Here is a 72,089-nt window from a genome sequence, read left to right as displayed (position 1 = left end):
AATGGTGGTTGCTTAAGTGTATGTTTTCTTATGCAGGATTGAATAACTCTATTTTAGGTCAGTTCTTCTCCCTCTATTATTACTACCAATAGAAAAAGCTGCAGCTATCAGAGGAGGGTGAATGGTCTGAGAGGAGATTCAGTCACTGAGCTTTTGTCACCGGAAGTAAGGTTTAAAAGGAGATTCAGTCACTGAGCTTTTGTCACCGGAAGTAAGGTTTAAAATGGGATCTGAATCTTATGCTTTTAAATTTTGTTGGTTGTTTTATAGAATAAACTCCATTACATAACAATGACTTTTACTAATATTCCATTATCACTTAATTAACTGATTTTATCAACTCAACTTTTTTTTAATCAACTGAAAACTGTGAATACATTGATCAAAACTGAAGATAGAAAATAACTATAGATCTGAGTAATACTACTATGATCATCTATAAAAAAATTTTATATTCAAAAGAAACACGTAAATTCTTCGTTTGTGATTACGTGCAGAGCTTATATGCATTGAGTGATAGATGCTGGTTTTGGAGAGTGACATACAATTCGTTTATATTTTAGTGACATATGTACGTGATAAAAACTAACGGTCCACAAATTCAGTCAACAGAATACACAAATTCAATTATAATTTTAGTTTTTATTTTATCTTATTTTTATTTTATCTTTATTTATTTTTATCTTTCATTGGCTAATACTCTATATATACTTAGTTTTACCTTCATAGTTTATAATTTTCAATCAATCAATAATCAATAAAAAATTTTCTTTTTTTTTTTATTATTCTTTCACAATTTTATTATCTTTATGAAATCTTTATGTACTCTTTCTATTTTATTATAGTATCAGAGCTTGACAAAGCCATTCATTGGATTCATTGTCACCCTCTCGAACAGAATCTTTCGAATTTTGCCATGGTAACCATCCATTTTGCACGGTTTCTTTTAATCTCTGGGGTGCATCCACACTAAAATGCCATCAGCAGTCTTGGGATTGAAAAAACTTTCTCTCAACCCGTCATCTTTACCATTCTTGATCGGATCCTAAATTTATAGTTGAAGGCATTCTTTACCGTATTGAAGTACCTGGAATTGTCCCATGATACTTGTCATTGTGCAGTTTTTTTGAAGATCGGATTTCTATTCAAATAAATTCTTTCGACCTGTGCATTTTCATGATGATTTTGGTCACGTACCAAAATAGAGTTTTTTGAGGCAGAATGTATATTAGAGAACTAAACGGTAAAAAGAAAAGAACGAAAAGAACAAAAAAGTTTTGAATGGTTGTTTTAGGTGTGTATTACATATTTTACTATAGCACGTAAGGGTTTTTTATTTTAATAAATAAAATAAATATAATATTTATCAAAATAAATATTTTTATGAGAATTTATTAATTTAAATTTTTTTTGTCATATCTCATCTACAGTATAAACGAGATGATTTTTTATGTATCTCGTAAACAAAATATGGTAAGTTAAATTGATACTGTGTATATCTCGTTTACATGTATTTTTTTGGAAATTGTATTTAATAAAATTGTTCATGAAAAATGTGTAAAATATCTCCTATTTTATTATGAAGGATGGGCCATAAAAAATTATATTTTAAATTTTTATGTACTCCCATGCAACAAATAAAATTTATATGTACTCTAGTACTATAAATGAAAAAAGTAGGTGAATATAGAAGAAATAAATATATTAAATTATATTTTAAATTTTTAAAGAGTAGGTACTAGGTAGTTAGAAAAGAGGTAACCGTATTAATAGCGGAGAGTTGAATGAATTTTGAGTAAACGTGTTAATTTTTACAATTTAAAATGGACTAAAATTGATCAAACATATTTATTTTAGTCTCTTCTACCAACCTTTTTATGTACTTTAGATTATTAATATTATTAATATTTTTTATTATTTTTATTATTTTTTTAAAAAATACATGTAAATGAGATTTACACGTGTCAATTTGACTTGCTATATCTCATTTATACTGAAAACAAAATACGTAAAAAATTATCTCGTTTACCGTATAAACAAAATATGGCAAACAAATTTAAATCGATAAATTTATAAAAATATTTATTTTGATAAATATTACATTTATTTTATTTATTAAAATAAAAAATACGTAAACCATTTACTGCGAAAATATTATAACATCTAACTCAACAACTGGCTGACCTTTGATAATAAATCAGATAAATTAAACCTCACACATGAAGTTCTTTTTATTATTTTTTTATAAAATATTATCCTAAAATATTATTATAAAATTTTAACTTTAAATATATTTTATAAAGAATTGCTATTGAGTACATAAGTGAATTAGTAAATATTTTAAAAGTTAGAAACTTCTATAAAAGAAAATAAAAATATTTCTTCATTTTAAAAACTTATAACTCATATATAACAATTAAAAATAATAGAAAGTTATGACATGTAAACAACATTTACTTTTTATTTTTCTCAACATGTATTTTTTGGGTCAATTTTGTTTTTTTAACGAGGGATTAAATTTTTTATAGTCTTTCGTTAGGCCGATTAAGTTACGACATGCATTTGTTAATATCTAGCCCAGACCCATCATATCACCAATTTTGGAATTCTCATATGATATCTGGAATTGTGAACATAAAAAAATGATTGTGGAAATGAAAAACATTCCAAACAAATTAAAAATAAAGTTGTAAATCAAAGAAAAGAAAAAAAGAAAAAATTGTGAAAGCTAAAAGGAAAAAAGAAATAATAAATTGTTGCCTTCTTGAGGCCTGAGAAGCATTTTTTGTATCATTTTGCCATAATTATAAAGTAAATAAAAAGCTACAAATATTAATTTGAAATTTCAGTCTTTTAATTAAATTGTTGTAGAATAACGCCATGGTACGCCCCTAATTTTATTTGCACTTCAATGTACACATAAAATAAATAATATTTTTGGCTCTTAGAAATAGATACAAGTCACTAAAAAAAATTAATTAGATCGGGCACATGTCTAAACGTGGCTAAATTATTATTATTATTATTATCTACGAAGCACGAACACTTTGCTGAGTTGCCGTGTCTGCGTATCGGACACATTTTGGATACGACACTCACTGACACTCGTCCGACATGTGTGTCTGCTGTGTCCAAACCGTGTCTCAATAAAAAATAAAAAAAAAATTTTTCGGACACACTTGAACACACTTAAATACCATCACGTGTCAGCGTGTCCGGTCATATTCTTAATATATATTCTTAAAATAAATTTAGATATAGTATATGTTATTATTTATTAAAACAAAAAATATTTTAAATACTTAATATAATTAAAATAAGACATTAAAAATAATTTAAAAAAATAATTTATATTTTAATATTAATAAAATATTAAAATATCATTACGGTCTATCTAAAAAATACTTTATATTTTATATGTATGCGTGTTCGCGTGTCGACGTGTCCCATATCGTATCATGTCCCGTGTCCGTGTTAATATCCGTGCATCATAGATTATTATTATTATTATTAGGAATTATGATGTGGAAAGTATGAGATAAGAAAGAGTGGAGAACTTCTACAGAAAAAATCATACTTATTGTTCATACCCTGACTCAATGTTAAGGGCCCAGGTCCAATCGAAATGCCTGATCCAATAGATTAAGCCTAGCAAAACACCAACCTTCACTTAAGAAGTCGGTGTTAACCACGACTTAGTACGAAGAAGTCGGTTATGAGATTAGCTGGCAGATAAATACTCATTCAAATGAGTAACCGCCCCTGAAATCTCTCTAACCACTTCATAAAGCCATATCTTAACCTCCCTAAGATAATGGGACGGTTATTATCCTAAAGATACGGCACTACTCCAACGGTGGTTATTGGCTCACCACTATAAGTACACTGACACGCCTCAGGTATTCCTAAGTTCCAATACTCTCTAGACCTGCTTACACCCTTGCTAACTTAGGCATCGGAGTGTCTTTGCAGGTACCACCCCCCACTCACCCACGTGCGCAAGTCGGACGGAGCCTCCCGAGTCGCAGATACGCCCGGAGCTCTCCTCCTTCATACACTTGGGCCGCTGAACGCCATCTATTGAATTAATCTCCGGTTACCTACCGTAACATTGGCGCCGTTGCCGGGAAACCGAGAGATCACCCATCGATGGCGGATAGATTCCACGAAGAAATCCATGCGGAAACGGATTCCGAAGAAGAGAATCTGAACGCAGGTAATGACAACGTGGATGTAACCCTCCACCAGGAAGTTAATGATCAACACAGAGAGGGCACCTCCGGGGTAAAAAACCCGAAGGCAAACCCCTCAGACGAGCGAGAATCGGAAAAAGGGGGACCATCCCACGTAACTGAACTAATGGGGTTGGTCCACAGTCGCTTAGAACAATTGGAGCAAGAGCAGGAGAAGCAGAAAGAAACTGAAAGGTACCTCAAAGAGGAGATGGAACGGCGAAAAGAGTTAGAAAGAAAACTCTTACAGCTAGAGTCCTCCCTCAAGGGCCATAACTCCCGCGACGACCAAGAGGATCAATTCCCCGGTGGAGAGGACCCCTTCAGTGAGGACATCACGAGGGCAAAAGTTCCGAGAAACTTTAAAAGCCCTGATATGGACCTCTATGATGGGACCACGGACCCAAAGCATCATCTAAGCAACTTCAAAAGTCGGATGTATCTCGTCGATGCCTCCGACGCTACGAGATGCAAAGCTTTTCCGACCACTCTGTCGAAAGCAGCAATGAAGTGGTTCGATAGCCTCCCACCGAGATCAATCACCAGTTTTGAAGACCTCTCAAGAAAGTTTCTGATGAGGTTTTCAATTCAGAAAGATAAGGTAAAACATGCACCGAGCCTCCTGGGAGTAAAACAGGAGGTCGGAGAATCTTTGCGAGCCTATATGGAAAGGTTCAATAAGGCATGTTTGGAGATCCAAGACCTGCCCACAGAGGCAGTCATAATGGGGCTAGTCAATGGACTCAGAGAAGGTCCCTTCTCACAGTCCATATCTAAAAGGCACCCCGTTTCTCTAAGTGATGTACAAGAAAGGGCCGAAAAGTACATCAACATGGAAGAGAACGCAAAATTAAGAGACCTGAGTTGGCGACCTGGACCCTCTCCCTCATCTAAGGAGAGGGAAAGGGAAGTCAAAAAGAAGGAAGAACTCGGTCTCGAAAGGCCCAGAAAGTATCACTCTTATACTCCTCTCAAAACTTCTATAGTGGATGTATACAGAGAGATATGCCACACTGAAAGGCTGCCACCCCCTAGACCTATTAAAAACAAAAAAGGGGGAAGCCGCGACGACTATTGCGAGTACCATAAAATATATGGTCACTCCACCAATGATTGTTACGACCTCAAAAATGTGATAGAAAAGCTGGCCAGAGAAGGTCGGCTTGATAGATATCTCATGGAAAGGTCGGACACTCACGGGAAAAGAAAGCGAGATGATATGGACAGGAGAGATCCGCCACCACAGACCCCAGAGAGACATATCCATATGATCTCAGGAGGATTTGCGGGAGGCGGGATCACCAAATCTTCTCGCAAAAGACATCTCAAAAGAGTCTACTAAGTCGAGGAAGAGACACCCGACTTCCCCACTATCTCATTCACAAAAGAAGATGGGCAAGGGATAATACCCGGGCATGATGATCCCGTGGTGATAACTATGATCCTAGCTAATGCCCATCTCCATAGAACCCTAGTAGACCAAGGAAGCTCGGCGGACATCCTTTTCAAGCCCGCTTTCGACAAGCTAGGGTTAGATGAAAAAGAATTGAGAGCCTACCCCGACACCCTATATGGGTTAGGGGACACGCCAATAAAACCACTGGGATTTTTACCCCTTCACACCACTTTCGGAAAAGGGGAAAAATCAAGGACTTTGAGCATAGACTTCATAGTCATCGATGAAGGGTCAGCCTACAATGCCTTAATCGGCAGAACTACCCTTAATCGCCTGGGAGCAGTGGTATCAACTCCTCACCTTTGCATGAAATTCCTGACTCCAGGAGGAATAGCAACGGTCAGGGGAGATCAGAAGTTGGCAAGGAAGTGCTACAACGAAAGCCTAAATCTGAGAGGAAGGGGCAAAGAAGTCCATACCATAGAGCTAGGCGGTACAAGGACCAGAGAAGAACTGCGACCCCAACCGGGAGGAAAAACCGAGGAGATACAAGTCGGTGAGGAGGAAGGAAAAAACACTTACATAGGAGCCAACCTAGGGGAAACCCTAAAACAAAGGTTGGGAGAGCTCCTAAGAGCTAATGCCGACCTCTTCGCATGGAAGGCTTCCGACATGCCCGGAATCGATCCCGAGCTCATGTCTCACAAGCTCTCGGTTTTCCCAGGGTCCCGACCTGTACAGCAAAGAAGACGCAAGCTCGGACCAGAACGAGCCTCAATAGTAGAAGAACAAGTACAGGCGCTCTTGGAAGCCGGCTTTATTAGAGAGGTCAAATACCCAACGTGGCTAGCCAATATAGTGCTAGTCAAGAAATAGAATGGTAAATGGAGAATGTGCGTCGACTATACCGACTTGAATAAGGCATGTCCTAAGGACCCATATCCTCTACCGAGTATTGATACCCTGGTAGACTCCAGCTCGGGGTACCAATACCTATCATTCATGGATGCCTACTCGGGATATAACCAAATCCCGATGCATGGACCCGACCAGGAGAAAACATCGTTCATCACACCAAAAGCCAACTATTGCTACGTGGTCATGCCATTCGGACTAAAGAATGCAGGAGCCACGTATCAAAGGCTAATGAACAAAGTGTTTTCTCCCCATCTAGGGAGCCTAATGGAGGTATACGTCGACGACATGTTAGTAAAAACCAAGCAAGAAAACGACCTCTTAACAGACCTCTCACAAGTCTTCAACACTATAAGGTTGCATGGGATGAGACTAAATCCCGCAAAATGCGCCTTCGCAGTAGAAGCGGGAAAATTTCTAGGCTTCATGCTAACACAAAGAGGGATTGAAGCCAATCCCGACAAATGCAGAGCCATCCTAGAAATGAAAAGCCCGACTTGTTTGAGAGAGGTTCAACAGCTCAATGGCCGACTGGCAGCCCTCTCCAGATTTTTGGCGGGATCGGCACTGAAATCCCTTCCACTATTTTCTTTATTGAGGAAGGGATGCCAATTTGAATGGACTCCGGAATGCGAGGAGGCGTTCCAAAAGTTCAAAAGATTCCTAAGTCAACCTCCTATCTTAACACGACCAGCACCGGGAAAAGACCTTATCCTATATCTATCCGTGGCAAACAGGGCTGTCTCATCAGCTCTGATCAGAGAAGACAAGGATGGGCAACACCCGGTTTACTTTACCCGTAAGGTCCTACAAGGCCCTGAACTAAGGTACCACAAACTAGAGAAGTTTGCCTACTCCTTAGTAATAGCCTCACGAAGGCTACGACCTTACTTTCAGGCTCACACAATAAGAGTCCGTACGAACCAACCCATGAAGCAAATCCTCCAAAAGACGGATGTTGCAGGGAGAATGGTTCAATGGGCAATAGAACTCTCCGAGTTTGATTTGAGATATGAAACTCGAACAGCAATTAAAGCCCAATGTCTCGCCGACTTCGTTGCAGAATATGCAGGTGAGCAAGAGGAAAAGACGACTACATGGGAACTCTATGTAGACGGATCCTCCAACAAAACAGGGAGCGGCGCAGGCATAATACTAGTAGATGAAAAAGGAACCCAAATAGAGGTCTCCTTAAAATTTGAATTCCCGGCTTCTAACAATCAGGCAGAATATGAAGCCTTGATCGCCGGATTAAAATTAGCGGAAGAAGTTGGCGCTACAAAGGTGATGATCTACAGCGACTCGCAAGTGGTGACCTCCCAAATAAGTGGAGAGTATCAGGCAAAGGACCCCAATATGAAGAAATACTTGGAGAAAACCTTGGAGCACCTTGGGCACTTTGCGGAAACCGAAGTTAAGCATATAACTCGGGATCTGAATAGCAGAGCTGACGCCCTATCCAAGTTAGCAAGCACCAAACCCGGAGGGAACAACAGAAGCCTGATCCAAGAAACCCTCCAAGAGCCCTCGGTATCAAAAACAGAAGACGAACAAGAGGTACTTAAGGTAGCCGGCCTAAACCTCGGATGGATGAATCCCCTAGTCGAATACCTGAAATTCGACATCCTCCCCAAAGAGGAGAAAGAAGCTAAAAAGATCCGAAGGGAAGCACAACATTATACTTTGGTGAGAAATGTCCTTTACAGAAGAGGGATATCAACACCATTGCTGAAGTGCGTACCGACCTCAAGAACCACCGAGGTGTTGGAGGAAGTACATAGTGGGATCTGCGGAAACCATCTCGGAGCAAGGTCACTGGCCAGGAAAGTAATCCGAGCAGGATTCTATTGGCCGACCTTGCAAAAAGATGCCACAGACTTTGTGAAAAAATGCCAGCCGTGCCAAATGCACGCAAATTTCCACGTAGCTCCACCAGAAGAGCTCATCAGTATCACTTCCCCCTGGCCTTTCGCAAAATGGGGAATGGATTTGTTAGGTCCTTTTCCCCAAGCACCAGGGCAAGTCAAGTATTTGATCGTGGGAATAGATTACTTCACAAAGTGGATAGAAGCAGAACCATTAGCCTCTATCACCGCTCAAAGAAGTCGCAGGTTCCTCTACAAAAACATCATCACAAGGTATGGAATACCTTATTCCATTACCACAGACAATGGAACCCAATTCACTGACGTCACCTTCAGAAATCTAGTAGCCAGTCTGAAAATCAAGCACCAGTTCACCTCGGTAGAACACCCACAAGCCAATGGGCAAGCCGAGGCAGCTAACAAAGTCATACTGGCAGGATTAAAGAAAAGGCTACAAGAAGCAAAGGGAGCTTGGGCCGAAGAGCTCCCTCAAGTATTATGGGCTTATAGGACAACTCCCCAATCCGCCACAGGAGAAACGCCCTTCAGATTAGTCTATGGCGTAGAAGCCATGATTCCAATAGAAATCAGTGAGCAAAGCCCAAGGGTAATTCTCCACGATGAGGTCGGAAATATACAGGGGCACAAAGAGGAGCTCGACTTGCTCCCCGAAGTCCGAGAGGGGGCCCAGATAAGAGAAGCTGCATTGAAGCAAAGAATGACCACAAGGTACAACAAAAAAGTCATTCGAAGAACATTCGCTACAGATGACTTGGTCCTAATCAGAAATGACATCGGAGTCAACAAATCGGGAGAAGGAAAACTCGCCGCAAATTGGAAAGGACCATACAAAGTCAAAGAAGTCTTAGGAAAGGGTTATTATAAAGTAACCGACCTAAATGGCACTGAGCTACCAAGGTCGTGGCATGCTTGTAATATGAAAAGGTACTACAGTTAAAAGCGAACTCTACTCCCTGATGTACTCTTTTCCCAACTTCACGATTTTTTCCCAAAGAAAAGGGTTTTTTCTGGAGAAGGGTTTTTAACGAGGCATCATAGTAGGGGCTAAGGGAAAATAGGCTATCAAAGACCCTTAGTAGCAAAAAGGTACCTTCCCAATTAATAAAGATCTTTTTCATTTATTATATCTCTCTTAAATATCCTCCTTTATTTTCTTTCTACGAAACGCGCCGACTTAAGCTCGACAAAACGTGAAAATCCCATGGACCGACCTAGATGGTCGTCAGGATAAAACGACGAGGTACAAGTCGGCGTAAAGAGGTTATATGAGTTGATCGTGAGAACTCAGGAATCATCCGACTCTCAAGTCGAAATGGAAATCCGAGTAAAACGAACTCGAAAGAGCTCCGAGTAAAAGAAAACCGAGCTCCGAGTAAAGGAAAAACGCATCACAAAAATAACCTAAGTCATAGAAGCTCGCTAAAGCAAAGCTGAGTACAAGGGATAACAAAAGAGATAGGAAAACCTGGAAAAAGTTTAAAGGCTGCATAAAAGCCCTTGAACGAAAAAGGCTCGAGAAAACAACGCAAGCCAACAAAGAGGTTTCTTCAAAAAAGATCAAAAAATATCAAAAACAGAAAAGCATGCACGCACGAGGTAACTTAGAACCCTTATCCAAAAAAGGGCATTTATTTTTCTACGCCCTTGTTCAAAAAAAGGGCAATCGCCATAAACATTTTTGTTTACGGCCTTAAAAGGCCAAAAAGAAATTGTTCACAACCACCAACAGAGAAATGAAGTTTAAAAAAGAGGGGACCCACAGGCCGGGCCCCCATATAGCCATAAAAAATAAAGAGTCATTTCTTCAAGGGAGTAGAGGAATCACCACCAGATTCAGGAGGGGCACCACCAGGACCGGTCGGAGGAACGGAGGAAGAACTCGGAGACTCCTTAGGACGAGGAGGAGACTCAATAATCCTCTGCCCCCGAATCTTCAGGTCTGACTCGGAAATGACCTCGGGAACAGGAGGATCCACGATGGCGCCGTCAATAACTACCTTGTCGGGATGTAAAGGAGAAAGGTCTAAGTCGGGAGCAATAACTCTGACTTGTTCCAAGAAAATTCTCCAGGACTCCTCGGCACCATCAGCGATAGAGTCCTCCAACTCGGCGTATGCGTTCCGAGAGTTCAGCAAGTCCTTCCTCACGGCCACAATATCTTGAAATAAGCTATGGTAGCTGTCTTGCGCCGTCTTCCTCAGGTTAGCCTCCAAAGTGCACTGAGCCCGCAGCTTACCTACCTCCTCCCTAAGGTGATCCCTCTCCTTCCTCAATTTATCTCTCTCCTCCTTCAACTCCTTCTCATGTTTTTCAAAAAGAAGAAGCCTCCCCTCCAACTCCTCAACTTTTGAGGTTGCCCCCAAGGAGCTGAGAGGAGCCTTCTCGAAAATGTCCAAAAGTTTGCCACAAACACCCGCTGCCCTAAAACTCTCCTCAGCCATGGTAGTGAGGTGGTTTCGAACAGAAACATCATCCATACTAATGAAAGGATAGATGTTCTTTCGGACGAATGCCATAGCATCCGCCTTAACCCCACCATCAAAAGAAGAAGAGCCAGACTCTGAAGTCTTACGCTTCTTCTTCTCTGGCTCAGAGAGAATTTGGGCAGAAGGGGGAGGTCGAGACAAACTCGAGGAAGAAATGACAAGGGGCTGAGAAGGAGTGCCAGTATTCTTAGGAGGAGGAGGAGGAGGAGGAGGAGAGGTGATCGCCCTGGCACCACCGGACCTAGCCCGGGACTTCGCCTTGGCCTCCTGGACCCTTTGGTAGGCCTCCTGAGCGTTCCTTTTTGCCATATCTACAAAAGAAAACAAATAACAAAAATTACAAGTCGGTAGAATGCAAGTCGGCAGAAACAACTCGGAAATAAAGAATGCATGCACTACCTAGCTGAGATTGAACGAAGGTCGGTGTACCCTGGAGAATTTTTCGGGTATCCAAGTATGGGGACTTCCCCCACGCTTCTCGGAAAAACCCCACAATAGCCGCCTCCACCTCGTCCAGGTCATCTGGACCATACTTTTCACAAGAGGAAGGCGGCGACCAATAAAGGGGGAAGCGGGGAGAGGAATGCTCATCCAGGAAAAAGGGGTGGTGACCCTCTACAGCTTGAAGTTTGAAAAAGAAGTTTTTGAAGTCGTGAAAAGATTCGTCAAAAAGGGTGAAAATCCTCCGACCTTGTACGGCTCGGAAGGATACCCATTGCTGTTTGTTGTTTAGCCCACTAAAGGGCTTAGTCATATGGAAGAGAAAGAAGAAAATCCTTAGAGAAGTCGGAAAGTCCAGAGCATGGCTTATAAACTGGTAGATCTTCAAAGAACCCCAAGAATTGGGATGAAGTTGAGTAGGGGCAACTCTACAGTGATGCAAAACAGATATCTCGAAATCTGAGAAAGGAAGAAAAACACCCAAACGGGTGATCATGCACTCATACATAAAGAAAAAATGAGGGGCCGCCTCATTTTCTCTCCCAAAACAGACCCGGTCTTCAGGACCCGGGATTATTAATTCATATTTTGGCTCGTCCTCCTCCGAAGTACAGAGCCTGTGATGAGTACGAAGATGAGTGATGAACTCAGCATCGACTAACGGTTCCTCCCCAAGGACCGTAACGTCAACCCACTGAGAAAGAACATCTACGGAAGCCATTTTTTATATAAAGAAAAGTGGCAGAAACCTACAAAAGGAAAAAAGAAAAAAGAAAATCGAACACACGGCCCCTAAAGAGGAGAGATACGAGGCTAGAATCTACAGGCCAACCTATCCACTCACAAAACAGAACATGCAAATATAAAGCATGATATGGGAGAAATAAAACTAACCTTTATTCAAGAAATGAAGGTTGGAGAGAGCAGAAATTCTCGAACACAAGAATGTAGCACGAACAAGGGAAGAAGAAGTTTGAAAGTTTGCAGAAACGGAAAAACGAAAGAGAGGGAAAGCATTTATAAACACATTAAGGGGCATAATGGTAAAAACGAGGCAGCCATTAATGCGATTGCACCGTTACCAAAGCCCTCAATCCCTAAACGCTTCCCCAACGGACACGACGCTTGAATTGACGTAACTGTCAGAAACAAAAGGTCGCGAAAATCACGTCGGTTCCAAAACCCGTGAAGGTCGGCTACGAACCCGAGTTAAATACTTGAACCCAAGCCTTAAAGGGATCTTGGGCTCAAGTAGGGGCACTGTTCATACCCTGGCCCAATGTTAAGGGCCCAGGTCTAATCGAAAGGCCTGATCCAATAGATTAAGCCTAGCAAAACACCAACCTTCACTTAAGAAGTCGGTGTTAACCACGACTTAGTACGAAGAAGTCGGTTATGAGATTAGCTGGCAGATAAATACTCATTCAAATGAGTAACCGCCCCTGAAATCTCTCTAACCACTTCATAAAGCCATATCTTAACCTCCCTAAGATAATGGGACGGTTATTATCCTAAAGATACGGCACTACTCCAACGGTGGTTATTGGCTCACCACTATAAGTACACTGACACGCCTCAGGTATTCCTAAGTTCCAATACTCTCTAGACCTGCTTACACCCTTGCTAACTTAGGCATCGGAGTGTCTTTGCAGGTACCACCCCCCACTCACCCACGCGCGCAAGTCGGACGGAGCCTCCCGAGTCGCAGATACGCCCGGAGCTCTCCTCCTTCATACACTTGGGCCGCTGAACGCCATCTATTGAATTAATCTCCGGTTACCTACCGTAACACTTATCAATGCTATGATTTCATAAGCATCTATAAGAAATTCTTGATCACATGTTTAATTTTAATTTCAAATATATTAAAAATTTAAATTTTTTATATACAGGTGAAAAAAATGAGAGAGGAGTATGAAAAATTAAATAAGACAGAGGTGAACATATGGAAATGTTGTGAACTTCTTGATAAAGTGGTAGATACTGATTTAGATGAATTTCAAATTCAACATTTAGCTGAAGTTATAAGAAAAGATTATCCTAATAAAAATTGACTTCACTTAACTGGTGTCATTCATGGTACACTTTAATACAAATGATTTTGGAAATTAATTTAGAATGTTGTACTTGCATTGTTAATTAATTATTATGCCATAATTAATTTAATCAATTTGTTTTGCTATATACAAATCTTGGCAAGGTGCTTCTGATTCTTCTTAACATGCCACTTTGCCAAGACTACTTTTTTTTATGTAATAGAGTTATGCTACGCGTACATCAAAATCAGCCACTAAAATTAGTTACCAGTATAAAATACATGCTGGAATATAAATACACATTAAAAATAAATTAAACCACACATGTATTTATACATATATACATTGGTGACTGATTTTAGTGTACAAATAGCATTTCTCTATTTAATAACATATTTGTGTGGATGTCAGATTTCATTCCTGCTTCTTGTTTGCTTCAGTTGGTGTTGATGTCAATTCCAGCTTTTTTTTATAATATTGATAATGTATTGGAGTTTAATCAAGAGTGTGCTAAGAAAGACTAACCCTATAGATAAATGTATTCAATCACAGTTACCCTTGACCTCAATTTTTCTTTTTCACTTTCATACAGTGCAGAAGTGGCCTATGAAGCTGCAAATGCTGCAATAGCAGGTGGATTTCTGTTGTGAGTTTGCTCTACAGATTCTTTTTATAAGCTGATTAAATTGAATGAAAAGAAAAGAACTTGTATTCTTTGAATTATTTTTGTGGTTACTTGATATATTGTTTAATGAACAAATAAGTAGATAAGTAATTATTGTTCACCTATTCAACTTTTTCTTGAATCAATGAATTTTTCTTCAATTGATTTCTGCTATGAAGATAGATTTATGAACTGCTAATACCCTATTAGATTGTTACATCCAAATTAACTGATGATTCAGCCACAGCTACCTAGGAATATGTTGTTACTAGGGTCTTCAAAATCTGTGTGGTGTATGCTATATGTGAAAGTATGTCAGTAATTTGTTGAATTCACACGATACCATTCTGTCCTAAACTCCATCTCATAATATATATGATTGATGCCCTGCTAGAGAGAAGGGAGAAAAAAAAAAGAAAGAACAAGGCACAGGGTTAAGGAAACAAGAATGCAATCATGGCAATTGAGCATAATTTTGCAGACCTATGATAACTGATAGAACAATTGACAAAAAGAAATAGAAATCTCTGCACAAGTAGTTCTCAATTATCCACCAATTTATGCAGCTAAATCTATGCACAGGTATAATATAAGGTATCAGAAGATAACCTTCATTTCCTTTATCCATTACATAACAATGACCTTCACTAACCTTCCATTATTGGCTAATTAACTTATCTTATCAACTCAAATTTTTTTTTTCAATCAACTGGAAATTGTGAATATATTGATCAAAACTGAAGATAAAAAATAACCATTGATCTGAGTAACATTACTATGATCATCTATAAAGTTCCTTCATGTTAAAAGAAAAACACGTAAATTCCTCATACATGATTACCTGCAGAGCTTATATGCATTGAGTGACAGGTGCTATTTAGGATTGAGACGAAAAACAAGCGATAAGAAGAGAAAATAGTTTATATTTTAGTAACGTATGTACGTGAGAAGAACTAACGATGAATGAAAACTGACAAGATTAAGAGATGAGATGAAATAGCGTCTAACAAGAAGAACGTATCTTACATATTTCACTATATCACGTAAATGAAATCATTTATACAAAATATTTTTTTATTTTAAAATAAATGTTCAAAACTAATAACTCATATATAACAATTAAAAATAATAGAAAGTTATGACATGTGAACAACATTTCCGTTTTTTTTTGGTAATTCCTTTTTATTTTTCTCAACATGTATTTTTTGGGTCAATTTTGGGAAATGGATCTTCTCCATTTTTTTTCTAATACTTGAGAGAATAAAGTGTGATCTCTCACCTTTAATTCTATAAGTGGGACCAAAATTAAATAGGAGAGAGAGAACAATGAAAGGTAAGATCCTCCACTGGACACCATCCAGTTTTTTCTCCACTGGAGAGGATCCACTCCCGTCAATTTTGTTTTCTTTTTCAGTAAGGGAGGAAATTTTTTATAGTCTTTCGTTAGGCCGATTAAGTTATGATATTCATTTGTTGATATCTAGCCCAGGCCCATCATATCATTACTTTTGGAATTCTCATATAATATCTAGAATTGTGAACATAAAAAAATGATTGTGGAAATGAAAAACATTCCAAACAAGGATTTGTCTACCATGGAGAAAAAATTTTATGGTTCTTTAACGATTCATTGACACCAATGAGTCTTGGCTCTAGTGGCATTTTTTCCCTCTCCCCACTTCAAGGTCTAGGGTTCAAACCCTAGAGAATTGAACTCTAGAGAATGCAATTGAAAAAAATTGTGAAAATATGTGAGGAGTGTGTGGGTGTGTTGTGTATCTAGGATTGGGGGTTGTCCAATCCACCGACCAAAAAAAAAAAAACGATTCATTGACAAAATTCTAAATTTTTGCTAGTATTACAGTCGTACAAGAATTATGTGTGTTTATATACAGTGTAGTCCAATTTTTTTTAATAATAAATTGATCCCTTATGATTTATTGATTTGTTGGCCTATATTTTTTATTGATAGTCCCTACATTGTTATTGGAAGTCCGAAAAAAAATAGTATAGCTTCGATAAATGTTTTTTTGTTTTGTTGTATTTATTTGCGAAATAATAATGAAATAAGTATGAAGAGAAGAGTAAAAATAAATTTGTTTTTAAAATTAGATATCACCCGTTTTTTTATTGATGGTCTATATAGTTTTTTTCTTAGTTTGAAGGAGAATTATTTATTTATTTTTAAATATAACTTGAAGAAAATATATATAGAAATAACATGATAAAATTGATTAAATTAGTCTTTTTATAATTTTTTAATTATTTTATAGTTAATTTAAATTTTTTATATTACTTAATTTTATTAATTTTCATCACATTTTTTACACCTTGGAAAGTAAAATTATCTTTACTATTATAGTATTTATGTTATTATATTAGAGTGAGATTCGAATAGACGATTTAAAAAATGTTAGAGAATTTGACTACTTCTTGTTATGTATTATTCTTTCTTTTAAATATATTACATAACTATATATTATATTTTTTAATATATATATATAATCTAAAATATTCAATTAAATATTATTTTTATATTTATTAATTTTTTATTTTATATCTACTTTTTAAATTAATTATTTTTAATGGTATAAAATTATTAAAATAAATATTAAATTGTATTAAACACCTATAAATTTAAAAAGTAAATATTTATGATTAATAAAATTAATTTTGTTTACTTTTTATAGATGTTTAATAAAATATAATATTTTATAAAAATATTGATTTTTTTATGTTTTCATATTTTTAAACAAATATTTTTTAATTTCTTTATATATACTCTTAAAAACTAAAAATAGAAAATAAACATTATTTTTTATTTTTTAAATATAAATAAAAAATTCAATAGTCGTAATATCATTCATAAATATATGGACTTTATAAAAAAATGGAAGAGAATATCATTATTTGATATGATTAAAAAAATGGTCACTCTTATGGCATATATATATAAGAATGACTCTACATGACTAATATATTTTTTTATTTAAAAAATAGAGTGAAAATGAGATTTTTAACTATATAAAATAATCTTATTCCACAAGGGGAATGAAATCGATTACATAGATAAAATGATGAAACGATTAAATTATGTATGTCATGTATTATTTATACTAATTGATCTCTCTTGATCACATAATGCAAGTCTTCATAGGATTATATTTCATTTGGTCTACTATTCTCCTGATTAGATAGTTAGTGATCCTTTGTTTATATCATCGAAAATGGGATATTATTCTATCAGTTTTTATAATTTTATTAAATTTTTAGTTAAGCTTTTATATATATATATATATATATATATATATATATATATATATATATATATATATATATATATTTTAATCGAGTCTCTATATTATATTAGATTTTAGAGGTAAATACTAAATTAATATTCAAAAAATTCTGCACTGACAAATAATATTTGACTTTTGTTATTAATAAAATTGTTTCTAAAAAATTTTAAAATTTGATAAACATGTCCCCAAATTTATCGGAGCAAATCTCCAACAAACACAATATTGACATGACCATCATATTCTGGTGACTTAGCAAACCATCTTTCAAACCCTAATTCCTCCTTCTCCAACTCAAAAATTTCCTCCATCTCCCTCCCTATCGCAGCTCTCCCCCTACCCAACGCAACCTTCTCTGTCTTCCTCCCCATCGCACCCCCTTTTTCCTCTCCTTCCCCAACACACATTCTCCCTTCCCTTCCTCCCTCCTTCAACACCACCACTTGCAGCATCAATCACCTCAATATCAATAGCAACAACAAGTAACATCAACAACAGCAACCTCAACACACACTTCCCTCTTTTTCTCCATCGCAGCAACAATCTCAACAGCAACGACAGTCTCAACGGAAAGAGCACCATCAAAGATCACCGTCACCACTTTGGAGATACAACAAGGCCTAAAATAGCCTCATCCTCTCAGTCCTTCAGCCTTTCTCTCTTTATATTTATATATGCAGGTTATGTCTTTGTGTAAATGTCTGTGTGTGTAAATGAATATTGTTATTGTTATTTTTATGGTATTCTAAAAAGAGAAGAAAGGAAGGAAAGAAAAGAGAGAAGGAGGAACAAGCAATGATATGTTCTGAATGTGCAGATTCTTCTGTTGGTTTTGTTTGAAATTTTGATGGTATTATTTTTGCTGTTATTACTGTCTCTGCTGCTGCAATTGGCCTGGAGAGGCAGAGGGAAGGCGGGAGTGTGCGTTGAGGAGGGAGCTGCGATAGGGAGGGAGTGTGCATTAGGTAGGGGAAGGGCTGCGATAGTAAGGGAGAGGGAAGGGGAGTGTGCAGTGGGGAGGGAGAGGGAAGGGGGCTGCGATGGGGAGGGAGAGGGAGAGGGAGAGGGAGTCTGCGTTAGGGAGGGAGAGGGAGAGGGAATCTGCATTGGAGAGGGAGGGATTAGGGTTTGGTAGATGGTTTGCCAGGTCACCATAATACAGTGGCAATGTCAGTATTGTACTTGCCAGAAATTTGCTTCGAAGGGCTTGAGACACGCTTGTCAGATTTTAAAATCTTTAATGAACTATTTTGTAATAACAAAAGTTAGATACCATTTTGTCAGCGCCAAAATCTTTCGGGTACCGATTTGGTATTTAGCTCTAAATTTTATAACTAAATTCCTACCGTAATAAAAACATTGAAATTAACGGAATAATCTGTTTAACTATATAGAATATTTAGTCAAGTATTAGGTATATTCGTCTTGTTTAATGAAATATTCTGTTGATTCCAACGTTTTTGTTACGACAGAAATTTAATTACAAAATTTAATACGATATAAGGATTCAATTGAAAAGAAAAAAAAAGTATAAAAACTTAATTGAAAATTCAGTAAAATTATAGAATCGACAGAGTAATTAAACCTATTTTTTATTAAAGACGTCACTCCAAAAGTATAAGTAGTAAACAATTTTTAAGCATCCAACTTTAAACAATTGCAATTAATAACTATTAATTTTGTATTTTTTAAAAAATAAAATTTAGATAATTACTAATTAATGATAATTCATTAATACATAATATAATTTAAAAATATTTATGAACTTATTATTAGCTAGATCCTGTTAGTTATCTACGGAATTGATTTGTTTATCCTAATTACTTATTTTCTTATATATCAATCCGTCGTAATCCAGCCGTACGTTACCGGTAGACATCAATAATATGAGAATTAAGATGATCAACAAGAGAACCACACGTTGGCTTTGACTAATTCCCGTGTGAGCTGTTACTCATAGACTTGAAGAAGTTAATCATTTAATGCAGAGGTTAGCATATAGTTCCATCATTTAATGAGTACTACTCTTTGAAATTAAGAAAATCAAAAGAGTCAAGTCAATAATGGGCACATATAACAACCACCTTTTAATTTGTCACTGCTCTACTACTTCTTATGCTTTGAAATGGTACTACTACTCTTCTATCTTCAATTTTGCAAAACTTGGCGGATATATATATGGTTGAGTTTATAATTAGTGGACATCATCAACCTCTGGCCTTGCAAATTCTATGGTTCTTGTTTTTGTCAAACATGGAGAGAGCAATAATAATACACTACGGGGTTCTGCTTTTAACTCTATTATGTGCCTCCTTTATCTACGCACTTGTACCCAATACCACTAATATTCCAGGTATCTATCTAGTTATGAAATAACTCACTGTTGTAAATACTTTCAGTTATTATAGCAATAGTCTTGTTTTATTTAGAGAGTGTTTGTTAGTGTCTATATCCATAGGAAATGTGGATATAATGGTAAATATTTATTGTTTATTTGTTGAACATAAATTTAAAAATTTGTTAAAAAGTTTCTTATAAATATTATTAAATTTGTTATTAATATTGTGAGAAGTTTTTATTGTTTGAATTATTGATTTTTTTATTATGAATGATGATGGAAGAGAAAAGTTACGTTGGTGGTGATAGATAGATGAAAAATCTAAGATGGAGTAAACGCAAACAATGAGAGTATTATAGACTTTTTCTTTTTGAGAGTTTTATGTCTTAGATATTTATTTTGCCAAATATAAACACATAAAATATTTTATATTTATATTTTAATTAAAATTAATTATTAGTATAGAATATATATTAAAATATAAAATATATATTATAAATAAATTAAACTATATACATATTTATGATAAATTTTAAGTTTGATAATTCTTCCAATCCTAATAATTTTATCAAATTTTAATTATAGACCCTTATATTTTTTTTTTCAATTGAATTTAAGTACTATATTAGATTTAACTTTTGTAATTAAGTTTTTATTAATAATAAACATTAAAAAAAAGTTTATAAAGTATAAATTTACTAATAATTCACTTATACTTTTAACATAGAAAACCATCTTCTTCTCTCTAGTTTTCTATTTTATGTAAACTCAAAAGCCAATCTCTAAAATCACCCTCCTCCATTCAATCCAATTTCTGTCCAACACCTTGCCTCCAAGCTCACCACTTTCCTTCTTTCTTCCACCACTCCTCCCACCTCATCCACCATCTCTTCACCCTCTTCCGTCACTACTTTTCCTTTACTAACAAGCTCCCTTTTTTCATAATAAAATTATTGCCATAATAAATACAATTGAAAATAATTCTCCGTCTTCTCCTCCTCCAATCCCATTACTGTTATTCTTTTTTGAATTCTCACATGTCCCTCCGACCTCCAAAACCGCTTCGGTAAGAGCTTTGACTGCTCAGACCAACCAAAATGACACTCAGACCAACCAAAACGACATCACCATTCCCAGTCTCGTGTGCGAGTTGTGAGCCACCGCTCGCAATTTTCACTGAGTTGAACACGCGTTGCTCGAAAGGAAATCACGCCTCATCGTAACGATTTAAGAGAAGGATAACAAAGTCGTGTCTCTCAAAGTGAATGACGATAGTATCTATAAGGAAGAAGGGACAAAAATACACCTGAAAATTCACACGTTGTATACGACTACACTTCAATCATTTAATGAGTCATGCGTGCACATTATTTATACACTCCAGCGAACACATTCACCTTTCCGGTTATCAGTGTGTGCGTCATTTTTTATGTGCAAACACCTTTATGCATAGATGTTTATGTCTTCTGGTATATATTAACCAATTAGATCCTACTTGATAAAACATTTGTAGGTTTCATAACCATTGATTGTGGATCGAGCAAAGAATACTTGGACGAAGAAACAGGAATTTGGTACGAGACGGACAAAAGCTTAGTAGAAACAGGAAAGAATTGGAAGGTTCCAGGGAGTTCAAATTTAAACGATCCATACTTCGGAAAACCATCAAGAACAGTGAGATGCTTTCCGGAGGGAGTGAGAAACTGTTACACACTAAGAGCGCCACAACAACAGAGGTATCTAATTAGGGCTATATTCACATATGCCAACTACGATGCCAAAAATCAAAGCATGACATTTGATATTCACCTTGGCGTGAATTCATGGGCCACAGTGAGTCTTGATTCCAATTATTATTGGTCTTTCACTGAGATTATATACACTCACACCAGTGATTCCATACAAGTTTGTCTTGTAAAAACTGGCCAATCAATTCCTTGCATTTCTTCGTTGGAACTACGCCCTTTGAACACCTCTGTTTATGCTCTCAACTCAACCACCAATCCACAATCATTACTGTGCTATCAATCACGGATTGACCTTGCATCACTTACCTCCCCTCAATATATGAGGTTAGATTTCTCTTCTTTATGTTCAAAAATGTTTAACCATGTCTTTCATTATTATTACTACGTGTTTAATTTTGATGTAAGAAAAATACAAGTAAACAACTTCAAATCAGCTAATATTAAACAACTGTAATTAATAGAGTTAAATTTTAATTTGGCCTTTGATGTTTAGAATGATCCCACAATTTTATTGGCCCTAATTAAAACTAAGGTTCTGAGAACCAGATTGATTATTGAACCGCTTTAGTTACTAGTTTATTGGTTTACTGATCTAACCGGTCTAACTGATGGTTCAACTGAAAAAACTATTTTAGAATAAAATAATAAATAAATTATAATTAAACATCCTAAAATATAATTATAGTCTAATATAAATTTTAAAATATCAAAAGTACATCAGCAACCCTAAAACAGCAACACCAGTATATTATCGAATAGCAACAATGAAACAGCAACACATTATAAAACACTAAAACAACAACACCAGTACATTATCAAAACACTAAAACAGCAACACCAGTACATTAGCAACACCATTAAGCAAGGCAGTGATGACACTAAGCTAAACACTAAAAACAGCAAAATCAGTACATTATACAACTACGGACGGTTCTACATACACTGTTGTGGGGGCAAGCGCCCCACTACAATTTGGAATTTTTTTGAGTAGTATATGATAATAATATTTATTTGCTCCCATTAGATTATTAAATTTGACCCCACAATAAATTTTTATTCAACTTTTGGTACTTAATCGTCAATTTAAAAATTTTATATTAGAAATTCGTTAGAACTTAGAATGATCAATTCTCAAATTTAAACAAAGTTAGTGTTCTTTTTTAAAAATCAACTCAAAAGAATATTATTTATCTTCTTTTCAAATTAGTTTTAATTTTTGCATAGCAACTGTATTAATTGAAAGAATTTTTTTAACTATAAATATAAATAAGACTCGACTTCTAATTGTGTTAGGAAGTGAATTTTTAAATAATTATTTAGTAATATATATAAAAAGAGAGAAATTTTGATGGTAGTTAACAGAAAAATTATTTAATTTTTTAAAATATAAAACCTAAAATAATAAAAATTTAAATTACTATTTTAGTATTGTAATTTATATATTAGATATTTTGAAGGCTAATCATATTTTACAATAATAAAATATAATCATAACAATAATTATGTTATATGTACATAAAAAATAATTATTTGTATAAAATATATATTAAAATATAAAATACACATTAAAAATAAGTTAAACAATACATATATCTATACACAGATATATAATAATTAATAAATAATTTAATATTTAATTTTTTATATACATATATTATTTTTATTATAAAAATGATTATGATGTTATATAAATTTTGGCCCCACTACCAAAATTTTCTGGATCCGTAAGTGTATACAACATATCAAAAATTTAATACAGAGCATTCAGTAACCAAGCATTAGCATTAGCAAAGAAGTGATGACACTAAATTAAACACTAAAAATAGCAAAATTAGTATATTATACAACATATCAAAAGTTCAAAACAGAGCATTCAGTAACAAGCATTAGCATTAGCAAGGCAGAGATGAAACTAAATTAAATAGACAATTTATTTTTTCAATGAATAAAAAGAGCAACTAATTATGGAAGAAAAAAAGAACATGAATATATGATTACATGAAATGAAATGAGGAAACAATTGAACTGATAAGAAGAAATTGTGATAGATGAGTGATTGTTGAAAGAGAAAAGAGAGTGAATAGCAGCATAAGCAGCATTATAATTGAGCCTTAGGTTAAGCAAACCCATGATGTTGTTTCCAGAATTCAAGAGAAAGAGGAGATTCCATTAAGATTACACAACAACTCAGCAACACATCACTAATCAATAATCATAATATTCAAAATCAATAATCAGTAAATTAGAATCACAAGTTCAAAAATAGTATTAATTCTTGATCTAATATTAATCATTTATTTTAATCTGAAAATGCTATTGTAGGACAAAATCCGTACCTATGTAATTCTGTATCATCATGCAACCAACACATAAAAACAATTGAGAAGAAGATGAAGAAATCAAGTTTGTATATGAGATAATCATAGTTGTGAATTGTGATAATAATGATATATATGTAGATTAACCATGTTCTTAACCTAAAGCAGAAGCCACAACACAATTAAAAACAGATATGAAATTAAAAACAGCCACAACACAATGAAAAGTAACAAGTTAGGAGCCATCAGTAATTAAAAACAAGAGCCACAACACAATGATTAACCATGTTCTTAACCTAAAGCATGAGCCACAACACAATTAAAAACAGATATGAAACACAATTAAAATAACCTACGGCATTTATTACAATAAACAAATTAAGAGCCATCAGCAACTAGTAAACCAGTAAAACACTATCAGAGGCATCGAGCAATTAGCCAATTACAAAACAGCAAAACACTAAAACAGAGTAACAGTTACTGTATTAGATGTTCTGGACTTTGGTTGATACAAATGACATAACAGAGTAAGTTTCCTGTATTAGTAACCAATTCATACATACAAATTTCCACAGCAATCAAAACTATACAAACAAAGAAGATCGAAGACCGAAGACCGAAGACCGAAGAAGAAGAACTGGAGAACCAAACTTCAAACCAAGACCCAAGATGAATTGAAGAATTATGGAACAAAAATTGAAGAAGAAGTTCAGAGAAGATGAAGACGAGGAGTCACTCACCTGGGTTCGAGAGGCCAGCGAAGACGAAGAGGATCTGCCGAGTGACTGGGTTCCGGACACAGGGAAGAGGAAGAAGCGGCGGTGCTGAGGACCTGGCGACAGCGGTGGCGCTGACGACCTGAGAACCGCGGCGACGATGGAGGGCTACTGGGCTAGGGTACTTATTCCTTTGCTTCAGAGGGCTAGGGTTCACCGTTCACGAGTGGAGTGAGACTGAGATGAATGAATGGGAGAAGAGGGGAGGGGGTGGTTCATGAGTGGGTCCGGGTTGGGTTTCATTTTTTTTAAAAACCAATTAAAAAACGGCGTCGTTTTAGAGGAACCGGCCGGTTCATCAGTTTTCCAGCGATTTTCTCTCTTATTGGAGAAGGACCAAACCGCTTGCATTGTCGGTTCACGGTTGAACCGGTCAGTCCGGTCCGATTTTCAAAACCTTGATTAAAACCCTCAAATTTATAATTGTGACTCAAGTTTGCCCCTGTTATCATCTCTGTCACTAAAATACTGATTTAGCGCAATTACATGACAGGATGGACACTACTTAAATGACGACGCATTAGTTTCGCGCCCAAACCCTTTGGAAACCACGTAGTGTAAGGATTTTCTTGATATTTTGCAACTTATGATTGTCGTAGTGGAAAAAAAAGAGAGTTTTAACTCACAAAAAATTGAAACGACGTTGTTTCCAAAGGGTTTGTGTGCGAAATCAATGCATTGTTGTTTAAGTAGTATCCACCGTGTCATGCAATTGCGTCAGATCAGCATTCTGGTGACAGAGATGATTGCAGGGACAAGACGGAGCTACAATTACAAATTTGAGGGTTTTAATTGGGCCAACGAAATTATGAAAATTATTTTGAGTATTGGACTAAATTTCAATAGCCAAATTAAAATTTAACTCGTAATTAATAATTATTAATTTTATATTTTTTAAAAAATAAAATTTAGATAATCACTAATTAATGAAATTAATTAGTATGATGTATAATTTAAAAATACTTGTTGGTTAATACTTTATTGATTATCTAATAAAATTACAAAAAATATTTATTTTATTTTATAGAATTACGTAATTAGATAGGCACATAAATTTACTTCATATTTATTGTGCATAAAAAATTATTATTATTAAGTTAAATTAGTCGATTGATTTTTATAATTTTATTAAATTTATAATTAAATCTCTATATTTTAAAAACTTTCAATTGAGTTTATATTATTTTAATTTCTGTAGTTAAGATCCTGTTATATCAAAAAATTAGAATTAATCGAATAAAATAAAATAAAACATTTAGATTTAGGAATTTAGTACCGTAGGTACTTTTAATTTGAAATTTTTTTATTAATTTTAATATTTTTAATACGATAAAAATTAAATTATAAAATTAAAAATAATATAAAGAACTATAAAAAACTTTAAATGATAAAAACTTAACCACAAATTCCTACAACTATAGAAACTAACAGGACTTGTTATTATTATTAGGTACAGAGATGATGTTTATGACCGGATTTGGAGGTATGATCGCGACGTAGATAGTTGGCCAAGCTTGGTATTAGAAGATAACTCCACTGCCATTGATATTGATGCTTATAAGTTACCATCCCAAGTAATGAAAACTGCTGCACAATCACTGAATATGTCGCATCCCTTAGAATTGGGTCTCTCCACTTTGCTAATAGATCTTGATGACGCTACAGAGTATTATGTGTACTTCCACTTTGTGGAAATTCAGAAACTCACGGCTGGGAAAAAAAGATTAATTAACATAGCCCTTAATTCGCAAAGCATACACTCACAACCCTTGGTTCTTGAATACCTGAAACCAGTTACTGTTGGTTCTTCATACACAGCACAAGTTAATGCTACTTTTAGTATTAGTGCAGCGTTAGGATCGGAAGCTCCTCCTATCCTCAACGCCTTTGAGGTCTATAAGTTGATCACGCAAATCGATTCTCCAACTGACCCAAGGGATGGTATGTATGTAATTATTTTAATAAGTTGTTTTTTTCTTTTATTATTTGGTAACTATTGTGATAACAAAAATTATATTTACATGTTAAAATTAACTATTAAAATTAGTCATTATATATTTAATTTATTTATGTATATTTTATATTTTAATATATATTTTATAGAAAAATATCAAAGCTATTAGAATTGATTAGTTTTGATTATGAATTAATTATCAATGTTTAAAAATATGAGATAAAGTATGTTATTAAATTATTAAATTAAAAAAATTAGAATAAAAAAATTGCATTAATAACTAAGTAATAGAAAAAAAAATAATAAATTTTAATAATCCTCTTATATTTTTCTTTATTTTATATTGGTAATTGATTTTAGTATATACATAATATAATTGTTACGTTAATATTAAATGTTTTAGGTTTTTATAGATAAATATGTGAGTTATTTTAGTGGTTAAATTTTGGTATATCATATTGATGAACAAAAAGTATAAATTCTTTCATGTTAATTATATTTTTTCATATATAAATAAAAGTCTATATAAACTATGTGGTAGAATTATTTTAATTAACAATTCATTTAAAAATTTTAAGTGACTTTTACTATTTCTGCGGTTAGAATAAATGAATAATTGGATAAGCATGTTAAACAATACATTAATTTATGTATATAAATTTAATTTTAATGTATTAAAATAATTTTTTATGTATATTCAATTACATAATGTTATATCATTAAAAATAATTATTATATATATTGATTATGTAAATGGTCATTTAAAAGAAGTAAAGAACGAATATAATTAAATGACTAGTTAGACTATAAAATATTTTACACTATTAATACATTAAAATTAATAATTATATTATATATACATCAAAATCAGCTACTAAAATTAACTATCAATATAAAATATATATTAGAATATAAATACACACATTGAAAATAAATTAAACCACACATATATTTATAGATAAATATATTAGTGGCTGATTTTAGTGTACGAATAACAATTTTGTAAAATTAAACTAAATAATTTATAACTTGGGTTTTAAGGAAGGTTTAAGAAATTGTTTAACTTATTAATTAATTAGCATGGTGAATTATGTTTATTATTAGTTGGTGGTATGAGGGACATCAAAAGTGCGTACGAGATATCTAGGTTAAGTTGGCAAGGAGATCCATGTCTTCCAGATCAATTTGCATGGGAGGGTCTCACTTGCAACTATCAAACCAATCCAAGGATCACGTCATTGTAAGTACTAATTAAGTACTAATAAGCTAATATTAATGTCAAATTAATTAAGCCATTGCTTGATTGTATGCATCATCATCATCGTCATGTTCATTTTTATCTTGCAATTTATTTCAACTTAAATGTATGGGTTGGTTGCCGAATTATATTATGAATTATAATATAGGAATCTGAGCTCAAGCAAACTGAGAGGGAAGATAAATTCATCATTCTCATGTCTCACGGAACTAGAATACTTGTAAGCAGTGATAATATATAATCGTGGCTCACTACTAGAATTGGGGCTTTTTCGGACGAATTTTGAGACGAAATTGAAATAAATTTCGAATAAATTAGGGACGAAATTTTTCTTTTAAACAAAATTGGGACAAATTTTTTTTGTCCCAAAAAGCCTTGTTGCTAATTTACATTTCGTCTGAAATTTCGTCCGAAATTTTTTTCAGACAATTTTGTGACAAATTTCAAATAGACATTTATCTGCTAGATTTCTAACTATTACGATGTATTTTAGACGAATTTCAGACAGATTAGCCAACATAAAGACAGCGTATTTCAGACAAATTTCAAACAGAAAAATATTGATTTTTAGACAAATTTCAAATAAAAAATATACTCTATTTCAGACAAATTTCTAACAAATTTAGTCAAATATAACAATTTTTTTTCTAACAAATTTAGTCAAATATAACAATTAAATTTCAGACAAATTTAATTTAAAAGAATTTACGTATTCGAAACAAATTTCAAACAAAACAAAAAATTATTTTCGCACAAATTTTCTACAAATTTAATATAATATTTCAAATAATTTTCATACAAAATAATTTACTATTTAATATATAATATTTTAGAAAATAAATTGTATTCGATTTGCTTTCTATATTAAAACCATCATAATCATTTTTTCATATTACATCATCGAAATTATAAACAAATAATAAAGTCGTGAAAAGCTAATTACCATAAAAGAATTAAAAAAATATTTATTATTAAAATACTTGTCCATAAATGTAATCAAACTAAAATAAAAAAATTAAACTAAAACAAAAAAAGAGCCTTTAAAAAGGTCAAATATCATGAATAAAATCAAATGTACTAACTAATTCACCTAAAAATTTTTTAATCTAAATCAGAAAAAACATATACTACAGACATCAATCACTCATGTTATCATCCTCATCATCACTAGAGCCTGTCACAAGCTCATCATTCGCAAGAACAGATATGGTTGAAGGAAGTGGGAGATTCAATTTTTTATACAAAGCATGAAGTGTCTTTTCAATAGAAGCAATTCTTTTCTGTTGAACTTTTAGTTGACTCCTTGATCCTTTAACTTATGCTCAACATCATTCAACTTAACCTTTTACTCTTCATTGATCATTTTTTGCTCCTTTGTCTTTTCTTTCCACATGTGAAGTTCTTGCTCAATATTTAGATTGTCTTTGGATGCAAACAAGTTCCTGTGGAAAATGTTTAATGGCTAGGATCAGATATACTTCTAAAATTTTACACACATAAAGAAAAAAGAAGAAAGTTAAAAATGCATAAATGCATAGATTCTTACGTGCTTTCCTGTTGACAACCTAGCTCCTCTGACTTTCTTATGCTGAAGTTGTTAAACGAGAGATCTCTAAATAAAGTTTATGGAATGGGTTCAGAATCTAAGAATTAGCAATACATTATATTTATGTACTATATTTATTGACTTCAGAGAACACTTATTGCTTAACAAAATCGTAACAATATCTGATAGACATCCATTCTAGCATCAATTCTTGTCTAATGCATTTTCCTAAGGTCATATAAAAATTTAAACCTATTTTTAAGGCTAAGTGATTTATTTTAAAAAAATGTCACTAGCAAGACATATGCTTAAGATGTGATAAGATTTATAGTACTTATGCACTACTTCCCCCATTTATTTACTACAAGTGTCACCAGTTTGATATCAAATTGGTATATCTTTCATCAACCAATTGTTTATAATATAGAATTAATAGAATAGAAGGGAATATATAAAGCTACTTTTTTACTTGTATAGGTGGAGCACCAAAAATCTTGAAAATATTTTCTCCGAAGTGCTTCAATTGCTCTGATAACACAATCCTAGACCATATTATGATGAACCAAAAGCATAGTATGGCATGTTACCAAAACGTTTCCTGTTCTTAATATTCCAAAAAACATGCTTTATACTTTATACTAAACAGAGAGGGGGAAGGAAAATAAACCGAACATATATGGAAGTGCAATAAATGGTTCAAGCTTCTGGAGATACTCTCAAAATTTATGTATTTTGAAATTTGATAAATGCCAAAGTGGTGTCTTTGTCCAATAAATAGAGTTGAGTTGAAATCTTGAGGAAGCACAATCATATCAACTAAAAGTTCCCAAATATGTAAAATAAAAGTTTCATATTCACTCAAAGGAGAAAACGAACAATAACTAGTGTATATTTAACAAGACAAAGATAAAAATGATAAAATTTAATTCAAGGAATAGTGTACTAGCATTTGGAAGACAACTTACACAAAATCTGGTATCTAATCGGGCAGTGGTCCAGTTAGAAGGTTCCTAGTTAAAAATCTATCAAAACCAAAATAAAGATGTCAGTTCATAGAGTTTAGAATTGTTGATGAACTAGAACATCAATAAATAAGCTCATCCAATTAATTTTTACGGTCCCCAAGGTCTCTTTTATTGCCTTAATCAATTTCACTTCACCAATATCACTTTTAATGCAGTCACAAACATGAATCAATGACCCAAATGGTAGTTCTTCTATGAAACTAAAAACATACTGGTAATGCTACACAAATTCCAGTGATACTTTTTCATGTTATTTTAAATGTAGTGGTACTATGTTATTGAAAGGAAATTAACATTGAATAAAGCTGAGTAACAATCACTACTCACAAAAGTTAGAACCTGGCAGAGCACGCACAAAGGGAAGGAGGAGGCAAGGGCAATCTAGCAAAGCTAGAGGGTGGAGGTCGCCTCAGGTGTGGTGTTTGAGGCTGGCGGGGGTGCGGGTTTGGAGACCGGCGGAGGCGCCCACATGCAGGAGGCAGAGCGATTGTTCGCAAGTGAGAGCTGTTACCTGGAGTGCGAGTCACGATGGTGGAGGTGGTCTGAGGTGCAAGAGTGGAGACTGGAGCGTTGGTTGTCTGAGAACAGAGGTTTGAAGGTCTGAGAGAGTGAGGTTTGTAGCGTTGAGGCGAAGCACGAGCGGCGACCACAGATAGGAGGCAGAGCACGCAGAAAGAGGGAGAAGGAGATCCAAAATTGACGCTGAAACCAAAAGGGAATGCTGTAAAAAGGTTGGGTTTTGGCAAGGTAGGGAATGCTGAAAACCTAGCTAGCTGTGATACATACGAGGGAGAGGGTACTCAGAAACTGAAATATCTCGAAATAAAAGGCGGTTTTGAATAAAATTTTGATTTTTGGCGCAAAGTAAATTAGTGGCTTTAAAACAACTACATATAACAAATTTTAGAATTGAAATTGTATTTAATTTTTACTAATAAATAAAAAAAAAGATAAAATTGTAACGAAAATATATTTAATAAGTTATGGAATATTAATATTTAAATGATAGATATTTAAAAAAATTATATCTAATATTAATTTTAAAATTTTTAAATTAAATTATGTTCTTAAATCTTTGTTATATAATAATCTTAAAAGATAAATATTTAGTAAAATTAATATTTGAAATTAAAAATTCCTTTTATATTAATAGATAAGATGGATAAGATAAGATAACTGCATCGAATTATATAAAGGGGAGTCAGAGGCCCCTCAGTTACATTTCTCATTCCACACATATCTTCATAAATCTATTCTAACTTGAGCGTCGGAGTGTTCTTGCTAAGTACCGACCCTATCACTCCAGTCAAACAATCGAACAACTGTTTCGACTCACAAGTCTCCAATCCATCTCATAAGGTTTAGAATAGAGACTTCTAGATAAGTAAATTTTTTTGAGCTACTGTATCTATATATAGTGTGCTAAAAGAGTCAATTGAAAAAAAATTCTTCATAGGTAAATTCTTTTTTTAATAACTATCATTATGTAGTTTAATGTTCATTACTATAATTTTCATTATTAAAAATTTTAATATTATTTTAAGGTTAGTTCTTTATTTAATTTATCTTATTTAGTTGTTAGAACCGAACCGATAATCGAATCGGTCAGATTATTGGATCACTGGGTCATTAGTTCAACTGATGGATCACTGGTTGAACCGATTGACTCGGTCCTATATAAATATAAAATAAAAAATAGTAAAAAAATTTAAAATTAAAATTTAAAATACATATTTTCACTAATATTTTAAGAATATCTAGCTATTTTAAAATATCTGGAACGTGAACAATAAGTATTTTATTAATTTTACTCTATCATAAATATTTGTATTTTATTTTATATTAAAATAACTATTATTTTCACATTTTAATAATTTATTAATTAGTTTATATCTATTATACTCTATATACTATAAATATTTATTAAAAAATATTAATAGATATTATATAATTATGAACAAAAATAAGTGAGTTTATTCTTATTGTTAAATAAAAATATAATTAAATTAAGAATGAGTGAGTTTATAACTAAAATTAAAATAAATTAAATAGAAGTGAACTATTTGATAAAAGATATTTATATATATATTATAATTTGCATAAATAATATTAAAAATTATAGTAGCTCAGTGGTATGAAAGGACCTTTTTTTTCCTAAATACAGGGGATTCGATCCCCATGTCATGCATTTTTTGAAATTTTAGATTTCAATCAATTTTATTTTTTGTACGGTCTAAATATCGAATCGGTCTGGTTTGATTTTAATAATTATGGTTATTTGTGCCTCTTTATGAAAAAAAGATTTAAATTATCTTTTGAAAAAAATACTTATTTTTTATATTTTTTAATGAAATACTTTTTAATTTTTAATAAAAAATTTAAAAAAACTTCTAAGTGGTCAACATTTTTTTATAGTTTTAATTTTGTATATAAACTAATATTATTTACGGTCTAATTTTCGTATTTTTTATATTAAATAAAAATTTTAATTTTCTAATATTTTCTATTAAATTATTGTGAAATACAAATCTTTGTCTAGACAAAATTTTTATGCCGATGAATTAATTAGATTATGATAATTGAAACTTTATAAAATAATAGGCCAACACATTAAATTATTGATCATTTTTATGTAATGTAGATAATATTTTTTAATTGAACAAAAACATATAATTAATTATGCAATTAAAATCAATTATTATATAAACTGATGCATTTTCAAACAGAATTTATAAATGATGTTATTTTTGTTCCAAATTTGTGGGAAAATATTTTAGCTATTTCGAAGGGTTAGTTTTAGTAAAAGCATTTAAGACTAATTATAGACAAATTTGGGATAGAATTAATATTTTTCAAAATGCGTCCCAAATCTGTCTGAAGTTATTGCGCATATTCAGATGGAATACGGACGAATTATAGTTTTTATCCAAAATGTGTTGTTAATCTGTATGAAAATTTTGGCGCCATCCAAAAAAATTTTGGCGCCAAAATTTGAGACAAAATTTAGACAAATTTAGGACAGAATATATTATTCCAATGTCTCCACTAAAGATTGTTCAACATTTGTCTCAAATTTGTCCGAAAAAAAATGTTATTCAGACGGAATAAATTTCGTTTGAAATTTTCGTCCGAAAAAATCCTATTTCTAGTAGTGGCTGATTAATGTTATGTGTTAATAAGTTGAAGTGTGCCATTTTTATCAATAAATTTATGTGTTCATGTTTCAGGGATTTATCTACTAACGAATTAGAAGGACCTTTGCCTGAATTTTTGGCAGACTTGTCAAAGTTAAAAGTTCTGTAAGTTCAACTAAAATGTTAGTTTTTTATTTAACTTTGCTAGTTTTATGGTGACTATGCTTTAATAATACTCATTTAAATTAAAACCGATGACCATGATAAAAGAGTTTAATGGCGAAAATAATACAAATATTTAATATAAGAATAATATAAAAACACTCCTAATATAATATGGTAGCAATTATCAATAAGCAAATATAATAAGTAAAGTAATAACAAGAACATTGAGATTTTAACGTGAAAAATTCTCTCAATGTGAGAGGTAAAAATCATGAGTCGTCAAAACTAATAAAATAGTTCTACTATAATCAAATGAAGTACAAGAGAATCTGAAACAAAGCATAAATAATGTATATAACCAGCCAAAGCACTAAAGCACCAAAACTTACAAATGAGAAGCAAGCTAAGAAGATGAAAAATACTCAAAAAACAGAGCTGCTGTTCGAAGCCAATTTCTCTCACTGCAGACTTCCAATCAACATCTCCACCATCCAAAATAAAGAATAAGATAAGAGGAAGACGCAGTTTAAATTTTAAGTCGATTCAATGGTAACAAAATGAGAAACTACTATTTAAAATTTACTGCTGTTGCATAAAAATGAGAATTTTATTTTTCCTCTTCTCTCTCACTTTGGTGGCTATACTCTCTACTTCTCAATAACCCTAAAAATTTGATTAGGATTGTGGTACAATAAGTGTAGAGAGACACCCAAAAATTAGATTTAAACCTCATAAAAGAGAGAAAAAATATTCAACACATGATGATATCAAGTATTTTGATGACGAGTTGTGACAATTTTAGCGGATAATCAAGATAATAATAATAATCATGATTTTGAAATGCATAAATTTTACATATTATTAGAAAAGTAAAAAAAAAAAAAGTAAGATATAATTATTTATATATTTTTATCAAATATAAATAGTTTAAGTTTTTAAAATAAATAATTTATAATATAGTAGCAGAGAGTTTTTATGCCAAAAAAAATCTACAGTTCAATTTTAGATATCAAAACATAATTAAAAAAAATCAACACAAAATAATCAAAATCAAAGAGAAATTGCCTGTATCTGTAAGCATTCATGTGCTTCAAATTTATAAGAATCTTATATGAGAAAATGCGTTAGATATAAATTATTGTACCTAACAGCATAACTTGTTGAGATAATTCATTTTTATGATAAAGAAAATTGATACTAAAAAAACACTAAAAATGAAAAATAAATTTCATATCTTCGTTTCGTAGCAATTTGATTATTGGCAATAGCTACCATCACACATAGTCATCTTCTAACTTGTGTCTTTGGAACTGAGGAGTAGGTTCTTATATAAAAAAATAAATATAAATTTAATATTTCAGATCGATTTAATTTGCTGGCTTTTAAAATTACATATAATATTTCATTATCTGTGCAGTAATTTGACAGGAAACAACCTTTCGGGTTTAATTCCTAAGGCTCTTCGAAAGAAGGTTGCAGATGCAAGTTTGCAATTAAGGTTCGTTTTCATATTTTCTGAATCTCTGGTTCAACATTTTCCCAATGCTGCTATACATGGCGATGAACTATACATGCATGTAAATATCAACAATATAAACAAATATATTAATTTGTCACGTGACATATAATTATATTATTTGAGATATAACTATTCATATATCTCTTTTTATTATATTAAAATTAAAAAAAATAATTTTATGCTATGATATTAAAATTTGTATAACATAAAAATTTAAAATTCTATTGTTATTTTTAAAAGAAGAAAAAATAGTAAGATATATAAAAAATAAATAAATTATGCAAAAATTGAGTTTAAATTTTTTAAGTTAAAAATTTATTCTATAATTTTTTTATTTTTGGAATTCACTCAGTATCAAACTCTAGATTTTTCGAATATAAATTTCATATCATAAAATCATTCATCCAAAAAATTTAAGTTAACAAAAAGAGATAACATAAATAATTAGGTGAAAACTCAGGTGCAGTCAATTTTACGTGAAGTTGATAGCTGAAAACTATTAGATAAAAATTTAGTCAAATCAGTCAAATCATCTAACAGCTCCCAACTATCATTTTCATGTGAAGTTGACTACACCTGAGTTTCCACAAAATAATTATATCTTTAACATAAATGTTATCATGAGTTTCATGACCCTACTCTTTACCTTAACATCAGTGTTGGTGGTAATCCTAATCTCTGCGTAAAGGATTCATGCAACAATAAGAAGTTTGTTACACCACTCATGGCATCTCTTGCAGCAGCTTTAATTTTAATCCTTTTGATCCCTGGATTTTGGATACTTCAAAGAAGACGGAAAGAAAAAGGTACTCCATTGTACATATCCTCTTTAATTTCCATTCTAATATAAGGTAAAGGATGATTGCTCTTTGAACAAAACTATAATCATCAATTAACTACAATCTCACACACACATACTAAAATTATTAAAAATTTAATAATAATATGCATATGTTGAGCCTAGTTTGATTTTGGGTTGAATAATGATGACAAACATTTAAATGGGTTGAAAAGCCCAATATGGTTTAATGTGGATTTTAGTGTAACAGGCCCAAATGCCCAAGCTTATGTTACCTCAGCCCAAGACCAGCAAAGCTTCAGCCATGAAAAGAACTAACACTCCTCATGGCACCATTCAGAAATCAAATGGCTATGTGTTGGCAAAAGAAGAAAAGAAAGAAAAGGACATCTGTCAACATCAAGGACAGCTGGGGCTATAGCAAAGCAACAAGACACAAGGCACACCCCACTAACCCAAGGACAATAGCAGAGCAACATTTTGTTGGTGGTTGAGCAAAACACAAATATGCAGAAGCAAGGAGCAGCTCCTCGTATGGCAGAGATCATGGAGCAGAATGGAAAAAGAGGAACATGCCAAGGAAGAAAGAAACACCAAGGACAGCAGAGGTAGTGGTGTAGCTCCTCGGACAGCAGGGGAAGTGGAGCAGGATGAAGAAAGGACTGCATGCCATCAAGGACCACTCCAACGGGCAGCAAGGACAAGCAAAAGGAAGAAGCTACAATGAAGCCTAGCTGAAGATATAAAAGAAGCTTCATTTCATCTTCTGAAGATAAGGAAGAGAGACACACATTCAGAGCACCATCTCTAATATAGAGCTGAAATCTCTTTCTTCTACTCAAGCTTAAGTCTGATTTTTGTTATGGCTGTCTTGCGTTGTTTTCTGTTTTGAGAAAAGGCAAATATGTGAGGATCAAAAGCCAAGAGAGAAAAGGCAAGAGTGATGCAAAATAGCCACTGTTTTTCTGATGTAATTTGGGTGAATGAACTAGGATTAGTTCCCCTTGCCAAGTTGGGTTAGCACTTGGTGAGTATTGAATCTGTGTAGATTCCCCTTCCAAGTTGGGATAGCACTTTGGGGTTGCTAAGCTTTGGTATATGAAGCTTAGGGGTAGATACTAGTTGGATTAGGAATTAATTCAATAGTATTGGTGAATGTAATCTGAGAATTATAGTGAAATTCCACCATGGTTTGTGGTGGAGACTGGATGTAGGATTCATGGCACTAGGAATCCGAACCAGGATACATGCTGGCCCCTTTCTCTTCTTCTCTCTTCTTTTAATGTTCTGCATATGAGACTATTTCAAATAATCTCCTGCAACTCAAGCAACAGCAAAAACAGAACTTAAAATCTTAGAGTTTTTAACCAACTTGATTCAACCCCCCCTTCTCAAGTTCAACTAGAACCATCAATTGGTATCCAGAGCTTGGTCTCAAGAAGGCAAGCTTCACAGCTTGGAGTAAAGATCCATGGCCAACAACATGAATCCCAACATCGTGGCTTTCACTCTCACTGAAGGGCAGTCCAACAATAGACCGCCCTACTTCAATGGCAGCAACTACTCTTACTGGAAAGAGAGAATGAGAATCTTCGTGCAATCAATCGACTACAACATCTGGAAGATCATCCTCAATGGTTCAGACGTTCCTACCAAACAAAATGCAGATGGAGAAGTTGTGGCAAAGGAGGACAATGAATGGACCGATGAAGAAAAGAAGAAGGTTGAACTCAATGCCAAGGCAATCAACCTGATGCACTGTGCAATCAGTTTTGAAGAATTCAGAAAAGTGTCAAGGTGTAAAACAGCGAAAGAAATCTGGGATAAGCTCAGACTCACTCATGAAGGCACTAAGCAAGTAAGAGAGACCAGAATTGACATGCTGATGAAGGAGTATGAAATGTTCAGTATGAAGGAAGATGAGAGCATCGATCAAATGTTTGAAAGGTTCTCGATAATCATCAACAATCTGGACGCCATGGGAAGAAGCTACTCTGAAGAAACCTTGGTAAGAAAGATTCTGAGGAGTCTTACTAAGAAATGGGAAGTGAAAAGCACAGCCATCTCTGAAAGGAATGATTTGATCAAAATCACCTATGATGAGCTGAGAGGCAAGCTGCTGGCTTATGAAACCACTCACATGTCTCAAGACAAAGATGACAAAAAGAAAAGTATAGCACTAAAATCAAGAATGACAGCCCAAGGAGAAGAATCTGATGACAGTTTCTCAGATGAAGAAATGGTGCTCTTTGCTAGAAAAATGAGAAGACTACTAAGATACAAAAATAAAGGCAAAGGAAGCTCTTCATCCAAAGATGTCAAGAAAGATCAAGTCAAGTTCACATGCCATCACTGCAAGGAGCCTGGTCACTTCAAGTCAGATTGCCCTCAACTTAAGAAAGGCGAAAAATTCAAGAAAGACAAGAAGAAGGTGATGATGGCAACATGGGAAGACCTGGAGAATGACACCAGCTCAGAAAGCTCAGATCAAGAAGCTCAACTGTGTCTGATGGCAGATCATAATGACGAAGATGAGGTAGATCTTTCTGACTTATCTATTGATGAACTGCACTACATTATCAAAGACATTTCTGTGAATTCCAAGAAACTCTTGGATAAGTATGCAAAATGTAAGAAAGAAAATGAGGCTTTGAGGAAAGAAAATGATCTTCTTTTGAAAAAGGTTAAAGAAAATGAAACTAATAATGAAAAGTTTTTAAAAGAAGAAAACATTGCCTTGCGAACTGAACTAGAAAAATTCAAACTCAAGCATGAAGTGAATGCCTCAACTGATTTGATTTCTGAAAACAAAAAGCTGAATGAACAAATAAAAGGTTTGAGCAATGACCTAGCAAAGTTTGTTCAAGGTTCTCAAAATCTGAACAAACTGCTTGCTTGTCAAAGGTTTGGGTCTGAAAAATCTGGACTTGGTTTTTCAGAAGGAAATAAATCAGTTTTCAAACCAAACTTTCAAAAATCTGAATCCCCCTCTGCCAAGTTTGTCAAACCAAGAGGATTCAGCAAACCTCTAAAATCAGTGGGCAAAACTCAGTGCTACAAGTGCAATAGAAATGGTCATGATCCTCCTCAATGCTTTATCTTTCTTAGGTCTTTTGGTAATGATAGAAAGTTATATAAAGTTGTTCATGATTTTAATGCTCTTGGGCAACCAAGAAGATTTCACATCAAAGGATCCAAATGGATTTGGATACCTAAGGTTAGCTAAAGAAAATGCAGGTTTGCCTTGCATCCAAGAAGAAAACGGAAATGTGGTATCTTGATAGTGGATGTTCAAGGCATATGACCGGAAGGGACACTTTCTTCATTAAACTCAACAAATACAATGGAGGATTTGTCACTTTTGGAGATAATGGTAAAGGTAAAATAATTGCCATTGGTAAGGTTGGCAAAGATTTTTCAACTTGCATTGATAGTGTCTTCTTAGTTGATGGGTTAAAGCATAATCTATTGAGCATAAGTCAGTTGTGTGACCTAGGGTATGCTGTAACCTTTAGGAAATCTGATTGTAGAGTCATAAATGAGAAAACAGGGGCTGTTCTATTTGTTGCCAAAAGAAGTGACAATGTTTATGGTATCACTCTAGATGATCTAAAAGTTCAAAATGTAACTTGTTTCTCTTCAATGGAATCTGAAAAATGGATTTGGCATAAGAGGTTAGGACATGCTAGCATGTTCCAAATCTCTAAGCTTGTAAAGAAAAACTTAGTTAGAGGTCTTCCTAATATAAAATTTGATAAAGATATCACTTGTGATGCTTGTCAAATGGGTAAGCAAATTAAAACCTCTTTCAAACCTAAGGAAGATGTCTCTACTAAGAAACCATTGGAGCTGTTACATCTTGATCTGTTTGGACCAACTAGGACTCAAAGTCTTGGAGGAAAGAGTTATGGCATGGTTATTGTGGATGACTATACTAGATTCGGATGGGTATTCTTTCTTGCTCACAAACATGAAGCTTTTTCAGTTTTTGAGAAATTCAGCAAAAAGGTTCAAAATGAAAAGGGTTTAAAAATTGTTTCAATTAGAAGTGATCATGGTAAAGAATTTGAAAATCAATTTTTTGAATCTTTTTGTGATGAACAAGGCATATCACATAACTTCTCTTGTCCAAGAACACCTCAACAAAATGGTGTTGTGGAAAGAAGAAATAGAAGTTTACAAGAAATGGCTAGAGCTATGTTATGTGAATATGAAATCCCCAAGTTCTTATGGGCTGAGGCAGTAAACACAGCCTGCTATGTTTTAAATAGAACCATCATTAGGAAGTTTTTAAAGAAAACCCCATATGAACTTTGGAAAGGGCATCCTCCTAATCTTAGTTATTTTCATGTGTTTGGCTGCAAATGTTTCATTCTGAATATCAAAGAAAATTTAGGAAAATTTGATCCTAAAACACATGAAGGAATTTTTCTTGGTTATTCCACAAATAGCAAGGCCTATAGAGTTTACAACAAGAACTCCAAAACTGTTGAGGAAACCATGCATGTCACATTTTGTGAGTCTAACATTGTTCCTAGTATTTGCATAGATGATAGTCCAGGTTTTGAAGGTGAATTCCCCAAGAATGATGAGCCAGCTCAAAATGATTCTGATTCTCATGAAGTTGCACCTGCCAGCAACGAGAATTCTGATTCTGCAGGAGACAATTTGGAATTATCTCCTGTTACTGCAGAAAATGCTGATGCAGAGGTCATTGTTGATCAAGAGGAACCTGAATCCTCAAACCATTCAAGAAAACCAAGAGAATGGAGGTTTCTGAAAAATTATCCTGAGAAATTCATAATTGGTGATCCCTCCAAAAGTATTTCAACAAGGTCATCTTTGAAAAGAGCCGAATCCAACAACATTGCTCTTTTATCAAAGATTGAACCTCAAAACATCCAAGAAGCTCTTGCTGATCCATCTTGGGTGTTAGCCATGAAGGAGGAATTGTTGCAATTTGAGAAAAATCAGGTCTGGTCATTGGTGCCTTGTCCACATGGAAAGAAAGTCACCGGCACTAAATGGATTTTCAGAAACAAGCTGGGTGAAGATGGATCCATAGTCCGAAACAAAGCAAGATTGGTCGCTCAAGGATATGATCAAGAGGAAGGGATTGATTTCGATGAATCCTTTGCACCTGTAGCTCGAATGGAAGCCATCAGATTGCTCCTTGCATATGCTGCTCATTGTGGCTTCAAGTTGTTTCAAATGGACGTAAAGTGTGCTTTCCTCAATGGCATAATAGATAGAGAGGTTTATGTGGCTCAACCACCTGGGTTTGAAAACAAAACTTTTCCTAATCATGTTTTCAAACTAGCTAAAGCCTTATATGGTTTAAGACAAGCTCCTAGAGCTTGGTATGAGAGGCTTAGCTCATTTTTATTGAAAAATAACTTTCAAAGAGGAGCCACCGACACCACTTTATTTATTAGAAATTATCATGATCATTTCATTCTTGTGCAAGTTTATGTTGATGATATTATATTTGGTTCTGCTAATGAGGATATGTGTGCAGATTTTGCTAAGCTTATGACCAATGAATTTGATATGAGCATGATGGGAGAACTCAATTTCTTCCTAGGCTTGCAAATCAAGCAAACAGCAGAAGGCATATTCATCCATCAAGAAAAATATGCAAAGGAACTTGTCAAGAAGTTTGGGCTGGACTGTGCTAAGCCTATGGGAACCCCCATGCATCCTAACATCAAGCTTGATAAGGATGAACATGGTAGAGATGTTGATGAGACACGTTACAGAGGGATGATTGGATCCCTAATGTACCTTACCTCCTCAAGGCCTGATATCATCCAAAGTGTTGGAGTTTGTTCAAGGTTTCAATCAAAGCCTAAGGAGTCACATCTCTCTGCTGTCAAGAGGATCATCCGATATGTTCTTGGTACCACTAACTACGGGTTATGGTTTCCTAAGACTGATTCTTTTCAATTAGTAGGTTTCTGTGATGCAGATTTTGCTGGGGATAGGATTGATAGAAGAAGCACTAGTGGCATGTGCTGCTTTCTTGGGAAATCCCTCATTGTTTGGTCTAGCAAGAAACAAGCTACTGTGGCACTTTCAACAGCCGAAGCTGAGTATATTGCAGCCTCTTCTTGTTGCTCTCAATTATTATGGCTGAAAACTCAACTAGCTGATTATAAACTGAATGTCTCTAATATTCCATTATTTTGTGACAACATGAGTGCTATTAACATTTCCAAAAATCCTGTCTTGCACTCAAGAACAAAGCACATTGAAGTTCGTTTTCACTCTATTAGAGAACATGTGCAAAATGGAAATTTGGATATTCAGTTTGTTAATTCTGAAAGTCAGCTAGCAGATATTTTCACCAAACCTTTGATTGAAGAGAGGTTCTGTAAGCTGCGAACTGAATTGGGCATTCTTGCTTCATCTCTGTTTTCTTAATTCTTTCTGATATTGAGATCTTTTGTGTTTTGTCTCATAAATCGCGGTGAGATTTTTTTGGCAGATGATGAGTAAACTTCACTAAGTCATTATGGTGCTAATGGATTCTAATCTGACCATGATGAAAGAAGGACACCATGTGCTGAAACAGTCTTCAGAACTATGGGCTTTTTCTTTATTAAAAAAATGTGGGGTTCCTTCAATTTTTTGAAACAAATTTTGTTTAAGCTTTTATGAAAAGTGGGCTTTCGAAATGTTTGGGCTTTACTTCAACTTCAGTTTTTTTGGACCTCTGAACCTACTTCAATTTTTTTGGTCTAAATATTTTTGCATTTCATGCATTAGGGCTTCATTTTTTTTAAAGTTGCATCCTTTATTAAATTCCATCTTTTGTTTGCTTTTTCAAGCGTACGAAGGTACAGCTGTAACTTTCAAAGCGTTTTCCAAGATTGGGTTTTTATCTTTTCAAGGTGCAACCTTTACACTTCTCAAGCCTATATTAACTTCCCACTGCATGCATCCATTCACACCACACTCTTCACTCTCCACTCTTTCATCTTCTCCAAACCAGTGATTCTATATATATGGCTCGAAAGAAAAGAGTTGCTCGCAGAGGCTCCCACAGTGGCACCCACCGTTCTGATCACACACACACGATGGAACTTCTGATGAATCCAACTCTGATGCCTAGCTACTTGTTATCTCATCTGCGACTATGACTTGTTTCGTTTTGAACTTGTTTCTTTTTCCTTTTTGGATGACTGTAACAGACTGAAACTACTCTGCTACTTGAACTCTATGAACCAGCCACTAACAAATTTTGTGCAGGTTTTTCCTTTCCTCCCTTGATGACAAAAGGGGGAGAAAAGAAAGGGAATGTTAGTTTGGCTTAGGGGATTAATAGTGATAGTTAAGAACAATGTTGCTTTATGCTGCTAAGTAACTTGTTAATTCCTGTGTATCATGCCTAGTGTTAATTGCTCTGTGTTATTATTACTGTGATATACTGCATGGAAATTTTGGTCCTGGCTGTTTGTTAAGATTTATTCAGGTAAAGATAAAAGCCATGATCAAGGGGGAGTAATACTGGTATTGAGGGGGAGCCACTCACAATCCGAATGCCATCAAAGGGAAGTGTTCTTAACTCTTTCAAAATCAAGTCTTTAATTTCCCTATTTTTTCATGTTTGTCATCAAGGGGGAGATTGTTGAGCCTAGTTTGATTTTGGGTTGAATAATGATGACAAACATTTAAATGGGTTGAAAAGCCCAATATGGTTTAATGTGGATTTTAGTGTAACAGGCCCAAATGCCCAAGCTTATGTTACCTCAGCCCAAGACCAGCAAAGCTTCAGCCATGAAAAGAACTAACACTCCTCATGGCACCATTCAGAAATCAAATGGCTATGTGTTGGCAAAAGAAGAAAAGAAAGAAAAGGACATCTGTCAACATCAAGGACAGCTGGGGCTATAGCAAAGCAACAAGACACAAGGCACACCCCACTAACCCAAGGACAATAGCAGAGCAACATTTTGTTGGTGGTTGAGCAAAACACAAATATGCAGAAGCAAGGAGCAGCTCCTCGTATGGCAGAGATCATGGAGCAGAATGGAAAAAGAGGAACATGCCAAGGAAGAAAGAAACACCAAGGACAGCAGAGGTAGTGGTGTAGCTCTTCGGACAGCAGGGGAAGTGGAGCAGGATGAAGAAAGGACTGCATGCCATCAAGGACCACTCCAACGGGCAGCAAGGACAAGCAAAAGGAAGAAGCTACAATGAAGCCTAGCTGAAGATATAAAAGAAGCTTCATTTCATCTTCTGAAGATAAGGAAGAGAGACACACATTCAGAGCACCATCTCTAATATAGAGCTGAAATCTCTTTCTTCTACTCAAGCTTAAGTCTGATTTTTTGTTATGGCTGTCTTGCGTTGTTTTCTGTTTTGAGAAAAGGCAAATATGTGAGGATCAAAAGCCAAGAGAGAAAAGGCAAGAGTGATGCAAAATAGCCACTGTTTTTCTGATGTAATTTGGGTGAATGAACTAGGATTAGTTCCCCTTGCCAAGTTGGGTTAGCACTTGGTGAGTATTGAATCTGTGTAGATTCCCCTTCCAAGTTGGGATAGCACTTTGGGGTTGCTAAGCTTTGGTATATGAAGCTTAGGGGTAGATACTAGTTGGATTAGGAATTAATTCAATAGTATTGGTGAATGTAATCTGAGAATTATAGTGAAATTCCACCATGGTTTGTGGTGGAGACTGGATGTAGGATTCATGGCACTAGAAATCCGAACCAGGATACATGCTGGCCCCTTTCTCTTCTTCTCTCTTCTTTTAATGTTCTGCATATGAGACTATTTCAAATAATCTCCTGCAACTCAAGCAACAGCAAAAACAGAACTTAAAATCTTAGAGTTTTTAACCAACTTGATTCAACCCCCCCTTCTCAAGTTCAACTAGAACCATCAGCATACAATGACAAAAAAAAGTACAGAGAAACTAAAGTATTTAACAAATCAATTATTTTAAATATATATTAAAATCAGTTATTAAAAATATTAATTAATTATTCATATAAAATATATATTAAAAATTAATTAGATAATACATATATTTATATATAAATATATAGTGACTGATTTTAGTATATATAATATTTTGGTTAATAAATAAGTTAAGAATATTATTTGTACATTAAAATCAACCATTATATATATATATATATATATATATATATATATATATATATAATTTAACTAATATTTAATATATATTTCATATTAATAATTGATTTTAGTACACTTAACATGGTTATAAATAAATAATAAGTTGAAAAGTGAAAATTTAGGTGCAGTCAACTTCACGTGAAGTGGATAGTTGGAAGCTATTAGATGATTTGACTGATTTAACTAAATTTTTATCTAACGGCTCTCATTTATCAACTTCACGTGAAGTCGACTGCACCTGAGTTTTCACCAAATCGAAATGAGTTTTTTGTTGAAGATTTTTACATATATATTTCCATGCATGCTTAATTTTGATTCTAATTTTCTTTATAACAATAGAAGCACATACTATTAAAGAGGGAGCATCGTTGAAATTAAAACAAGCAGCATTCACTTACAATGAGATTCTCTCTATCACTGATAACTTCAAAACAATGATTGGAGAAGGAGGATTTGGAAAAGTTTATTTTGGCATTTTACCGGATCACACTCAAGTTGCTATCAAGTTGCTTTCTCCATCATCACGGCAAGGTTATACGGAGTTTCAATCAGAGGTTAGATCGATCACAAATTTGTCGATTTTAGTTAAAAAATAAATTAACACATTAGCGGTATATTTTATATAATAAATCTAATACCATTTATTTAATTTTTTTAAAAAATTATTATCTAAATTTATCGAAGTCAAAAACTGGCGATATTATAAATATTAAAATAAACGAGATATTTTTTGATTGAAAAAAAAATCTTTCCATGTTATTGTTGATAATACAATGATAATATTAAGATCTTAAAATAATAGACGACTTGATCATCGATTTTAATATTTTTAGTAAACTTGACTGACTGTACATTTTTTATATCGATAATTATACTGTTTCTTACAGCGATTGGCATGCATGAATAATTAATCTGATCTCCCAATGCATTCTCTCATCAAGTTTTTTAGGGGCTAAATTTCAAATGCAGGTACATCTTCATAGCCTTATTCGTCATAGGAACTTAGTCTCTCTCGTTGGGTATTGTGATGAAGGAGAGAATAAAGCATTGATTTATGAATATATGTCCAATGGAAATCTCCGGCAACATTTGTCAAGTATAATCTATCTTTTGTCCTTTATCGTAATAAGCATATATGCTAGATTTGATTCCAATTTACCTATCTAGAAACTCTAGTCAGATTATTTTCATCCATTTATTTTTTATGTGATTGTTTGTGCCTAAAATTGATAATTATAAATTGTAAGATAACAACTTAATTAAATATATCAAATTATTATTTAATAATTCTTAATTATTAATTTAAAAAAAAACTCCATGTATGTGAGTCTGTGAGTCTAATCTCCACCTGATACAAATTATTATTTTTTAAAAATTCTTCAATTCTTAAAATTAGTAAAAGAAAGCTTGAAAAATACTGTTGGTATAAATATATAGTACTATTCAAGATTTTAAAATAAATATTTAACAATATGCAGTTTCATTGTTAATAATAATAATAATAATAATAATAATAATAATAATGACAAGCACTAACGATGTTCTCTTATTATAGAATGGATGGAGTATTAAAGCATTGTCCTGATAAGGAACAAAATCACAAAGCAACACACAAGACATAATATTAGCATTCCTATATCTTTTTCGAAAATGTTTGGTAACAAAACAATATTAGTCAAAATTTGTCGTATTAAATTCTGATTTTTTTTTTCTCTTTAACATTATTGTATTTTTTTATGTTATTAGCAAAAATAAAATTAGCATGTTATTCTTGAATTGTGTGCAGGGCAAAACCCATATGTGTTGAATTGGAATGAGAGACTGAACATAGCAATTGATGCAGTGAATGGTATTCAACCCGATCCAATTTATTTCTGCTCTTGTCATTGTTATATATATATAACAAATCATATTTTGTTATGGATTCTGTATCAGGACTAAATTATTTGCATAATGGTTGCAATCCATCAATCGTACATAGAGATTTGAAGACTTCAAATATATTGCTAGATGAGTGGAAGCATGCCAAGATAGCTGATTTTGGTCTAAGTAGAGCATTTCGTAATGATATTGATTCTCACATATCAACCTGTCCTGCTGGTACCCCAGGTTATATTGATCCAGAGTAAGCAACAGCACAAGCAAATAAATTAAAATTAGATTTGCAAATACCTTTTAATTAGTTTAACATTCGCGGTTTGTGTGAAAATGTTTATACTTTTGGAAGAGTTCTAAGTATACCGAAAATACCGGTTTTAACCGTTGATCTAAATTATAAAAAATATATATAATATATATTAATTAAAATCAACGGTTAAAACAACTGAAAGACGGTGTTTTCAATATATTTGAAAAATTTTCTATACTTTTATCTTGTTAGAATATAATTATTGCTACATGAATATAATAATTAAGCAATTAAATCACATATATAAAATATATACTGAGATACAAAATACACATTAAAATAACACACATATTTATAAAATAATGTCTAGTTTGATCTTTTGAAATTTCTAATGCTTATCAAAATAGTCTTGATTTTCAGAAAAAAATCAAATTAATCCTAAAAATATAAATAGTAATAGTTAACTTTTTTTAATAAAGATAGAGAGACTCAAACCCACAACCTCTTAAATGAATATGGAAAAACTATGCCATTTAAACTATAACTGATTGCGTAAACAACAGTTAACTTAAAGAGGAAGGAGATTCACAATTTATAGATTTAGATACTTTTTTGGTTATTTTTGAAAATAAAAAACTGCCTTGATGAATGTTAAAAATATTAAAGATCAAATCGAATATTACCTTTATATTTATATATCCAGATACATAAAGATTAATTTGATAACTGTTTTTCATATGCACTTAATATTTTTTATATCTAAATAAGTTATATATTGTTTTGTTACTATATATGAATAGGTTTCAAAGGGTTGGATGTTTGAATAAGAAAAGCGATATTTACAGCACTGGCATCATTCTGCTTGAGTTGATAAGCGGGAGACCTGCAATATCAAGAGAAGGCAAAGGAGAAGCCATTCACATACTTGAATGGGTTAGGCCCATATTTGAAAGAGGTGATGATGATGGCATTCAAAACATTGTTGATTCAAGGTTGTTGCAAGGAGAATTCAATGTTGATTCCGCAAGAAAAGTTGTACAGATTGCAGTGTCTTGCGCTTCACCAACTGCAGCTGAAAGACCAGACATAAATCAAGTCCTTGTAGAGCTGAAGGAATGCTTATCTTTTGGTGCGCCTGAGGTGTCCGTACACATTGAAACTGAGTGTTCTCTCATCTCCGGTAGATAGCTACCATGTAATAGCTAACAACTATGTTATAATACTATTCATTCTAAAAATTTAAACTAACAAAAAAAATAATATAAATATAAATGATTATATCTCTAACCACAATTTTTAAACAACTAATTCATTCTATTTATTTGGATATTTATGTGTACAAGTGATTTTGATTTTCATAAATTTTGATTCTTTTTTAGTAATTCAAACCCTGAGAAAAATCCAAATATACATAGAAAAGACTTAAATTCAATATTAACATAAGTCATAAAAAACATAAGACACTATCAAAAGTAAAAAGATAAAAAAAGTACAACACAAATTACTCTTTATATGAAGATTAGTTTAATTATTTTCATTTGAATTGTTATTGATAAACAATTATATAAAATAATGTTCAAATTAAACACAGCTTAAATAAGTTTTGCGGCAAAATAATAAAATTACATTTAAACTATTTTAGCTTATGAATTTTAGTATGTCTACGATTATGGTAACTATAGTAGTTATCTATTAAAATTAAAGTCATATTTTTTTATATTTAATAATATCTTTTTAAAATATTGCTAAATAATAAAAAAACTTTAATTTAATTTTAACAATATTTTTTAAAACACTACAACCATCATAGCTACCGTAAAATAAACATACTAAAATGACTAATTTAGTAATTTTAAACATAATAATTTAATTTAGCTTCTTAAAATCTGTTATAAATCTAAAACGGTTCTGCTACGTTACCAACAGCATATCTATCAACTTCTGCCAACTCTTATTTATAATTGTATTTCATGAAAGTATGTTTGTCGATATGTCTAATAAAAATGTCTTTTTTATAACTGTGTTTAATAGAAGTATCTTTATAGATATATTTTCTGGATGTGTTTCTTTATATATGTATTTAAAATATATTAATTATTAGACACATTTACGAACACACTTTCAAGAAATACAAATATAAATAAGAGTTGGCAGAAGTTGGCAGATAATATGTTGATACCCTATACTTTTCCAGTTTAAAAAGGCTAATACCTGAAAAAGAATTTTATTTCAGGTAATCATTTCAAAAAGGACTTTAATTTATAGAACTTTAAAGAAGCTCTATAAATTAATTCTGATGGAGTAGCAATAGTCTTTCACACGCAAATTAATGTCTACGGTCTACCGTTAGGTTGACCACGAATGAAATAGAGGGGCAAATAAATTTATAACGATAGAAACTTACATCTGCAATCTGTATGTTAGTTTCATCGAGATATCTACACTCTAATAGTATGTAGATCACTATTAATTAATGACGATCACGACTGCCACCCACTTCCTTAATTTCTTCGTAGACGACTTGGACTATTTCATGGTCAACACTCCCAAATTCAAATGGCAATGAACCTTGATAACAAATATTTGCTCTAATTATATGAGTAGATATTTTCTTAATGGAGGTGGAAACTAAGTTGATAAATGAAAATTTAGTTAAATTAGTTACATTATCTGATGACTCAATTATCAATTTTACGTGAAGTCAACTGCAACTAAGTTTTCACCATTATACAAAAATAAATTAAATGACTGATTTGAATGTACGAATAACTTTTTTGTTTCTAAATTTGTGGCTATGTATATATATGGCGCGCGGTCGAGTTTAGTTGAAATCGATCACCAAATTCTGGCCGGCCTGACCTGCAAATTCTATGGTTCTTGTTGGCGCATTATTGTGGTCAAGCATGGAGAGAGCAATAATACACTGGATTCTGGTTTTAACCTTATGTGCTTCCTTTATACTCGTTAAAGGAGCAGTAGCTGCTATGTCATCCAGTACTGCTGCTAATGCTCCAGGTCTCGAGACATCAGTTCCATCTCTCTATACTTTATAATGCTTGAGATCATCATCGTAATAATTAAATAGCATTTTGTTAGTTAATTATGAAAAAATCAACTAAATTATATCCATAACACATTATCGTTCATATTTGGTAGGGTTCATCACGATTGATTGTGGATCGAACAGAGAATACTTGGACAAAGGAACTGGAATTTGGTACGAGAGCGATACAAAATTTGTAGAAACAGGAGAGAATTGGAAAGTAGCAGGGAGTTCGAATTTAAACGATCCATACTTTGGGAAAGCGTCGAGAACGGCGAGATGCTTTCCGGAAGGAGTGAGGAACTGCTACACTCTGACGAGAGTGCCACAACAACAAAGGTATCTAATTAGGGCGATATTCATATATAACAACTATGATGGCAAAAATCAAAACATGACATTTGATATTCACCTTGGAGTGAATCTGTGGGACACAGTGAGTCTTGATTCCAATTATTATTGGTCTTTCACTGAGATTATATACACTCACACCAGTGATTCCATACAAATTTGTCTTGTAAAAACTGGCCAATCCACTCCTTGCATTTCTTCTTTGGAACTACGCCCTTTGAGTAGCTCTGTTTATGATCTCAACTCGACCACCAATTCACGGCTACTGTTGTATTTACGGACTGACATCGCCTCCCTTGACGCACCTGAGTATGTCAGGTAATCAATGCTGCATGTTTTTTTTGTTATTACTATTTAAAAAATGATGAAAACTCAGGTACAGTCGACTTTACGTGAAGTTGATAGCGGAAAGCGGTTAGATGATTTGACTAATTTGACTAAATTTTCATCTAACGGCTCTTATTCATCAACTTCATATGAAATTGACTGCACATGAACCTGTAATTTGACGAGCTTGAAGTTCTGATGATAACTATGTTGTTTGTGAAAAAATTGTTAGGTACAAAGATGATGTGTATGACCGGATTTGGCGTTATGATCGCGAAGTAGATAGTTGGCAAAGCTTGGAATTAGATAACTACTCAACCGCCATTGATATTGGAAGCAATAAATCTGATTCTTATAAAGTACCGTCCAAAGTAATGAGGACTGTTGCAACATCACAGAGTGTTTCTGATGCCTTGGAATTTAGTTATAGCAGTGTGCTTGGAATCGAACTTGAAAACTCTAGCGAGTATTATACATACTTCCACTTTGCTGAAATTGAGCAACTTGGGGTTGGAAAAAAAAGAATAATTGACATCACCATTAACTCGCAAAGCATTCTCTCAGAACCTTTGGTTCTTGAATACTTGAAACCAGTCACTGTTACTTCTGCATATACAGCACATGGTGATATTATTGTTAGCATTAGTGCAACTTCAGGATCAGAAGCTCCCCCAATCCTCAACGCCCTTGAGATCTATCGGTTCGTACCGGAGATTGATTTCCCAACTGACGCAAAAGACGGTATGAAATTACATTGAGTAAATTTTTTTTATTTTTTTTATAATGTTAGAAAAACCAAAAAAAAAAAGTTTAAATTTATTTTATTTAATATTCATAAATTTTAACAATAACTAATAAATATTAAATAAGATAAATTATTAAATTCTGATTCTTATTTTTTATTTTTTTTACATATGTATTTAATTACAATAACAAGTATCAAAGGTACTAACAATATTACTTTAATCATAATATTTAAGTTAAATCTTAATTTTATTATGTCTAATATTTTAAACATTTTATTTTATTTTATTTTAATTATCTATTTAAACTTTGTTTCTTGTGATTTTTTTTAGATAGAACAAAAATCAATAAATCATAATTCCAATACTTACAGGAGTGAAATAATAATAATAATAATAATAATAATAATAATAATATTTATTATTATTATTATTTAAAAAATATTTTTAATTAGAGAACAAAAATAGAATGAAATAATAAATGATAAAAATAAAAATAAGACATTTTGAACATAATCATAAATAAAATCTAACCGAAATAATTTATCCTAATATTAATATTTTTTTACCACCATTGCGTGAATTCTATTTATTGTATGTATTGCATTTAGTGTCTGCAATAGAGGACATAAAAAGCGCTTACCAAATTATTACAAAGTTGAATTGGCAAGGTGATCCATGTCGTCCTACACAGTTTACATGGGAGGGTCTCAACTGTACCTCACACAAAAATGCAAGGATCAAATCTTTGTGAGTTCTAAGCTTAGAGAAATATACAAGATAATAATGAAAGTTTGTTTAATTTCCATGTATAAATTTATATGTAAATTTAATATTTGCACTTTTTTTTAATTTATTACCAATAAATTGTAAATCACGAGCATGCAGGAACCTCAGGTCAAGCAAATTGAGTGGGCAGATAAATATTTCCTTCTCATATTTTACAGAACTAGAATTTTTGTGAGTATAGAACTAGAATTCTCTTATGTATACAGAAGCAAGTTTTGGGGGAATAAGTTACTTATTTTTCTCACAAATTAAAGTATTACTGTATATGTTTCAGGGATTTGTCTGACAATGAGTTGGAAGGACCTGTGCCTGAGTTTTTAGCAGAGTTGCCGAAATTAAAAGTTCTGTAAGTTTATAAAAAAAAAAGTATAGGTAGATAATAAAAATATTAAATAACATGAACAATGGATATATTAAATATTTAATTTATTAGGTATGCAGATGATTATTTTAATATTAAGATTTAGATAAATAATTTAGAGGTGCAATGTATTTTTATTTTATTGGGCCAATTTTAGAACCCATTGTTTACAAAAGCTATTGTCTACCCCTTTGTAAAATTTTAAAAAAATAAAAAGTTACATAAGTTTTTGGCTTTTTAATATTTATAATTTGATAAATTTAAAAAAATATAAAAATAATTTATATTTAAGAAAAAAATCAGATTTATATATGGACCTGATGGACCTGATAAGTGAGATTAAATTGTATCTCATTATCATTGCAGTAATTTAACTAAGAACAAGCTTTCAGGTTTAATTCCTGAGGCTCTATTGAAGAAGGCAGATAATAAGTCTTTGCAATTAAGGTACTTTTTATAATTTATGGGTTTAATTTCCCTTTCTAAGTTGGTTAGTAATTTATGTATATATGTAATAACTAAAATCATGGCACCCCTGAAATCCCTTTTCAGTGTGGCTGATAATCCTAATCTATGTATGAAATATTCATGCAATAAGAAGAACTTTTTTGTACCCCTTATTGCATCACTTCCAGCTTTAATTGTCATCCTTTTCATTCTCCTTGGATTTTGGATATCAAAAAGAAGACAGAAAGGTAAGATCGAATCCTCCTTTATAGTAGAAATAGGTTTAATTATTCTATTGATTCTTATAGTTTTATTAAATTTTTAATTAAATTTGTATATATATATATATTTTAATTGAGTTTCTACATTATATTTTTTTTCTATATTTATATTATGTCCTTGTACATTAAAAGGTCCAACTCTACATATCCCCACCAAAGACAAGTTGGATTCTAGAAAAGAAGTATGTTTGGAGTCAAAACAAAAAGCATTCAGTTATACTGAGATTCTCAATATTACTGATAACTTTAAAACAATAATTGGAGAAGGAGGATTTGGAAAAGTTTATCTTGGCGTTCTACAAGATCGCACTCAAGTTGCCGTCAAATTGCTTTCGGTATCTTCCACACAAGGCTACAAAGAATTCCAATCAGAGGTTAGTTTATTAACTCCGTTTAAAATTGAGCAAAATAACAACAATAATCCAGGTTTATTTGGTTTATGAGTTTTATAAACATTAATTGAGTTGATATTTTTTTATGGAAAACTACCAAAAGTATTCATGAAGTTTATAAACGCTCACAAAAATATCCATAAATTAAAAAAATTAACGTTGTACCCAAAAAAAATGAATTTAAATTCTAATTTTTTTGTTGATTTTTTAATAAAATTCTCAAACTAACCCTACAAAATAAATTAAGTTCAATATTTTTTTGTGTTACGTGAGCTATACAAAACCTACAATTACATTTAGTGTTGGTTTTAATTAATTTATTTGAATAAAAAAATATTTTTTTATAAAAAATAAAATATTTTTATTAAATTTTAAATTTATTTAAATACATTTTTTTAAATCAACAATACCTTACTTTTAAAAAAAGACAAAAACAAATAGCGTTTTAAATATTTGAAAACACTTTTCAAAAAGTCTTATTAAATATTGATGGTTTTCAATGGCTAAGAGAAGGGGGTTGAATCTTAGCCCCTTTTTCGCTTAGTTATATTTGCTGGTCTTTGAGGAGATTTTTTTATTTTTGTCTCGTCCCTAGCCACGAGACTTTTATTTTTGTCTCGTCACTTGACACGAGATAATTTTCAGTTTTAGCTCCTGTGCAGTAGAAACAGAAATGGAGTAGAAGAGAGAGAATATTACACCCAGATATATCCTGGTTCAGCTGCTAAGTGCAGTGCAGCCTACACCCAGTCTCCATCACAACAATGATGGAATTTCACTATAATCTTCCTAATTACAAACTGTAAAGTGCTAACCCAATTTACAAGGGGATTCCCACAGAATCATGAAACACAACATAGATGAACAAAGGAACTCTATGGACATCAATGGCTTTTTCTTTTAATTTTTCACTCTCTGCCTTTTTTTGCTCTATGACTTTTTCATACAAATCTCACTGTTTGCCTTTTTCCATGAGACTCAAGACATGACAAAATTAAACAGAAAAATACTAAACAGAAAACATTGAAGGAGAAGAAAATCTGTAAGCTTAGGTAGCTTTGAGAATCCTGTACCTTGCACTCTCACTGTTTACTTCTAACTCCTTGAATCAAACCGTGGCTGTTCTCCCTTTTTATAGAAGAGTGGAGCCTCCACACTTGAAACCAAAATCCAAGCTTAACTTCTTTTCCTTCACACATAACCGGTTCGGCCAGAAAGAGAGAAGAGGTAACTCATGCAAAACCCAACATGCAAATACTTCTAGTTCTTCCTTGGACATCACTCTTCATCAATCCGAGCGCTCCATCCTTGGCTTGCTCTCCAAGATAAATTTCTGGCACTTGATGCTTCATGATGATGATAGCTTTATCTGCTCCAATCTCTGCCTCTTCCATCACGTAGCCACTGTAGCTACCTCCTGTGGTGGTTGAGCAGAATTAGAGACAAGCCATCCTTCCAAGATTTTCTCCTTGCTGGCCGAATCTCCTTCTACCATTTTTGGTATGGAGAAGCTAAAATATCATCACAATATCTTACCTTAAGTAATAAGAATCTTAGTCACAGCATACTTTTCTTTTTCTTTTTCGTGCCATCATTTTGATGGTCTTGTAGCGTACTTCTTTTTCTCTTCGGTGGCTATGCTTAGCTTCCATGGTTTCTCTGTGTTATGACCGAAGGTTAGAAGCAAAAGAGATAAGAAAGGAAGGTATGAACATTAACTAAAGGATTTAGACAAAATAAATTAAATGTCCACTTCCTTTTTGTTTCTTGGTAGCGTGCCTTTCATTAAAGGCCATCAATCAAATCAATGAAACTTTCTCTCTCATATTTCCCATGCATTTATTAGCTTTACTTAATAAAATTTGAATTCTACTTCATGATGAGTAAAGGAGTTCCGTTGGAAGCAATTGAAATTTGCTTTCTATGCTTAGTGGATTTGGATCATGCATTGGGTCTTGTAGCATCAATATTAATTTGGGCTTGTGGCAATAATAACTTCAATTTGGCCCAAATAATATCACAACAATTCAGCCATACTTCTTTGAACATTTTTTGAATCAAAGCTGATTTAGAAATAAAATCACACTTGGACTTATAGCAATTATATTTTATTTTCAGCCAAATTATAAAACCTGCAACACAAAATTATTAATTAACATATGTTAAATGAAAATCAAATTAATAATTTTGTAATTAATTATTTTAATAATGTTTAGTCATCACAAATATTAATTTAGAGTTTTCCAAACTCATTAAATATGAAATAATTTTTATTTATTAATTTTTTAAAATAAAAATAAATAAATACTTTTTTTAAAAAATAATCCAAACTCACTATTAACTATGCATATAAGTATTTTCTATTAACTAGATTAATAATATAATAGAAGCTAAGGATTAACTTTATTCACGAAGAACTATTGTTTTTAGGATTCAAAGATCCAAAGTAGTTATCGCATAAAATTTCAAGAACAAATTATTTGAGTCTTATATATCCTGGCCTGAAAAAAAATAATATTTTCATGAATAATCTCAAAATGTATTTTAATTTTGAAATGCAGGTAGAACTCCATAGTAGTATTCGTCATAGGAACTTGGTGTCCCTCGTTGGCTATTGTGATGAAGGAGAGATTAAAGCATTGATTTATGAATACATGGCAAATGGAAATCTCCATCGACATTTATCAAGTACATACTTCATCCAAGTGGAACAATAATAACCATTTTTTCTTTGTTATAAGATATAACGTGCATATGCATATGCTTTAATTTCATTTTATAATGTTTCCTTGTACATTGTTAGGATAAATTACCGTTTTAGTCTCTAACTTTTGATTAAATTTTAGTTTTGATTTTAATATTTAAAACGTTATATTTTTATCTCAAATATTTTATTTCGTTTTATTTTAGTTCTATGATCGAAACTAATTTTTTTTTTAAAAATATTTTTTTATATTATTATCTTTTTTTTATCTTTTTATTATATTATTTTTACTTTCAAATTATTACAACTACTATTATACTAACTACGACTACGATTTTTGTTGTTACTTAAAAAAAAGTTAAATTACACAATTGGTCCTTACACTTTCAATAAAATTATAAATTGGTCCCTATACTTTAAAGGTTTGTAATTGAATCCCTAAAAAGAATTAAAATTTGTAATTTAGTTCCCGTCGTTCAAAAAGTGTTTGATTTAACAGAATATTCTCAGTATATTATTATCTATTTTAATCGAATATTTTTAGTATATTCTGATAATATTCTGTTAAATTAACACTTTTTGACCGGTAAAGACTAAATTCCAAATTTTAATTCTCTTTAAAGATCTAGTTATAAACTTTTAAAGTGTAAGGACCAACCGTGTAATTTAACCTTAAAAAAATCATAACAAAAAAAATAATATTTTTTAAAAAAAATTATTTTGTCCAAAAAACTAAAATAAAATAAGATATTTAAGATAAAAATAAAGCACTTTAAACATTAGAAATAAAATTTATACTTAACCTAAATATTAATTAAAAACTACAATAAAACGTTGCCTTACATTTTTATTTAAGTCATTCCTATTCCATGTGCAGAGCAACATCCAAATGTGTTGAAGTGGGATGAGAGACTTAATATTGCAATTGATGTGGCGAATGGTATGTGTTTTTCAACTATATAATATAACATTATTACATTTTTATTAGTTGTCATGGTTCATAATGTTTGTTACACGTGTGAATTTGTTATGAACTTTCCAGGACTAGATTATTTGCATAATGGTTGTAAGACACCAATTGTACATAGAGATTTGAAGACTTCAAACATATTACTAGATAAGTGGAATCATGCCAAGATATCTGATTTTGGTCTTAGTAGAGCTTTTCCTAATGATGATGATTCTCACATATCAACTCGCCCTGCTGGCACACCAGGCTACATTGATCCGGAGTAAGCAATACTTAATACAATAATTAAAGTGATGAAGAAATTAATTAAAAACAAATTCCAATCAATTGCTCACACTTAAATTTCATCAAACCCATGGGACTATATATTTAATCGAGTGTTAGAAACATATTTTTCATAAAAAAATAGCGAGGATTAGAATAGATTTAACAAGGTAATGTTTAAACAAAAAAATTTAAATTAAAAATAATATTACAGTAGTCGAAAGAAAATCGTTATAAAAAGAGTATCTAAATATATTTGTCAATTCGACATTTTACGACAGTTACAATAAAATTGCTGTAAATGAGAGTTTTTGGTAACTTTTTCCAAATTCGCCACAAAAACTTCTGGCAGATTCTATTTAGTAGCAATTTAAAAAAGCTACCGCTAGATATCCGTCACTATCTACTAGTTTTTTTATAGTAGATACCTAACTTGTCTAGCTAAGAAGTATTATATTTAGACAATTGTTTTGGTATTGTTTGAATTTAAAAATTAGAGAATAAATTACCTTCTCGCGAATTATGGTTTGATAATGCATAAAATGAGTCTTCTTAAATATTTTATTTGGATATAAAAATATCATATATAATTAATTAAATTGGATTCTAAATAATTAATTTATCGCATTATTTAATTTCTACTTTTATAGAACATAAACATTGATAAATAGTTAAATAATAGAATATGTTTAATACGTGTTCCAAAAGTTTAATTTTTTGTCTAATAAACTTTAACTATAAATTGTATTAATTGTTAAAAAAGTGAGAACGAGCACTAGAAAACAAATTTTGTATTGGAATTATATAAAATGTTATATAAAATATGTAATTAATAAAAAGATGTAATTATTTTATTTGTTAAAAATATATAAAATAGACCTATTAATGTTATATAATAAGACATATATAAGAAAGTGTACAATAACCATGGTTAGATTTATTAATTATATGTATATATGTTAATAGTCACTTAAATTGTTTATAATTGTTTGTTGATATAATTAAATAGGTTTCATAGGGTTGGATACTTGAATAAAAAGAGCGACGTTTATAGCTTGGGAATAATTCTGCTTGAATTGATGACGGGTGAACCTGCAATAATAGTAAGAGATGATGGTGCCATTCACATACTTGAATGGGTTAGGCCCATACTTGAAAGAGGTGATGATATTCAAAACATTGTTGATTCAAGGTTGTTGCAACAAGGAGACTTTAATGTTGACTCTTTAAGGAAAGTTTTTGAGATTGCCTTGTGTTGCACAAGAGTTTCAGCTCAAAGACCAGACATAAGTCAAGTCCTTTTAGACCTAAAAGATTTCTTATTTCTTGAAATGGTTAGCATTGCACCTGACATGTCCATGCAACTTGAAACTGAATTTTCTCTTGTAGGAAGGTAATAACAATAAGAGAAAGTATAGGGAATCAATGAAATATTTATATAAAATGTACAATAGAAATTTAGGAAGTAGTAAAAATATAACTATTAGTGTTATCTTTTTCTATCAGCTGAAGCTTTTGGGACGATGTACTTTATAGTTTAGGGTTTATTATTACTTATATATTATCTCTAGATGTAAACTTGTACAAGATATTGAATGTATTTTTAAACTTGTTCACGTACTTGAGTATGTTATAACTATTGTTGAAAGAGGAATTACTCAATAAATTTGATATATGATTATTTATGTATCTCTATTTAATCGGTTAAGTTTTCAAGAGAGATTATTTTATAAGGTAATATTAAAATTTTTATGACTAATTAGAGTTTAATATTTATTATTTTATTTTTTAAATAAAAATAGAATTTTAATAGACAAAAATAAAGCTATATGAATTCATGTTTTCTTAAAAAAAAAAAACTTTTATGAAATCGTAAATAATTTTGGAGATTATTGTTGTCTTGCACTCCAATTATATTGTAGCTCGATCAGATATATGCCAAATATTCTTAGATCTAAGGTAGCGTTTGTTTTTAAAAATCGAGATTGAGATTGAAGAATTAAGATTCAGTGTTGTATTTGATGATCAGATATCGTAATTAAATTTTTAATTTTAGGATTTAAAATTTCAGTCACTTTAATATCTTTAGAAAATAGGAATATAAGAAACTAAAACTTTTTATGACAAAAACTGAAATTTTAATAATATTATTTTTCAAAAATACTCTTATTTAATTTTTTAAATTTTAAATTTACTCTTCAATCTCTATATTTATCTTAAATTAAATATAATATTAAGACATAATTTAATCCAATATATTTTATACTAAATACAACACAAAAACTTAATCTAATTTTTATCTTTTAATTTTCATCTCTCAATTTCAGTTCTTAGTTTTCATCTCCGACGATATAGATATAGATAATTATATATATCCGACGATGATCACATATTATTGTCCTTACTTATTGCAACTTGAAATCCAATTTGCTTTGTATCTTAAAAATTTAGATCAGCTAAAATAAAACATCGATAAAATAATAAAATAATTAATTAATTATTATTAAATTTATAACTTTAATTGTATGTGCTTTCTATTTTACTAATTCTTTTACTTTGAAGGAGCTTGTTCCATTTTTTTTTTAGAAAACGGGGCTATATATAAGTCCAAAATTAGTAAATTACAATGAATTGAGACATAAAATTAATTATTAACCTCTTATTTTATTATGTTATTAGTTTCTCATTTTAGATAAACTTACTAAACTTAAAGGGTACAAATATATAATTAGATCAGTTCTTGTTCTCTTCCCCCATTTAACTAGTCAGCCTCATTTAAAAAGTTTAACAATTAATAAATTTATCAATAAATATTAGAAATTAATGTTATACATACACTACCACTTGCCTAGTATAGTAGTGTCCCATATATATATCGAAATCCATGTCAATTGAACAATAATAATTCCCATACTTGTCTGGTGATGATGAAGATAACCTAATCGATGTTGATGGCAATGCAATTCCCCAACTACTTCTTTGTAGGTAGTTCATTATTCTTCGAATTTCAAAGATTATTGAAGATCCAATTGGCTATGATATGCATTCACAATAGATTCCAGTGATAGTGATTCAAATAAAAAACGCACTTAGGCTCTTTTTATGATTATTATACTTAGAGTAAAAGACAAATAGGTTCCTGACCTTTTTAAATGGGAAAATTGTCGTCCCTCAAGATTGGAAAATACATTTAAATTCCTCACCTTATAAAATGCGTGACAATTATATCCCTTCATCGAATTGGAGTTCAAAACAACAACGAAAAATACTGACCTGGAGGGCTGGAGACTGAGCTCTCCATTTTGCCTGATGATGTAAATGAAAAACAAATTGTTAATGGACAAATTGGTCTTTGTGCCTCAAAACGATGATGTTGCCATGACTGATGAGCCCTATTTTATCGAAATGTATGGTCGAACCCATGACCGTTGATGGTGCGATCGTCCATGATGAGTGAAGGGAGTTCTTCATGCACAAGACCTGGAGGGGAATCTTTATGTGCTGTTCCAAGCTAAGAGAATGTGATCGAGATGGGATTGCGTCAAAGTACTTCTGCGACGTATATGATATTCTTTACAAGTCAAGAACATCAACTAATAATCATAATCGAATGTTTTTCGGGTGTCCATTCTTCAAGGTAAGTTACTATTTTGTCAATAGTTGGATGAGACTGTAATGTGTCTAATTGGATGATTCTCTTAAAATTTGCTCCAGGTTAAAGAACAGTACTGTCAGTACTTTGTTTGGTTTGATGAACACCTGAAAAAAATTAGAGCCATGGAGTCTCAAGCATTGGGTGCTATAAATGATGCTGAGGGAATAGACGTTGAAGATCAACTACTTCGAAGTCAGAAATTGGAAAAAAAATGGAAGAGTTGGAGAGGAAACTATTATGCATTGAAAAGAAAAAATACATGAGTTTGTGGCATATTATTGTGATTAGTGTAATTGTTGTTATTGTTGTTGTATGTTTCTTAAAGGGCTGAAGATGATTTAATGTACACGATGATATTGTAATGAAAATTGTCATTGCTGGTTGTTTAATGGGAAGTCTATTTTGGACTAAGTCCAATTTTCTATAAAGTTTGAACAACTAAAAAATACTGCAAGTAACCTATTATATAAGGTAGTAATTCTGCAAAGATTATAACTAAATTAGAAACAACAATGTATCTGGCTTAATTCCAAATATTACATAACAGCATAAATTTGTCACAAAATAACAAAATGTCTGGTTGGCATGTAAATAAGTTTGCCAAACTACGATAACTAGACAACATTGTTCAATTCATACTAATAACTAGGACAAAAAATAAAATTTCATGCAGTTGTGTTCAAATATTCTGAGTGTTGGATCCAAGAGTTGGGATGAACTTGAAAATTCTTGTGGTCCTATTGCTAGCTGCTCAGGGTTTGGGTTGCCCCATTCTTGGCAGCTGGGATGGAGGCTAAAATGGAGTTTAGACTGGAGCAGATGGTATTATTGCTGCAGCTACTTGAGTATTGAATGGTGCAGCAACTGGTGCAGTCCCTGATGCTACTGCTTGTATTGTTGTGTTGGTTGGTAGTCCAGCATCATTCTGGCTAATGATATGATTCTGCAAAAGTAACCGACATATTCAGAGATTCAAATTCAGGGACAGGAATAAAGTGATTGGCATTATAAGTGTATAGTTTAGGATAGTCTTACAGCAGACTGTTCTTGCACAACACTAGCCTCAACAAATTTTTCACCCTGTGTCTGGTTTTGATCTTATGCAATATGGATCTAGCAAGGTAACCAAATGGACAAATTAGCCTTTAAGAAAGATGTATAATGACATCATAACCACTGATTAATTTTAAAATGTACAAAATTATCCTAATGCAAAAACTGTGGATACTTACCTCTGGTTGAGGGGCTGATTGTGAAAGGAAAAGCAGCACCAAGACTTGTGTGTTTTCAACAGTCTTCTTAGATTTTTTCTTTTTGGTTTTTCGTTTGGGTTACTTGGTGATCCTTTACAAGTCTTATAGTTATGGCCTTTTTCGTTGTACTTGCTACACGTAACTTGAAAGCTTCTCTTTAACTTGTTCCCTTGAATATGAGTCTCAGCAGAGCCCTTGTTGCAGTTGTGTACCTTTGCCCTCCTAATAGGTCATTTGATGGGTGGTGGAGCAGGCCTGAGTTGGTCAGTGGCAGTCCAAAATTTCTCACTAGAAACTGATTTTATGCAATGTACATATGTCTTATGATTGGATTCCATACACAACCAGAAATGCACATAATTCTCTGACTGGTCATGCCTCTTTCTGATTGCAGCAATAGTATGAATGCATGGCATGCCTGAATCCAAAACAATTCACATATTACCTAGCATTATATCAGAACAGATGAAAAGAAAATCGTTCAAATAAAGACAGTCCTTTTGCAAACACATAATATTGCAATCACATAAATGTAGTAAACACATAATATTGCTCCCCTAATATGCTACCTTAATTTGCCCGAAAATAAATAGAGTAGAAGTTTGACCTTTTGCCGGTCGAACATAAAGTTCCTACAAAATTGACTGGCATCACTCAGATCTTCCTGAAGTAGTGTGAAGAACCATTTCCATGATTCCTTGGTCTCAGATCTTGCAACACCGTACGCCACTACATAGATTTAGTTGTTCGCATCATGTGCCACTGCTGAAAGTAGTTGGCCTTCGTGGTATGTCTTAAGAAAATCTCCATCTAGATGGATGAAAGGCCTACATATAATCTTAAAGTCTTGCTTACAGCTCTCGAAGCAGATATATATTTTGTCAAAGACATGGAAGGATTAAGGAATAGGTTTCACATCAACTCTTGCTGTCGACCCGAGATTACTCTTAATTATCTTCATGCCATAATCCGTGAGCTTGCCATACTATTTTTTTCGTTTCTCATTATCCTCTCTTTGGCCTCTTTCACTGTCCTATAAACCATCTTCGGATGCACCACCAAGTTAAACTCTTCTCTAAGGAAGTCGATTGCTTCATTAGTTGTCATATGAGGTTGACTTGCCATTCTTTTCTCTACTTTTTTACTAATCCAGTATTGATCAGCAGCAATACTATCCCAATCTCTAGCACGTATATGCTCTGACTTGTAAGTCTTTACCTGAAAACATAACAGTGTCTTGTTGTATGATAGATGTCCCAGCTATGGACAATCTTCACCCCTGTAGCCAACCCTCACCCTTTCTTTATCATTTTTTATCCAGACAAGTTCCATCCCTTCAGAAATGAACATATCTTTTACCACTTCTTTGAACCCATCAATTGTTGCAAACTTGGTTCCAATCTCAAATCTACCCTCTCCAAATCCATACTCATCATTAAAAACTAGAAATTCATGCTTGTCTCCCTCGTCCTCTCAAGATACTGGTGTGTGAAGATTCTCTTATTCATACTCATAAATGAGTTCATCATCATCCGAATCCTCCTCATTCGCATAGAGGCTGATTGGAGGCCTATCATTGGACTGCACAATAGGCACAACTTCTTCAGCCTGTACAGCAGGCCTAGTTCTTTGGGGCTTTACATTAGGCCCAATTTCTTTAGGCTTGGCAGTGGGCCTGGTTCTTTTGGGCTTTACAGTAGGCCCAGTTCCTTTGGACTTTGTAGTTGGCCTGGTTCCTTTGGCATCACTCCCACTTACACTCCTTGATCCAACTCTTTTTTTACTGTCACTTGATTCTGTTTCTATCCCTTTCTTGACATTGACCTTACTCTTTGACAGAACATTTTTCTTTCCTTTCAAATTTTTTTTTCTCTTCGTACCATCATTTTTTTCATCACAGCTAGAATAATCATCATCAGAAACAGTTTCAAAAATAGTCGGAGGAGGTTTATACAGTTCGTCCTCTCCACTATCATACCCATTATCTTCTGTGGATGGTGATGATTGAAACTCCCTCATGATGCTATCAGCATCAATGTAATCATCAAATTCTTCCGCCCCCATTTCTGTAGCAGCATCTTCTTCCACTATCTGTGGCTCATCCACGGGATAGTCGAAGTAAATGTAAAAATCATCTGTGGTTGAATTTCTCATCTTGTTCTCTTGCATCTCATTGATTCCTGCATCTCCTCTCAGAATGTGCAGTCTAGACTCAATGTCACTACTTGTTGGGTCATACCAATAAACTACCCTGTATGATGCATAGCCCAGACCCTTGAACAATGTCACCAAATCCCCAAAATTCATGAATTCCAAGTCCATCTTCGAAAATTTTTTAACTTTTTCACCAATATACTCAGGAGTTCCACTGGGTCCTCTACCAAAATGGCCTTCGTGATGAAAAACAGGTACCACATATATATCATCCATCTGCATTATCCACAATAACATAAATCAGACATTAAACTCTAGATCAACTGCCTCAAATTTTGAAATCAGTAAACTCCACATAACTTTTTCTCATTCTTTTACCCGAAATAAAACATACAATCATCCCTAAACGCAACCCATGCATTATATTGTCACAAACATTTAAACAACGCACGTGTCCTCGACTATATCTGTAGAAGATGGCAGCTTCTTGCCAGACGAAGCTTGTCGTTTCCTTCGCCAACCACGACATCCACTAAGCACACCACCACTTTCAACTGGAGGAAGACTTTTTTTGGAGGGAGAAAGAAGCTGTTCGTCTTCTGGTAGGATTTGTTGTAATAACTGGAGTGGTTTCGGGGTGTTATGAGAATTATGAAGGGTGAAATAAGGTGGGAGATGCTAACAACGTCGTTTTGAGGCACAAAAACCAATTTGTACATTAACAATTTGTTTTTCATCCACATTATCAGGCAAAACGGACAGCTCAATTTTCACTCCTCTAAGTCAGTATTTTCCGTTGTCATTTTGAGCCCCAACTCGACGAAAGAGTATAATTATCACGCATTTTATAAAGTGATAAATTTAAATATATTTTTCAATTCTAAAAGACAAAAATATTTGTATTTAAAAAGCTCAAAAGATCTATTTATTTTTTACTCTCATACTTATTAAGCTACATTAATTATTTACATCATTCTCTTTGGTATATATACATATGTAGGTGGTCCTATATGGGTTTTAATTAATTATTTTGAACTTTTGATTTTTTGAGGTCCTAGCAAGTTGCAACAATGTATGAAAGTAACCGCCATTAATCTTTTCAAAAGTCGGAATCTATAATTAATTCATTAATTCTTTACAAATATATACATAGATTTTTGTGACAACTTTATCCCAAAATTAGCTTCTATTGATGTATGTGTGAGAAGGGAACTCAGATACATAGAATTGCATGCAATCTTTACTTCAGAAAGTGACTCGTTGTATATTGCTAGTTGTTCGTAGTTGAAGGTCTTTTCTTAATCATTCGCTAGCTCATTAATAGAATAATTATGCTTTATTTACATCCAGAGACGGATTCAGGAATCTAAGAGTAAAAGAGTCAAAAATTAAAAGCTTGTATAATCAAATATAATGCTATATATTTAATAATAGATATAATTATAATAAATTTTTTAATTAAAAAATAATAACACATACTAGTTAAATAAAAAAATTATCTTAATTTTTATAATTTTTTATGATTTTATATTTAATAAAATATAAAATTATATATTTTTAAATATTTTGTTAATTAATTTACTCTATTAAGTATTTATGTTACAATAAATTATATTTTTATATTTTATATTATTAAAAAATATGACATAAAATAATATAAGTTAATTACACTAACAATTTTATTATGTAAATTTAAAATATATTAAAATATTTTTATATAATCATAGGGATAAAAGTTAATTAAAAAATAATAAAAAAACAATTAAATAAAATTAGAAAAAAATAATATTATCATAAATAATATTAAAGTAACTTTATATATATGATTATAAATGTTAAAATTAATCTTAAAAAAAAAATGTAAAAAAAACTCTAAATTAAATAAAAAATATAAATAATATAAATATATGTAGAGAAATTTAAACCCTAATACATAAAGAATAGTAACTCTTTTTACTATCACTATACTATTAAATTTTATTCTATACAATACATATATTATAAATATAGAAAAATGCTATTTATACACTAAAATCAGCCACTAAAATTAGTCATTAATATATTTGTATATAAATACATATGTGATTTAATTTATTTTTATAGTATATTTATATTTTAGCATGTGTTTTATATTAGTGGTTTATTTTGGTGACTAATTTTAATATACTCATAATATAACTTTTGTATATGAACTTTTAAAATTTGTTGGAAGTTCAAGAGCACTACTTACTCTCCCTTGAGTCCGTCCTTGTCTACATCTTTCATAATAAATACTATTTTGATATCTATTTTTATAATAACTAAATACATATCTTTTTTATTTTATTAATTAAAAATAATTTAAATACATAATTAATTAATAATAACAACCATATTTTTATATTAACATTAAAAATATTTATTGTATGAATAATATTTCTCTTATTAAAAATGAGCTTTTATTCAACCATTAACTATTGCAATTTTAAATGGTTGTAGAAAATAGACTTTCAGATTATTGTCTTATTTTTTTCTTCTGCTTCGTTTTAAATACGATACAGTATTTCTAAGAATAAGTATATTCAAAATTCGATCAAAACAAAATAATAAATCAAAATTAAAACTTTAATAAAACAAAAATAATAAATCAATCGTATCCAACAAAACAAAAAATTTCCAATAATAATGCTTAACTGAACAAAAAAAAAAAGCAATAAATTTATTTCTTGTTTTTTCATACCAATACTTTAAAATACAAGATCATGGAAATGAAAACCGATAAAAAGGTATGTAATTACTGTTAAGAAATTATTTTAATTTTTTAATTTGTTTGTGCACAATACATATATTAATTATAATCATAAATTATGTTATTTCAAATTAAATGACTTATATAATGATAATTTTATTTATTGTTATAAATGATAAATTGAATAAGTCATTATTTCTTTTGATTTGGAATTAAATGAGAATAAAATTGGATATGTTCCTTAGATAATTATCTTTTTTGGATTTTAAATATATTATTTTTTGAATTTTAAATACAATTTTATTTGGGCTTTAAGGTTTAATGGGTACCATGCTCAAATATAAATAGACCTTTAGGGTTTCGGTCCCCAATATACCAAAGCCGTGTTTGTTGCTCTTTCTCTATCAAAAGAGTTGGAGTTCAGCCGCCTAGAAATACAGAATGAATAATAAATCATAGCATAGATCAAACTGCCGAATTGGAAAAATTGGGTGCTATCATATATTGACGGAATACAGAAGTCTTTGATTGAAGAAGATCGAAAAAACCACAAAATTCCAATTCTTCCATTAATTTCTAACTCTTATGAATAAAAATACACTTTAATATAGATGTTTTTTGTGATTTAATATAAATTATTTGAATTAATAAAATTATTTATTCCAACAAATGATATCAGAGCCATTCATAATTTAATCATCGAAAATATTCAGTTTTATTTCGCTGAATCAATATATGGATTGATGTATATTTTGTGTCCCTTACCTGATAATATTACGTATAAAGAAACATGTATGATGTGTGTGCGGTGCTGTTGCACAAATTCAGATTAATTTCCTTTTGTTAATGCTGGTACCGTAATATTGCAATTCCTTATATACGTGTGTTATCATGTATAATTATTTATATATATTATCATTGTTTAAGGTATATATATATATATAAAAGAGTATTATTGAATATAAAGATTAATTTTAATTTTATGGATTAATAATTTATTTGGCATATGAATTCAGTTATAATCATGTTTTTTTAAAGTATGAAAAGACACTATTAAAATTTAAATTTTTTTGTGATTTAAATATTTTTTTTAAATTGTTACATAAGAAAACTAGTAATTATTTGGATTATTATACCCACTCATTTTATAAAGATTTAGTTTTAGAATAAATTGATTAAACATTATGCTGCTAAAGTATCCTCTTTTGTGAAAATTGATTTATTTAAAACATTAGGAATATAGTGATATGTAATTCATGCGAATATTGGTCGGCCCAAAGAAAGGTCTGTATTTGGCCGAATTACATACACATATTGATGGTAAATACATATTTAGGTAATTAATTAAAAATAAATTAATGCTTATTATTTATACGAACAATAATTGGCCCAAAGGAAGTTTATTGTTTGGCCAAATAATAAACATTGCACATTTTGTTTATTTTCTATTAATTATGCGATCAATAATCGGCCCAAAGGAAGGTTATTGTTTGGCCAATTAATAGAAAATATATGCGGTAATAAATAGGTTGTGAAGTTTAAGTTTCCATATGCGCATTAAGTCGGTCCAAAGAAAGGCTTAATGTGTGACAGAAATTTTGACAATATTTGATTATTGCAATGAGAGTATCACTTACAGTTAATTTTTCTATCCAAAGATTGAAAATTAATGTTGTTCTAGATATCTCAATCTGGATTTTTTCCCATTATTTAACTAATATTTACTGCATGCTTTTTGTTCTAATCCAAAAACTATGGCTTTAGCTACCAATGTTTCTGCACAAATTAGCAGTATTCCTATGTTGAATGGTTCAAACTTTAAAGTTTGGAAGGATACCGTGGAGATTGTCCTCGGTTGTATGGATCTAGATATAGCTTTTCGAGATGAGAAGCCCACTTCCACTCCGAAAAATCTCAATGAGGTTAAAATAGAGAAGTGGGAGAGATCCAATCGAATGAGCATTATGATCATGAAACGCTCAATTCCTGAGGCGTTTCGGGGCTCAATTACTGAGGATAAAGATGCCAAACAGTTCCTAAAGGGTATTGAAAAATTCTTTACTAAGAATAAAAAGGCGGAGACAAGTAGTCTTTTGAGCAAACTTGTCTCCATGAGGTATAAAGATAAAGGGAACATAAGAGAGTACATCATGGAAATGTCTCGTCTTGCTTCAAAATTGAAAGCACTAAAGTTAGAGTTGTCTGAAGATTTACTCGTGCATTTCATTTTGATTTCCCTTCCTGCACACTTTGAAAAATTCAAAGTGAGTTATAACACTCTGAAGGACAATTGGTCCTTAAATGAGCTTATATCTCACTGTGTGCAAGAAGAAGAGAGGCTACAGTAAGATAAGACTGAAAGTGCTCACATGGCTTCATCTTCTTAGTATGAAAGAAAGCGTGATACTACTACGAATGTGCCTTCTCAGCAGAAAAAGGCTAACAAACAGGATCAAGTTTTAACTTGTTTCTTCTGTAAGAAGGTGGGACACATGAAGAAGGATTGTACCAAATATGCCACCTGACGTGTAAAGAAGGGTATAATTCTTACTTTTGTTTGTTTTGAGGCTAGTTTAAATTATGCACCTGTTGATACTTGGTGGGTAGATTCTGTTGCTACTACTCATGTAAGTGTTACTATGTAGGGTTGCCTGTGGAGCCGACCGCCAAGTGATGCTAAAAATACATCTATGTGGCAGACGGCAATATAGTTGCAGTCGAAGCTATAGGAACTTTCAGATTATGTTCCACGAGTGGATTTTACTTGGATTTATTAGAGACATTTTATGTACCGTCATTTAGACGGAATTTGGTTTCTGTTTTTCATTTGGACAAATCAGGTTATCTTTGTTTGTTCGGAGATAATAAAGTCAGTCTCTTCTATAATTCGAATAATATTTGCTCTGGTCATTTGGTGGATAATCTATATAGGCTTGACTTAAATTCCTATAATAATGAAATACTGCAAACGAGTACAAAACGAAAACTAAATGAGAATTTGGCATCATTATGGCACAAACGCCTAGGTCACATCTCTAAACAGAAAATTCAGAGGCTCGTGTCGGATGGAATTCTTGGACCCCTAAATTTGGCGGACTTTAAAGTCTGCATTGAGTGCATAAAGGGAAAAAGGACAAACGAAAGGAAATTAGGTACCGAGAGAGCTAAAGATGTCTTAAAACTGATACATACCGATATATGTGGCCCATTTCCTACTGTCTCTTAGAATGGACAACGGTACTTTATTACGTTCATAAATGATTACGCTCGTTACGGGTATCTATATTTAATTCATGAAAAGTCCCAAGTATTGTATGTTTTCAAATCTTTCAAAGTTGAAGTTGAACTTCTACTTGGAAAGAAAATTAAAGATGTCAAATCTGATCGTGGTGGTGAATACGACGGAAGATATAATGGTTCAGGTGAGTAACGTCCCGGACCTTTTGTACTTTTCCTAGAGGAGTGCGGTATTGTTCCGCAATACACCATGCTAGGCAAACCTAGCATGAATGGTGTTGCAGAGCGAAGGAACCAAACTCTTAAGGACATAGTGAGAAGTATGATTAGTCATTCTTCCTTGCCTGAATCACTTTGGGGAGAAGCCTTAAAGACCGTAGTGTACATCCTTAATAGGGTGCCAAACAAAACAGTTAACAAAATCCTATATGAAATTTGGACTGGAAAAAGGTCCAGTATAAAGCATTTGCATATTTGATGATGTCCAGTTGAGGTGCGACCTTATAGGTCGCATGAAAAAAAATTGGACTCAAGGACAATTAGTTGCTACTTTGTTGGTTACGTTGAATGCTCACAGGGGTACAAGTTTTACAATCCTGCATCAAGGTCTATTTTTGAAATAGAAAATGCGAGATTTCTTGAGGATGTTGAGTTTGGGGGAAGGAAATATTAGGAATGTTGCTCTTGATGAGGATTCTGTAACTGACAATGATAAGGTCTTTGTACCTATTATTGTTCAAGACACAGTTATAGTATAAGAGTACAATGAGAATCCTACTGTAGATCCAGTTACAGTACAAGAGAACAATGAAAATATTGTTGTTGCTGAAGATACTGCTATAGTACCGGAAAATAATGAGAATCCTCCTCAATCCCAACCCAAACAGCAAGCTCAACAACCTCAAGAAGTGTCATTAAGGAGATCCATAAGATAAAGGAGAAGTGCAATTTTGGATGAATATGTTGTCTATCTCCAAGAACATGAGGATGGCATTCGTTTGACAGAAAATGACCCAATCAATTTTCTTCAAGCCATGCAAAGTTCTAACTCTAAAAGGTGGATCGATGCCATGAAAGAAGAGATGAAGACTATGAAACGACAATGACATTTGGGATCTCGTAGAATTACCTGAAGGTGTGAAACCAATTGGTTGTAAGTGAATATTTAAAACCAAAAGAT

At 32.4% G+C, this 72,089-nt stretch overlaps 4 protein-coding genes across 4 annotated transcripts; all 4 read left to right on the top strand.

Moving 5' to 3' along the window:
• The first annotated feature begins 19,435 nt into the window (after positions 1-19,435).
• LOC130948891 (receptor-like protein kinase At5g59670) lies at positions 19,436-35,805 on the top strand. The gene is made up of 5 exons (XM_057877759.1): positions 19,436-19,708; positions 21,207-21,765; positions 25,986-26,476; positions 35,046-35,194; positions 35,794-35,805. The coding sequence occupies exons 1-5, from the start codon at positions 19,534-19,536 to the stop codon at positions 35,803-35,805; spliced, it is 1,386 nt and encodes a 461-aa protein (XP_057733742.1). The 5' UTR covers positions 19,436-19,533.
• On the top strand, positions 33,552-48,398 carry LOC130948890 (receptor-like protein kinase At3g21340). The gene is made up of 8 exons (XM_057877758.1): positions 33,552-33,617; positions 35,035-35,115; positions 35,794-35,942; positions 45,422-45,636; positions 46,052-46,178; positions 46,869-46,931; positions 47,018-47,207; positions 48,011-48,398. The coding sequence occupies exons 3-8, from the start codon at positions 35,861-35,863 to the stop codon at positions 48,396-48,398; spliced, it is 1,065 nt and encodes a 354-aa protein (XP_057733741.1). The 5' UTR covers positions 33,552-33,617; positions 35,035-35,115; positions 35,794-35,860.
• Positions 48,399-50,029: 1,631 nt separating this feature from the next.
• LOC130948266 (probable LRR receptor-like serine/threonine-protein kinase At1g05700) lies at positions 50,030-59,550 on the top strand. Its single transcript, XM_057876976.1, has 13 exons — positions 50,030-50,225; positions 50,367-50,922; positions 51,164-51,672; positions 52,286-52,424; positions 52,563-52,634; positions 52,738-52,809; positions 53,191-53,271; positions 53,377-53,519; positions 53,685-53,926; positions 56,506-56,632; positions 57,526-57,588; positions 57,691-57,880; positions 58,892-59,550. The coding sequence occupies exons 1-13, from the start codon at positions 50,081-50,083 to the stop codon at positions 59,277-59,279; spliced, it is 2,727 nt and encodes a 908-aa protein (XP_057732959.1). The 5' UTR covers positions 50,030-50,080; the 3' UTR covers positions 59,280-59,550.
• A 9,876-nt stretch (positions 59,551-69,426) lies between these two features.
• Positions 69,427-70,020, top strand: LOC130948888 (uncharacterized). Its single transcript, XM_057877757.1, has one exon. The coding sequence runs from the start codon at positions 69,427-69,429 to the stop codon at positions 70,018-70,020; it is 594 nt and encodes a 197-aa protein (XP_057733740.1).
• Positions 70,021-72,089: the final 2,069 nt, after the last annotated feature.

Source organism: Arachis stenosperma, chromosome 9 (genome assembly GCF_014773155.1).
Source record: "Arachis stenosperma cultivar V10309 chromosome 9, arast.V10309.gnm1.PFL2, whole genome shotgun sequence".
In the NCBI taxonomy this organism is placed as follows: domain Eukaryota; kingdom Viridiplantae; phylum Streptophyta; class Magnoliopsida; order Fabales; family Fabaceae; genus Arachis; species Arachis stenosperma.
The sequence above is the reverse complement of the archived record's forward strand: the minus strand, read 5'-3'. Positions and strand labels throughout refer to the sequence as shown.

Coding starts and splice junctions, on each gene's coding strand:
- LOC130948891 (XM_057877759.1), top strand. CDS start 19,534: ATGGTTGAGTTTATAATTAGTGGACATCATCAACCTCTGGCCTTGCAA. Junction 19,709..21,206: donor CAATACCACTAATATTCCAG/GTATCTATCTAG, acceptor AAACATTTGTAG/GTTTCATAACCATTGATTGT. Junction 21,766..25,985: donor ACCTCCCCTCAATATATGAG/GTTAGATTTCTC, acceptor TATTATTATTAG/GTACAGAGATGATGTTTATG.
- LOC130948890 (XM_057877758.1), top strand. CDS start 35,861: ATGGCATCTCTTGCAGCAGCTTTAATTTTAATCCTTTTGATCCCTGGA. Junction 35,943..45,421: donor AAGAAGACGGAAAGAAAAAG/GTACTCCATTGT, acceptor TTATAACAATAG/AAGCACATACTATTAAAGAG. Junction 46,179..46,868: donor TCTCCGGCAACATTTGTCAA/GTATAATCTATC, acceptor AATTGTGTGCAG/GGCAAAACCCATATGTGTTG.
- LOC130948266 (XM_057876976.1), top strand. CDS start 50,081: ATGGTTCTTGTTGGCGCATTATTGTGGTCAAGCATGGAGAGAGCAATA. Junction 50,226..50,366: donor TACTGCTGCTAATGCTCCAG/GTCTCGAGACAT, acceptor CATATTTGGTAG/GGTTCATCACGATTGATTGT. Junction 52,635..52,737: donor TTTACAGAACTAGAATTTTT/GTGAGTATAGAA, acceptor TATATGTTTCAG/GGATTTGTCTGACAATGAGT.
- LOC130948888 (XM_057877757.1), top strand. CDS start 69,427: ATGGCTTTAGCTACCAATGTTTCTGCACAAATTAGCAGTATTCCTATG.